General features: G+C 44.7%; 6 protein-coding genes, 1 long non-coding RNA gene and 2 pseudogenes across 8 annotated transcripts; 5 read left to right on the top strand and 4 right to left on the bottom strand.

Moving 5' to 3' along the window:
- Positions 1–6924: 6924 nt before the first annotated feature.
- LOC100833922 (hydrophobic protein LTI6A) lies at positions 6925–8511 on the bottom strand. The gene is made up of 2 exons (XM_003557861.4): positions 7498–8511; positions 6925–7395 (listed from the first exon to the last, which is right to left on the bottom strand). Exons 1-2 carry the CDS (start codon positions 7582–7584, stop codon positions 7312–7314), a joined length of 171 nt encoding a protein of 56 aa, XP_003557909.1. The 5' UTR covers positions 7585–8511; the 3' UTR covers positions 6925–7311.
- Positions 8512–8863: 352 nt separating this feature from the next.
- LOC100822989 (U-box domain-containing protein 33) lies at positions 8864–13157 on the top strand. Its single transcript, XM_014897000.2, has 7 exons — positions 8864–9344; positions 9473–9591; positions 9717–9826; positions 10264–10708; positions 10797–10919; positions 11091–11636; positions 12128–13157. Exons 1-7 carry the CDS (start codon positions 9107–9109, stop codon positions 12929–12931), a joined length of 2385 nt encoding a protein of 794 aa, XP_014752486.1. The 5' UTR covers positions 8864–9106; the 3' UTR covers positions 12932–13157.
- Positions 13158–13733: 576 nt separating this feature from the next.
- On the top strand, positions 13734–16242 carry LOC100840791. Its single transcript, XM_010230275.3, has 5 exons — positions 13734–14215; positions 14549–14606; positions 14697–14814; positions 14904–15021; positions 15785–16242. Exons 1-5 carry the CDS (start codon positions 13802–13804, stop codon positions 15818–15820), a joined length of 744 nt encoding a protein of 247 aa, XP_010228577.1. The 5' UTR covers positions 13734–13801; the 3' UTR covers positions 15821–16242.
- Positions 16243–18943: 2701 nt separating this feature from the next.
- Positions 18944–22867, top strand: LOC100828323 (annotated as a pseudogene).
- A 469-nt stretch (positions 22868–23336) lies between these two features.
- LOC100823608 (cytochrome P450 709B2) lies at positions 23337–26852 on the top strand. Its single transcript, XM_003557827.4, has 5 exons — positions 23337–23926; positions 24620–24843; positions 25310–25560; positions 25639–26017; positions 26203–26852. The coding sequence occupies exons 1-5, from the start codon at positions 23644–23646 to the stop codon at positions 26632–26634; spliced, it is 1569 nt and encodes a 522-aa protein (XP_003557875.1). The 5' UTR covers positions 23337–23643; the 3' UTR covers positions 26635–26852.
- Positions 26853–29025: 2173 nt separating this feature from the next.
- LOC112272030 lies at positions 29026–32831 on the bottom strand. Of its 2 annotated transcripts, XR_002965708.1 has the most exons (4): positions 32642–32831; positions 30740–31448; positions 30187–30639; positions 29026–29446 (listed from the first exon to the last, which is right to left on the bottom strand). It is a non-coding gene; the product is annotated as an uncharacterized LOC112272030 (long non-coding RNA). The 2 variants fall into 2 exon arrangements; XR_002965706.1 differs by lacking the exon at positions 30740–31448 and having other exon boundaries at positions 29034–29446; positions 32642–32825.
- Positions 29258–32332, top strand: LOC100840489 (annotated as a pseudogene).
- Positions 32832–41372: 8541 nt separating the features above from the next.
- On the bottom strand, positions 41373–43202 carry LOC100824730 (myb-related protein 308). The gene is made up of 3 exons (XM_003557831.4): positions 42774–43202; positions 42461–42590; positions 41373–42379 (listed from the first exon to the last, which is right to left on the bottom strand). Exons 1-3 carry the CDS (start codon positions 42904–42906, stop codon positions 41758–41760), a joined length of 885 nt encoding a protein of 294 aa, XP_003557879.1. The 5' UTR covers positions 42907–43202; the 3' UTR covers positions 41373–41757.
- Positions 43203–61241: 18039 nt separating this feature from the next.
- Positions 61242–62295, bottom strand: LOC100840181 (heavy metal-associated isoprenylated plant protein 43). Its single transcript, XM_003561550.4, has 3 exons — positions 62135–62295; positions 61946–62021; positions 61242–61823 (listed from the first exon to the last, which is right to left on the bottom strand). The coding sequence occupies exons 1-3, from the start codon at positions 62141–62143 to the stop codon at positions 61492–61494; spliced, it is 417 nt and encodes a 138-aa protein (XP_003561598.1). The 5' UTR covers positions 62144–62295; the 3' UTR covers positions 61242–61491.
- Positions 62296–65459: the final 3164 nt, after the last annotated feature.

The following is a 65459-nucleotide window of genomic DNA, read 5'->3' as shown; positions in this document are numbered from 1 at the left end:
CATTATATCCATGATTTATTGAATGTTCCTTGTATTAATTAAAAGTAAGTGACTGCTCGAGGAAGCTGATACATGAGCGTCGTTCCTCCAGGGCGGTCCTGCAAGAAGAGAATCCTTGGGCCGTGGAAGTTGATGAGGCGGAGGTCGACGAAGTGGCTGGAGCTCGAAGGAGAGCATGGCGGACCAGACGTGGGAGGAGAAGCAACAGCACCTGAGCGCCGACTTGATTGGTAAATCCTCGGTGACATTGATCCGGGAACACTAGGGCCATGGGGTTTGTTTGCCGAACGGCGGAGGATGTATGGGACACATGCACGCACGTATGCGAACATAGACGTCGTACGATAAGCTTTTTGAGTCGATTCTGTTTTTTTCGTATTGAACCCGTTGACGGACACAGTTTGAATGTTGCACATATACGTGTCCCCTTAGGGGATATGCAACAATACAGACAACTGCAGTATCACATATAGACTACACAATATACACCTTCCACAATAGATTGACTATTAAGTTGTCAACATAATCCCTGCAATTATGGAAAACTTACAGAATACGCCAATAAAAGATCAACCGGAGTTGCAGACTCCCCTCATACAACAACAGAAATGCCGTCTATAGGCATCAACTTAACATTTCCGGTTTTAGACCGACTGTAATTTTGCAGACAGACTGCTTCTATAGTATAGACATGCTGCTTTTTTCTATAGAAAATTATCTGGCTTTATTGATTCATGAAACAAGCAGTACAAAGATACTCAACAAAACTAAAAACTTCGTTGTCGTCCTTCAAAGTAAACTTCTCTTGATCCATCGTTCGCATTTTGATGCTTCCACACGTATTTGTTGACAAAATTACAAAATACAATGCTTGCACAAGCTGAACTAACCTCAAAGTTTTTGAATAGCTGCATGAGCCGCCCACTTCAAACGGTGAGAACCTAAGATCATTGAACGCATCATGGCCGGGGACATACCCCTGCAAGAAAAGCAGTAAAACTGATTCTCCGTCGATGAATCAACAAAGGAAAAAGATCAAAAACACGAAATGACGTGTCGTGAGAACCACTGACTCCATTTTATAGGTTGTAATGCCTACACCAAGACGACAAAGGAGACATGACACCAATCTTCTGGACGATGTTATCTCCATTGCCAAGATGCCACCGAGAAGAACACAAACACCTAGCAAAATTGAAAGGGCATTTCTCTCCTAAGTGGTTTTGGTGGTGATGACAACGTGTTTTGTTATCTAATCGTATGCTAAGTATTTCAGTTTTTATAAAGAACTTGGCACAAGACGATTCATGGACCCTCGAAAAGGAAAGAAGCGTAGTGGTGTTTAGCGGCTTTTTCGGTTGATTTGAGTCGTAGGACATCCGTACTATTAAGAGGAAATCCACAAGGGAAGGTAACGAGTGAATCAATTTCGCGTACACATCTACACAAAATTGCACCCACCAAAAAGCCTACCCAAAAAGCTAAGAGAGGAAACCAAATTTTATGTTCAATTCCAAGTTTCCAAACTTCCCAGGTGCCGGAAGTTCTGGTGGAACCGGAACTTCCGGCAGAACCTCCGGGTACTCTCTGTTACTCTCTTCGGAATATGCGGAACTTCCGGTCAGCCAGATGTTCCGGCTATTCTCCGGAAGTTCCAGCAAGAGACAGAGCACTGCCTAACGGCTCGATTTTGAAGACCCCATTTATATACCCCTTCGTCCCCAGCGAGCTCCCTGCCCGAGCAAGTAGCCAAGAACACCACCTCTCAACCCGAGAACACAAAAAGCTTAAATCTCCAAGATCTCCCTCCGTAGCCACTCCCAACTCTTGATCCTTTGAGGATTGGAGGAGAAGATCTTGATCTAGGATTTGACCAAGCCAAAAGTTGATTTTCCTTGTTTCGTTTGTGGATTTCGTTTCTCTTGGACATTTGGGAGCCCTAGACGGAAGCGGTTCCTTTGAGCCCTCCCTTGGTGTGAGGAGCTCAGGGGTTGGATTGGGAGCCTCCAATTGAGTTGTGGAGCTAGTCCCAGTCAAGTTTGTAAGGGTTTGGACTTCGCCCCAAAGGAAGCCACTAGTGGAACTGACCTCGTCATTGTGGTGTTGTGAGATCTCATCCCACCTTTGTGGTGTGGTGATTTGGAGAATAGAGTAAGCCTTTGTGGCGCCTCTTCCTTTGTGGTAGAGCACTCCTTCAAACGGAGACGTACACCGACCCCAATAGGTGGAACTCCGGTAAAATTTTCGTCTCTGCATGTGGTATCATTTTCACCTTTTAAATTCTTGCTATCTATTGTTTCTTCGACTATTGCACTTCATACTATGGTTGCATTCACTTTAGAGAATCTAGTGAGTCTTAAGTTTAAGTGCTTTGTATTTTTCAAGAACAGAAAAAAAAAGTTAAAATTTGGTTAGTCGCCTATTCAGCCCCCCTCTAGCCGGCCATACCGATCTTTCAAAAATAAGGTAGCAAAACTACATATCGGACGTTGATCTGTAGTTGCCCTCGTCTCTTAACACCAAATCGGCCGTGAGCGACAAAGGAACCGCCGTACATCGAAACTTCCTCGAGTTATGACCATGTGCGGGGCGATGACCGAACACTGGCGATAAAAAGTGTGACGCATACCTGAGCAGCGGTGCATCGATGGAGCCTGTGGCACTCGACAAACAATGCACATTGCTGAGCTTCAACAACCTCAGGGCTTTGTAAGGCGGTACGGTTTCCTTTTTTCGAGAAGAAGGCGATACGGTTTCCTTTTTTTTGCATAGAAGGCGATACCGTTTCCAACTCCGTCGATAAAAAAAAGGAAATATCAGTGACAAATTAGCCATTAGTGATATAGGATTAGCTACTAGGTGGTACGGATTGACATAGTCATATGCGATTCTCGATTGCGTATCTCACTGCACGCAAATATAATACTAACTAAAAATATATAGTAAGCATGGAAATACCTCATATGTAATGTGATAACAACAATGAATACATACGTAATTTTTTTCTGATGCATTGTTACGGAAGAAGATAAATGCAAAAGTATTCGAAAGGCATCGTGCCTCACAAATCACAACAATACACATTTCCCGGTCCTCCTCTTAGATTCATCCCTCTTCTCCCGCATATCGTCCCCACAACATTTCATTTATTTATTTAAATTACACGAACATAATAAATACTTGCTTTCTATTCCTGAATAGGGAGTGATCGTCCAACGAGAGGTAAAGATCGCTGCAGTGAACCATTCCAATTAAGTACTATACTGAGTTTCCTGTCGATAACCGCGACTCCTTTTTTCTCCTTCGAAGAACACGAAAGGCAACAGCCGAAGTCTAATCTGAGTACACCGTAGCAGGCCTGCTCGCATCGGCAAACCTGGCAACAAACAGGTGCGTTACTGATAGCTCGTGCCGCCCGCATACTCCTTTGTGCGCTTGCTCGTGCCGCCCTGGCAGCAGGCCGCATCCTGTCCGCTCGCTCTGCCGCCTGCCCGCGCGCGCCGTGGGGGGTCTGCTTCGCTGAGCGCTGCAAGCGACGCCGCTATGTTTCCCTTCCATTCCTCACCGTCTCTAGCTGAGGAGGACGAACTTGGGGACGGGGAGTCGCCGCCAGAGCGAATTGAGGAGTCGGAGAAGTGAATTGACGCGGGGGCGGACTGAATTGAGGCGGCGACAAACCAAATTGACTATGGGATGACGAGCTCGGGTGCGCCGGCCGCAGTTTAGGTGGGAAATCAGTTCGGGGAGGGTCCGGGGGCGCCGAGGTCGGTCGCGCCGAGCTCGCCGGTGCCCTGTTGACTCTAGGACGACGAGCTCGGGTGCCCTTCGCGCGGCCGCGCCGGCCGCAGTTCCGGTGGGGCCAGTGGTCGACGAGATGTTCGTTTTATTGTGTTGCGGGATTGATGAAAAAGACCTGACCTACGGCCATCACCACTGGTTATTTCCCCTCGTTTGACGATCTTTATCTCTCGTTGGACGATCACTCCCTGTTCAGGAATAGGAAGAGAAAGCATGTTCTAAAAAAAACAAGTATTCTTTCGGTCCGACTTTGTATTACATGTTGTGCTATGGCACTCCGATGCGTGTACGGTTCACGGTGCATCCTGCACTCCAAAGCAAAAACACTCGAACACCTGTGACCTCACAACGGCGTATACAGGCAAAATCAAGAGCATGTTGCGTAGAATCTGCATGCATGCTGGCTTTTGCAAAATTAAATTTTAAAATGTTATAACTCTTAACCCGTCTACTCAATTTATGATCCGTTTTTACAGTTAGTTTTGTCTCGACGAGTTTTTCGAAACTACATCTCATATGAGTATCTTTTGTAAAAAAAAAAATCACCTTACAAGTTACCACCCACGAATATATGAAGTTGCCATACGGTTAGCAATAGGTTACCATGTGTTAACTTCATACTAAAATATGATGATAACTTGCATTAAAATTACCATCCAATAATATATGAAATTGCACTCTGTTAATAATAAAATTACCATTGATTAATATATCAATTGCCACCTTATTAGTAGTTACCGTCCAATGATATAAGAAATTATCACTTTAATAGCAATAAAAACATCATATGGCAATTTGTTACATATTATGGTGGTAAATTGTGTACTAACTCATGGTAGCAAAAAGGACTGAAAAAAGTTCATCGAATAATCACGCGAAAAAAAAACTACTACTGATAAGCCATGCGACGTGAGCAACAGAGACATGCACGTGTGTAGCGGAGTGAAATATATCTCCTAAACCATTTATCCACAATACCTTCGAAACTAGATCTTGCATTGGAATGCCTTGATAATGTTTAAATTTTTCAAAGTTGCCACCCAATGATAGATGAAATTACCACCTCGCCAGTAATAGATTATCATATGAAATATTCATACGAATTAGGGTGGTAACTTGTGAGTTGCAGTTACCATGTGATAATATATAAAGTTGTCGATCACCTTGTTTGTAACAAGTTACCATGTGACAACCTAATAATGTAGAGTTGTAACTTGTGAACTGAAGCTACCATCCAGTAATATACGAGTTACCATTGTTTATCAACAAAGTTGCCACATGGCAACTTCTGTTTTAGTAGGATGGTAACTCGTGCATTATCTTTTTTGTAACAAAGTTTTTTTAATTGAAAGATACCAAAGTGAGATCTAAATTTGAAGCACTCGTCGATACGAACCCCATGGTGAAAACGGATTATGAATCAGGCAGACGGTTTGAGCTATTAAAAGTTTTGAATTTCCAAAATCAATTAGTACAAGAACGAGCATGCAGCTTTGCATGTTGTCCTACCGAACTCCATGATAGAGCAGTATCCACTGCTGCTTTTCTGCAACAAAGTTGATGGTGGCATTTCTTTTGTTAAAACGGAAATCGTACGCGCGTACAGACTAACCTCCGAACGTTCGCATTACGACGCCACGCGGGACAACTGGGTCAATAAAAATAGTACGCGTGGGACAACAAAATAAATAATGTCAGGTCCATATGATTTAGGTAATTTAATAGATAATAATGTATATAGTATCATAAAAGTTGTAAAAACTTACGCTGACAAACATTTTCAATATCGACAAAAAAATAAACTGGTAGAGCTTTTTTTAAACCTGAACTGGCAGGTGTACAGACTTAGAAAAAAGATGACAAGAACCGATGCTACAACAACATAGCTTGGCTGTACAAAAATAAACTAGAGTTCCAAAAGTAGTATATCAGCATGCCAAAAAATTGGCAACTACCAACTATTTGGTCGATCAAAAATTAGTGGGCACAAATTAGCGTTAATTCAAACAGACCTTATGTTCTTTCATCAGTTTTCCTTATTGGCAGGTCAACCTATACGTTTTTTGGCTCAATTTTCTTATAAACAATATCCGCTGGTCTATTCTTCTTATGAAATGGAGAAACACACATCTGTTTTGAGGTTCTTGAAAAAACAAGAGTGTACCAACCGGGAATGGTTGTCTTTGTTCAATGAAATAATCTGTCTTTGTTTCCGAAAGAACTACTAAGAACATTTCCAACAGCTTCCTTAAAATTGGTTCCCTAAAACCAGTTTTAAGGATAGGTGATAAAAGAATCTGAGGAAAAAAAAATGCCCCTCCTCCAGCAGGTTCCCTGAACTCCGTTCCCTATATCTTCCTTTCGTCACAATGACATGTGGGTCCGTCTCGTGAGTGACACAAGTCTCTTCTTCCCCAACTCCTCCTCTGCACAGCCTCCACCGCCCCGATGCCAGCCACGGAGCAGCCCCGCCGCCCTTCCCCTGCGCCTCCACGCACTAGGCCGCACCCGCCGCCTTCCTTGCCGCCGCGCATCGCTGCCTAACATGTGCGTGCCACCACCGCTCGCCTGCGCACGCCGCCGCCTGCGCCCACGAGTAGATCGTCGTGGCTAAGCCGCTGGCCGCAAATCAGGACCCTGGGAGCTCGCGGGGATGAAGATGACCGGTTAGCGATGCTCCAGGACCGGCCGGCGGCGCGGATTCGAGGGGCTTGCCGGCCGATTGTGCGGCGGCGGCCCGATCTGGATGCGTGGGGCAGTGGGGAGGGCTCGTCCGGCAAGGAGGACGCCGGCAGCGGCAAGGCTATTGACGGCGCATTTCTTCGCAAGGGAAACTTCCGTTTTCTGGCGGTTGGAGGTTCGCGCGCAAGCATTTTCGTTTTAGGGAATGACTCGTCCGTTCCCTACATTTGGGAAGAGGAGAGAAAAAATTGTGAAGTTCTCTAAAGATTTAGGAATTGGGAATCATTTAGTGAACCTGCTGGAGCTGTTTTTTGCAAGATTTAGAGCTTGGTGGCAGTTATTTTAGGAAAAAGGCTTTTTAGGAAACCTGGTGGAGTTGCTCTAAGGATAGTGGTGAAGGTGTACAAAAATGAGAAGATGAAGAACCAATTAAGCCGCACAGGATACCCGCAAAAAAAAATTAAGCTGTGTTTGCGTGCTAGATCAAATTTCTAATGCAAATTTGGTAAACATATATACAGGGCACATCATTTGAGCAACACAGCTAATCCACATGCTCATTCTAGCGACTACCCTATTACAGGCAGGAATAACGACAATTTCTCTGCAGTCTGCACCAAAACGAGAAGGTAAAAAACATCGATCACCTAAAATTGCGGCGAGCAACTCATTGAATAGTCGCCATATCCCGAAACTGTTCGATTCCTCCCTTCAGATTTCGAAGAACCGTTCCTTCCAATCGACGTGAAATATTTCCTCTAAATGTAGGGGTTCGAAGAGGAGAACAGAACGGTCCTGTCCTAATGCACTCGATATACGTATCAAGCCACTCTACTTCACGATGACCCAGACGGCGTAGATGATTCCTGGCAGGTAACCGAAGAATGACAGGACGAGGCAGATCCAGAACTCAATCTGCGGCAGCATCCGACAGCAAGCTAGAACCGATCAGATATCAATCCGGACGCGGGCTTAGCCATTTCCAGCGTCCAACAAATTAATTAACACGGCAAGTACCTCGCAGCCGTACTTGAGGAAGACGCCGAGGGGAGGGAGGATGATGGCGAGGATGAGGTCGATGAAGGTCGCCGTGTTGTCCGCCATAGGTGGATCTGCAGGGGAATGGACATGCGCTGCGCGCGACGGCGATAGGTCGACCGATCGATCCACCGGCAAGTCCGGGGTTTCTTATGCTTGTGTGGGCGTGGTGGAAAGAAAGCCGTGGGTAGGGATGCATGCATCAACGGACAACGGGAGATGGGCTTTGGCTTCACCGGGATGGAATAACGTATCGCTTGGGCAGGAACCAAAATAAGGGGTGGAACTGGAACCGAACCAAAATAAGCATGGATGTGCTAGGGCAGTGGCATGCATCTTAGTTCTTGACCAACTTAATTTAATACTCTGTGCGAAAAATATTTGTGGATAGTAGGTATACTTTCCTAAATGGTCTCCTCGGAAATATGGTTCATGGACTCAAAATCATATACATTTGGTCAATCAACACATCGTCGGTTGAAAAGTCTGAAAAAACCATGCAACGTGGAGCCAAAACCATTCGAATTCGGGAGAGGGCTAAAAGTATCCAGTTTTGCCAATAGTGTGATCAGATTTGAGTTGAGTAGCTATTTATAGACGTTGCTGTCAATTGAAAGACCAAAAATAAACTTTTTTTTTTCATAACAAATATGCCATTGAATTTACATTCGAAACAAATTTCCAATGAGATAATTCTTATAACACATAATCCACATATTAATCGCATAATTTGTGGTCAAAACTAAGCCTTGGAATGTGTGGGCCGCTTATGTTATGATACATAGGGAATAAAATGCAGAAGGAAGGATAGTGAATTCCACGGGAAAAGCCCAATCGATTGGAGAGATATATCATTTTTCAAGGTGCAATTAGAGAAGGGGAGACACATGGCAAGGTAGGAGAAATCAGAAAAGTACATTCTTTGTGATTGCCTTTATAAATGAGCACCGGATCGAAGAAAATTAATTGCTGATTTTAATGTAACACTGTTAGTATTCTTTGGTCACATATGAACAAAAACACAAGTTGGTCCGACATGCATCCCGTGTAATATTGACAAGCGCTATGTCATGTTAACCTGACAAATGGGTCTAGTTTTACGTATATTCGCGGTTAAACTGACATGTAAGTTCAATAAAAGCTCACTTTATCAGAAATATTCACGGTTAAAATTAAATCCATGCCGACTACCAGACTTATTTGTAAAATATGTCCTGTTTTTAGACCGTGTTTTTCCAAGAAAAATATGTAAAAACAGTTGGTTACTTACACACTTGCGCGGGATCGTAGATTAAGAATTTTGGGGTCAGACGGAGAAGTAAACTAGCGCTAGGCAGAGCATATTAGCCGCATATGCCCTTGCCAGCTCGCGTTGACTAATGCCCGTTTATCCATCCTACCAAAGCATATTCTTCAGCTACTCCATCCTCTACTACCACTAGCCAATTCTTAGTTCAATCTGTTTCTTAGTATCTCGACACATTAGCGTAAGAAACCACTTAATTAGTCGTAGAGAAGAGAGAATTTAAGATTGAGGAGGAGAAGGAGAAGGGGCAGATCCATCGAGCGACCAAATCATCAGTCCGCTATGGAGATCCTGAGCCCGTCGCCGCCGCCTAGCCCCGCTGCAAGCCAGTTTCTCTACGGCGGCGGCCCTCTCCACGCGGGGCTCCGCCGAGATCACGCTCACGCGCTGCTCCACATCGCCGTCGGGAGGTCGCCGGAGAAGACGCTGCCGCTGCTGCGCTGGGCCTTCCGCCGCTTCGCCTGCGCCCGCGTCGTCCTCCTCCACGTCCACCAACCCTCCCATGCCATCCCCACCCTCCGTACGCCTCCAGTTCCATTCCTTCTATTTTAGTAGGGACATTGTTTTTCTTTCCTTTTAGATTCGGGAGCATCGTTGTTTTCCTTTTCTTATACGAATGAAATCGCTTCGCCTACTTTCCATCTTCAGTAGGAAAGATTCCTGCCGCTCAAGCCACGGAAGAACTCGTCTTGTCCCATCGCATGTCCGAGAAGGACGAAATGAACAAGATCCTCCGTACCTACCTCACTTTCTGTCGCAGGGCGCAGGTACTTAATTTTCTTGTTAACAATAGAATTGCCTTTAAATATTCATTACTTCTTTTTAGCAAGTACAGTAGTACATTTTAGTTCGTTAACCAAGCAAAGTAGCAGTAATAGTTTCCCGGTCACAGGTGCAGCCAAGTCTTCTTGTCACAGAGAGTGATCAAATCCACGATGGTATCGTCACTTTGGTCAAGGATCATGGGGTTACAAAGCTTGTTATGGGTTCTATACCGGATAAGTAAGACTCTCATCAACTACGTTTAAACACAACACAATCTTCTTATGTTACACAAGGAATTCCGCTGTTCAATCATGTCACTCACTAGGTGGGTTAAATGGAAAGAGAGGAATAAGTGTATTGGACTCATGCTAACTTCACCTCAAATCCTAAAGCATCTTGCCACTGATAAAACAAAAAGAAACAGACATGGACTAATTTAAGTCCCTTCATACTATTCCATTTTACAGACACGGTAAACAGAAGTTACTATCAGGATGTGAAGTTTCATCCTAGTTCACTAAAGTATAAGCTTTTTTCATGGTGCTAATGCTATTACCAAAAAATTGGAATCAGCATTTTCGATATTGTTGTTGTCTTGTGGTTGTCTTCGGTTACAAACTGTTTTGGTGGTTCGTTCTATTACTTTCCTAACTTCTCTCTATCCACAAATGCAGTTGCTTCAAGTTAAAACCAAGCCACAGCAAAGAATATTTTATGGCAAAAAATGCTCCAGCATTTTGTGAAATTTGGTTTGTTTGGAGAGGGAGACACATCTGGACCAGAGAAGCAAGTGCAGCCATTGACAACAGCATCTCAGTCTACAACCAAGATGATATTATGATGACCGTAAGGAGAACTAGGTTCAGCTCAAATAGTAACGATGCTGGATCCATGTTTGATGACGGATATAATACGTGCGGGACATCAACAGTAGCTGATCTTCATGAAGTCACTATTTTTAATAATGGTCGATTAAATGATTATGGATCTCTAGGAGCTGATGCCAACTGTATCGACAATATGAACATATCAAATTTACAAGATGCAGAATCTGCATTCAACTCACCCCCCTGTCCTGATTCCTCTCTACATGGCGTAGCATTACAGTTATATTCTAAGGTGACTTGTCTGCTTCATTTCTATTGCAGTAGTTTAGTACTTGTAGTTTATATTACAATGTTAGACTCAAAGTGAACGTTATTATCAGGAAATGTTGGATACAAATCTCAGAAAAGTAATCATTGAAGCTGAGGGGTCAAGGAAGGAAGCTTTTCTTGAGCTGCTCAAGCGCAAAGAAACAGAGTTAAACGTGGCCAATGCTTTTGCCAGGGTATGCAGCCACCTATTCTAGGCTAAATTGTTATTTGCTTGATTCATTTTACAGTGCAGCATGACTACAAAACCAAGTGAATGCTGGATTCCGATCATCCAATTTTGATGAATATTTTCAAGGAAGTCGTGCACCATTTATTTGCTTACCTGGGTTCTGCTTCTTGATCAGGTAAAAGCTTCAGAGTGTTCTAAAAAACTAGAACTGAAAAGAAGAGAGGAACTTGAAGGCTTATTTCTAGCCACGAGAAAGCAGCATGAAGATCTTGCAAGAAGTAGAGAAAAGGCTGCAGCTGTGTTGGACTCTTCTATGAGAAGATTAGACATTCTAGATGCACATGCTAAAAGCATAAGCGAACGGATGAATGACGCTGTGGCAGAGCTGGAGGTGATTCAGTCTTCCATAAAAATTCTTAAGCAGGAAAAAACAAAAGTGCAAAAGCTAGAAGATAGACATATTAACCAGATTGAAGGGTGCACGTACAGCCATTATAAGTTGCCGAATTGCAGTTCAGTTGCTCTTGGTGATGATTCATACACATTTAGAAAATCGACACTGTTAGATAAGCAAGCTGCGACATGTAAATTCTCAGAGAGCTTCAAAATACGTCCACAAGGTCATGGGTGTGTTTACAAAGGAGAAAATATGAACAGGGGTGTGATGATTCATAAGTTGCACTCACACAGAATTAAGAGCCTGATGCTGTTCGAGCAAGAGGTACTCCCTGTTAGCCTGCTTCTTATGCTGGTTATATCTTACGTTAGTTATTACTCAATTATTGAACATGGTGTCATGAACTTCTGAAAGTTAATTTGCAGTCGCATACATGAAGTGGAACTATATGCAGCTCGATGAATTATCCAGGGACACATGTTGTCCAGTTTTATCCAGAATTTTGTACTTTCATTTCTGTTATCAAGAACTGAAACAAATCAATTAACAAATCAGCGAATATAGAATTATCTGCTTGGATCATGACCGAGCTTGAAATACTGTGGACATTAAACAATAGGTTTGGTCTATTGTGCTTGCATGTTTACTTAATACATACATATTCTGCCCTCTGTTTTGTGCAGTAGCTAATATAATAAGAAAATTTCTTGTAAGGCAATCTTTAGATACAGCTTCTCTAATAAACCAGGCTTCTGTAGCAGACTAGCTCTACTTATTATCTAGCTGAAGAAACTTAATTGCTTTTCTTATTTCAGGTGCGCATTCTTAGCAAGGTGAGGCACCCTCATCTAGTGACCTTGGTTGGTGCATGCCCAGACACACCGTGTCTTGTGTACGAATATCTGCAGAATGGGAGCCTTCATCGCTGTCTCTTCAGCGAACACAACGCCCTATCGTTGCCCTGGAAAATCCGTGCACGTATTGTGGCGGAGATCTCAAGTGCTTTACTGTTCTTGCATTCCTGTAAACCACAGATGATTGTTCATGGTGGCTTGAATCTCGAGAACATCCTTCTAGATACAGACTTTCACTGCAAGATAGTTGATTTTGGTATATCCACGGGCGACCCGGCTGGACTGCTGGCACGCAAGTCTGATATATACTCCTTTGGTATTGTGATACTGCAGTTACTAACCAGGAAACATCCTGGGTTAAGCCTTGCTACTGAAGTAAGGAGCGCAATGTCTTGCGGAAAGTTATCATCGATCTTGGATCCAACAGCTGGGAAGTGGCCTATGGAGGTGGCTCGAAGGCTAGCAGAGTTTGGAATCAAGTGCAGCGGAGATAGGCTGGAGCTGACACCGGAGGCAGTACGAGATTTGGAGCAGCTGCATCTGATGAGGGGGAGACAAGTACCCTCGTTCTTCCTATGCCCAATTCTCAAGGAAACCATGGATGATCCTCAGGTGGCCGCAGATGGGTTGACGTACGAAGGGCGTGCCATTCGCGATTGGATGGAGAATGGCCGGGCAGTGACCAACTTGGAGCTGAAGCATCTCAATCTCATCCCCAACCATGCCCTAAGATTTGCCATTCAGGATTGGCTCTCTCAGTCTTAGCTGCTTCAACATCCAACTAGTTAGATAGTCCTCTATATGTATATGCTTCTGTAGTTAGTGTACTACTAGTAGTATGTCAATAGCTTAGTGTGCTGTGAATATTTTTGGTTAATTTCTCTGGTTCGATTGTACTCCCTCGGTTCCTAAATATGGGATGTTGTAGCTTTCAGACTTGCTAAAGTTTGGCCAAGTTTATAGATCAAGCAAATTTATCTACAACTTTAAATTAGTCATAATATATATCTTCACAGTATACTTATTTAATATCAATATTAGTGTGTTTTTATATAATCTTGGTCAAACTATAAGAAGTTTGACTAGCTAGAACATGTTAGTATTTAGGAATAGAGATAGTACTATAATTATTAATCTTTCAGTTCACTGGTGATATTTTTGTGTGAAGTGGGAATCTGCCTCGGTTTTTCAGATGGAACATCTAGGATTCTTCCACTAAACATGGCCAATCTATCAATCTGCTCCTGAGAGTAGTTATAGTGTTGCTGCAATTTGTGGTGTCAATAGTTTCAATTGTTTTTTTTTTGAAAAATCTGGACAGTTTTTTAGGGGAAAATGTCTAGATAGATTGCCACGTCCCGTAAAAAAGAAGAAGACAAATCTCTGGTACTGGGTACAGCTTCGGGCCGGCCTGCTTGGAATAAGTGTAAGTGGGCAATTTTAGCAGGCCCTAGGCTGAATAAGTTACGTAGGCCGGGTTCTGAACTTCACATGGGACAAAGCCCAGGATTGATACCATACCTTCCCTCTTCAAAAAATTGAATTGTTGCCAACGAGACGAGAGAGACCCAGCCCCGCAAATCAAATCCCCAATTCCATTCCACTTCCACCGCCGCCGTTGAGTTGAGCGGAGCCATGAACGATCTCGACCTCGACGACGCCGCCCTCTGGGCCTCCGTCGACACCGTCGCCGAAGCCTCCCGCCGCGCGCTCCCCAAGCCTCCCTCCCCCGCCATCCTGTGCCCCGACAACGATCCCCACCGAGGCGAGGTGCTGCAGCCCGCCCGCCCCTTCAAGCTTCCGCGCCTCACCGCTCACGGCCACGCCACGCCGCCTCCGCCCTCGCCCTCGCCCTCGCATCCCCCGCCCTACATGACGCCTGATGCCTCCAGAAGGTTGATGGTCGTCCAGAGCCCGCAGCCCGAGCCCGCCTGGGTGATGGAGCACAACGCAGCAAGTCCCGCTGCCGCCGGTTGCTTCCCGGCGCACGGCCTCTCTCCCTCCTCGTCCGTGGCCAACTTCAAAAAGTACCAGGAGGTAGCCGTCTCGGTATGGCCTCTCATGTCCCATCTCTACATACTTCTCTGCCTGCTTACTCTCATCTCGCCAGAGTTTTTTTAAGCGAGGACTCGACCGTTAGGGGTTGTAAACTGAGAAGGTTTGCTTGGATCACAACTCCGCCATATTCGAGATACAAATTATAGACTAGTGATCAACAGTTATTTCGAGTAGTACAGGGACACAATGTTTCTCTTCTGTGCGATTGTTCTCTTGTCTGGGCATTCCTTTGCATTATATGGTAGATGGTAGTTTCTTCACCTTTACTTCTCATGGAAAGCTCAGGTCTATGGCTTACACTTTTCTACTACATAACGTTTTCAGATTCTAGATAAAAGCGACTGGACGTTGATCAGTGGGAATCCATACTTAAAGAAATCAGGTCCGTAGTTTTACACTACCCTGGCTGGCTAGCTCACTGTGAGTTACAGAATGAATCATCATCGTTATAACTTCTCCTAACCCATTTCAGGGTGGAGAAAACTGTCATGCTTCTTTAATATCTCATTTGAAATCAAGGACCACTCCATTGAATTTGATGACAGCCGCAATGTCAACAGTGCTGCTTTTCTTGTCCGAGCATCTATGCAGTATGTCATTTTGTATGCAATTTGCAACATCTGTTTGAAGCTAATCGGCCCTTCATGCTACTAACTCATTTTTCCTTTTGTGTTTGAAGAGGTGGCAGGTTCTCAGATGGTTGGGGTTCATGCGATCGACGAGAGAAAAGATTTAACAAGCCAAACAATGATATCCCTAGTACAGCTGAAACCAGAGCCAAGAACAAAGCTTGTCAGGTAAGGAAGAGTCCATCCTTTGATTTTTGACCTTTTGTCTCTATTAGATTTATGTTCTCCTAGGTTTTTTACATGAACTCCCCTGCATTTTACTATTTCATAACAAGTGCTTAAGTGTAAAAACTACCTGAGTCAGTAAACGATTTAGTTAGAATCTTCCTAAGGGAAAGAATGGTACATTGGCATTGTATCTGGTAATCTTGTGTGATGAAGACATGATGCATTTCAAAATATGCACATATTATATTATTCCGAACCAAAGTACCTGTATGACACAGTGCCATAATTAGTTTGGGAGGCTTGAATGATGTACTGTGACGGATCCTTGTGAGATTTATAATGAGTACGGAACGACCCAAGGTTAGTACACAACATTCAATATATAATAGAAATCTTGCAGAAAGGAACAAGCCCTTGCTTTAAATAAGTAAAACATTGTGCAGCCCCCAATTGTTATTGACATTTGACATGTTGGTTAAGTATGACTTTTTATTTCTTACATTTGGATGTGACTGAACCCTCTTAGTGTTTGACATGATAGTGTAGAATGATTTCTGACTGATTAAATTTTGAAAATTATCACTTCTATCTGGTTTAAGCACAATTCTGAGATATAGGTTTCAACCATGCCCAAGGTGCTTTCAGATTTATTTTTTCCCCCAGAGTTGTGTGTCCTTCTTTGGCAATTGAGAAGTCTAATGCATGCTTTTTTTTCTTGAAATAAAGCTTAATTGAAGGTTTAATCATTCTTGCTCTTTCTTAGGATCTTCTTGGTATTGGTAATTACCGTCCAGGATGAGGATTGGTCCGAGTTTTGATTGAGATACTAAGAGCTCTTCTGGCAAACTGAAGACTGTAACGAGGGGCCAGGGATAGACGTGAGCCGACGTGGACATATGCAGACCGCAGCTCGTTTTGGATGCTTCGAAAATAGTGTTGTTCGGTTGACTGGTTTTCTATGCTAGCTTTTGATCAGTTTAGTTGTACGTGCGGGAGAGTGGAATCAGTGCTTGCACAATGAATTGGGTTTGGCAATGACCTGGTTGCACTACAGATTACCCCATGAACCGTATTTGGTTTTGCCTGGGCTGTGTGGTTTTCTGTGCTAGCTTTTGGACCAATTTAGTTGTAGTACGTATGGGACATGACGGGTTTGTCTGATCGGCAATACTATTGCCAACAAGAATGCCCGGAAGAAATATCTGGGGTTCAAGAGATTAATGTGTTGTCGTGCTTGTCTGGAGTATCTTGAAAGAAAAACTATGGAACTATTATCGATTTCCGTCAGAAAACCGCCACAAAACATTATAAACCAAAATCAGAACATGGAAGAAACACAAGGTCCGACACAACAAGTGAAGATACAGAGTGCACATCGTGCATGGTGAAAACAAAGCAGATCCCATGAGTGCTCTCCCATCACGATCATTCGAGTTCCAATCCCACGAGAACTACTGTTGCATCAGAATCCCTCTAGCTCCAGGCGCTCGCATAAGCTTTTTTAGTGATCACCATGTTCAGGCGCTGCACTCCCTCCTTTAGCTTTCTTGACCTTGTTCTTTCTGCAAGATCGCACGTAAATGTGATTGTAGTATTGCACAGGCTGAAAATCAGAGAGACATATCACCAGAGAATTGTTGCTTAAAAGAGGCCAAGTTTCTTGTTTTCCAGATTATCCACACGGTATAACTTTGCAATAAAATAGTAGGGAGATCCCTCAGCTGCTTGTACATATGCTTCTTCTTTATTAATAGAGCAGCAAAGCTTTTGCCTCTTTCAAAAAATAAATAAATAGTAGGGACATCCCTTTTTCGAAACAAGAAAAACAATCCTCATAGAAGACCAGTTTGCGTTGATCAGCTAAGAAGGAAGAAATCCAAGCCTCAAACATATCATCCTCTATGCTGTCAGGTGGTCCAGACAGGCCAAAGGCACACAAAACTGAGCAAGTGGTCCACATCTTCCCTGAAACTGCAAAAATGACAATAAAATCTTGATCGTCAGAAGGATCTCCAACTTCCACATTTTCCTATATTCTATCGTTGTGGTAAACTGAAGTTGTAAATAGAGAGATTTGATGTAAATTCCCCTTTCCGTCCAATCTTGTGTTTCACCCTATCTTCTAGCCGGTAAGCTGAAAAGTGCTCACCAAACCTGCCATTTTGTTGCAACCGTTTTGTTGCCTGTGTTAAGAGAGTCCCCTTACCCCTAGACAATAACAATAAAGACTCAGTCCAGTTTCCTTCACATCCTTGACAGTGACATGCTTAGAGAAAGATATGTTTTAAAATTTGCGAAATCTATTGTCCAATGGGAGATCATTGTAACATCACAAAGTTTTTCCAATTTGGAATGTCAAATAAAAATAATTGTTTGAATTGAATTTGCTGTTTGAAAGAACTTTTTGTTGAGATGTACTTAAATGTTCTGAAGAATTTAAAATTTTCAGAACTTATTTGAATTTTTTAACCACGATGTTGAATTTTCAACCCAAATTATACGGACATATAAATTAATAGGCCTAACCCATTGGGTTTAGTTTTTTTAAATATAAAATCAAATCTGACCGGTGGAACTCCTTTGTCAATGACCCATTTACCCTGACCATTTGTGGTTATTTTACAAATCAAGGAAATTGACACTAGAAATTTTTACATTTTAAGAGATGTAGAAAAATCTTAACACTAGTGAATAGTAAATAAATAGTTGGTGAATCATAAAAATGTGATTCTAGTGGGATGAGCTCACATTTATTAAGTATGAATTTCCATTATCATAAAATGGTCCTGTAGCCACCTTGCTCTGAGCTGGGGCTGGGGTACACGGTTGGGGCATGAATGTTTTTTTGTCAAATGACCACAAAAGTTGTTGTATTCTCATTTTAAAATGGTCAAAGATATAAAATTATAAATTGTTTATGCCTGTGTAGGTGCGTACCATGGTAAGGCATCTTAGTACAATCTTTCAGATTTTTTTTAGGTGCCAAAATATGGATTTCATAAAATTTACAAAAAGGTAGAAGCTTTCTCCCAAGCATCGACGGTATGCCTGTAGGCTGCGACCCACTGGTCGCCTCTTCTCTTATTACCAAGACATGCAGTGCATATAGGCAGGTGATAACTCTAGTGCATATAGGGTCTACCACAAGTAAATTATATTTTTCAAAATAATGATGATTTCAGTGTTTAGAGGCTGACAAGCGATGCCCGTGACTGCTTTACCTCTTTGAGGCTACCTCAAGGGGAAGAGGCACCTCTAAGCTTAGAGGCAGCCCAAAAAATGATGCAATAACTGCATTAGAGACGGGAAGAGAGCCAAGCAAACACAAAATATTGGAGACTGGAGGAGCCAATTGAGTATAGATGCTAGCTAACAACTTTTACTCTCAAACACTACCACTTAATTTCCACTCATAACGGAATTGTTAGGGGCAAAGCCAATGCTCGCCCACTCCTGCTTAGAGACAAATGTGCCTCTAAGTTGGGATCTGCAACATGTCTCTGTTCTTATCATTAAACTTTGTGTACAGAGACAGTTGTTGTTTCTAAGATTGGCCCTACCATCAAATGAATAATCTTTAAAAAATAATTTTACTTTAATGCTTTAGATGATCATAAATGGGCCATATGATTGTTTCGGCTCTTAAATGGCTATATGGCTCTACCATCAAATGAATAGTATTTTAAAAATAGTTACTCCCTCTGATATATTATTCTCACAGAATTGTCTAGATATAGATGTACCTACAAAATAAAACACGTCTAGATACACGTACGTAGACAAATCCGAAACAAATAAAATGGATGGGTGGCAATATTATTTTAATATTTTAGAGACTTAGAAGTGGGCTATGCTATTGTTTCCCCTCTTAACTGACTCTAAATATAGAGGCCTAGAAAAGACAAAAAGACAACTTTTGCATTTGGAAACAGTTAATGAACAATAAAGGCCCCCTAAGCAATAGATGTCTCTATAAATACTCCACCAGATTTGTTTTACGGATCTCGATCAAATCAAGGCCACCTCTGTGTATCTATCGCAACAAGGCACAGCGCAAGTCCGGCGTCCATGGCATCCGTGCTGCTCGTGGCCCTTGCCACGCTCCTGGCGCTCGCCGTCTCACGGCTGTGGAGCTACGCCGTGGTGCGCCTCGCGTGGCGGCCTGGCGCCGTGGTCCGGAGGTTTAGGGAGCAGGGCGTCCACGGGCCCCCGTACAGGTTCCTGAGAGGCTGCAACGAGGACGTCAGGAGGATGAAGGCGGAGGCGGACGGCTTGGAACTGGACGTCCGCGACCACGACTACCTCCCGAGGATCGTGCCGCACTACGTCAAATGGAAGGATCAGTACGGTATGTTGGCTTTCGTTTTGATTAAGATGGAAATTAGGAAGTAGTGGAGCAGTAAGCAGTATGTTTGGTCGGGCAAAAAAATTGTTCTTTGATAGTACTAGCATCTTTTCTTCCTTTTTTTGCGGGTAGTAACGTACAAGCTTTTTTTTTTCTTTTGTGGGTAGCAACGTAACGTACTGGCTGACAAGCTGTAACTGAATCAGTTGCAAAGTTTTCAGTAGGTTCAGTTTAATTGTATGCCCACCCAATTCTTTTGCCAGCAAGGTGGCAAAAGAAAAGTTGAAAAGATAACAACGCGTCAACACCTCAAAATCTGGAAGAGAAATAAAAAGGGCTATGGAAAATAGTAAATCTCTCCACGTACACAATCTCTTTTAACAAAGTCTCATGGTTTATACTTTATATCAGTTTCCAGTCTGCTGTATGTGAACATGTATGTAACCCCCATTTTGTACCTCCATAGTCAGCTTTCTTTTACCTAATTAAATGTTTTCTTTTGAATGGTATCAGGAGGACCGTTCCTATACTAGTTTGGCCCACAACCACGAATATGCATTTTCGATTACGAGTTAGTTAAGCAGGTTCTTGCAAACAAATTCGTGAATTTCGTCAAGAATGATATGCACCCGACTATTCTGGCGATGGTAGGCAAAGGGCTAGGGACGGTGGATGGTTCAGAGTGGGCGCGACACCGTAAAGTGGTTACCCCGGCTTTTGCAATGGACAAGCTTAAGGTAACGGTCTACAATTTCAAATTCATTTCCAATTTGAAGCCATGTATTCAAGTCCTTCCAAAAGTCTGCCGCCCACAATCTAATAATAAGCCTAAACTACAGATGATGACAGAAACAATGGTTAGTTCTGCGGAATGCTTGACCAAGAAGTGGGAGGATCAGGCATCCAATAGCAAGAACTGAGAGATAGAAGTTGATTTCAGGAAAGAATCCCAAGAGTTGACAGCAGATGTTATATCCCGTACTGCTTTTGGAAGTAGCTATAGGGAGGGAAAAGAAGTATTCCATGCACAGAAACAGCTTCAGGTCATGACCTTGGGAACTCTCCTCAATGTGCAGCTACCAGGATTCAAGTAGGCCATTTCATATCTCAAGGATAGTACTTCGTAGATACAATTATTATGTCTCACTAATTATGTCCTTCTTTCAGTTATCTCCCTACTAAAAGTAACAGATTCAAATGGATGCTACAGAAGAAGCTTCAGAACATGCTATCTGAAATGATACAGTGCCGACTAGCATCCAAACAAAGTGGATTTGGAGATCTGCTCGGCGTAATGCTTGAGGCTTCCTTCACAAAAGAGCAAGGGGAGAAGCAAGACGAGCTGATTCTGACTGTGGATGAGATCATAGATGAATGCAAGACATTCTTCTTTGCAGGTCATGAAACTACGTCACATCTGCTTACTTGGACAATGTTCTTGCTCAGTGTGTATCCAGAATGGCAGGAGCGGCTACGAGAGGAGGTTCTGAGAGAATGTGGGAAAGGAAATCCTAAAGCAGACATGCTTAGTAAATTAAAAGAGGTAAGACAAACGTGGTTTGTATGGATTCCTTAATTTCCCACTTTTAGTTCTTGAAAGTATCAGCAGTTAATGTATTTCGTAGGTTGTTGTTTTCACCATACCGATTCTAACTAATTATTATTCTTGTCACGCGAATCAAATTTATCTTGAAGGTGCAACTATTGTAGCTGACAGCCTAACACTGGATATTGGCTCTGCAGATGACAATGGTGCTCCTTGAGACACTGAGACTGTATAGCCCTATTATGTTCATGCTGAGAAAACCTATCTCTGATATGAAATTGGGAAATCTCAACTTATCTAAAGGCAATGTAATTGTGATTCCTATTCCAATGCTGCACCGAGACAAGGAGGTCTGGGGTGACAGAGCGAATGAGTTCGATCCGATGAGGTTTGAGAATGGGGTCACAAAAGCTGCAAAGATTCCACACGCTCTACTGGGATTCTCCATGAGGCCAAGGTCATGCATCGGTCAGAATTTCGCAATGTTAGAAGCAAAGTTGGTGATGGCAATGATCCTGCAGAAGTTCTCCTTCACTCTTTGACCAAAGTATGTCCATGCACCTGCAGACCTGTTAACTCTTCAGCCTAAGTTCGGTCTTCCCATAAATTTGAATCCACTAGATGCATGAATTTATGATAGATGGTTTTAGCTTCTATATGTGTTAACAAATGTGAGATACATTCTCTAAAAAAACTTGTGAGATAGCTAGAGCTCGGAGTTAAATGTGGATTCAAAGTACCAAATCGGAGTTCATGCATGTGTAACTTCTTGGGTATGCCTTGATTATGTAAAACTTTATTTTATGGGTTAGATTATGTAAACTGATTATTCAAAGCTTGAGATTCAAATTTAAATGAAGCTAGTCCAGCTCGAGCTTGGTCTGGCAGGCCAAACAAAAGGCCAGTTAAAAACCAGATTCGGCGTAAATTGGATGGGTGAAAATCACTGCACATGCACATAATCAGACTCTTGGGCCAGACTCCAGCTGCACTGGAGAGCCACTCCGGTGAGACTCTGGCGAGCACACAAGGTGGTCGGGATTTCGGCTTCGGTCCTGAAAATTCATGAAACTGGATGTTGGAGTTCCCTCCAAGGTTTTTGCATCTTTTGGGTATCCTAGGAGGGAATACCCATATACCCATATTTGGGTATTGGGAGGCGAATTATGGGTAAATAACCAAAAAATTTGAGTATCCAACCTACCTAATATTGGTATGTTGTTGGGGAATTTTTTTTTGCGAAAATATCTATGTGGCAGTTTTTTGGTATCCACCCTAGAGATGCTCTTAGTCAAGGATGACATTTTGTTCAAGCCATGTTTCGGAGATTTGCATCTTAAGTTCGGCTACTACATTGTGATGTTGTGATGCATGGATGAAACTAATCCATGTATGATGACTACATATTACTATTGTGTGTCCATGTATGATGCAGCGTGGATAGCTTTGTGCATCAGTCGATGCAGAGGCCGGAGATTATCCTCCTTTTAAAAAAAAATGATGCAGCGTGGCACCTTAGCTACACCAAAAACCGGAAGAGCCTTTTGCTGGGGTGTGCTCAGCTTCGTGAATAAGAGGGATCAGCGTTAAGGCCACCCAAAGGTACGAGTGAAGACCTCATAACAGCCTAACAGGCCGTCAACATGATTTGATGGAAGTGCGACAGGAGGCGCTGTAATCTGGAGAGGCTTTGTTGTGCTTGCTGTGGATTACCGACCTTTCAGTTTTCGCTTAAAGAAAAACCAACATTTCCGTCCGGTGGAACTCCTAGCGACAAGGAGTGTTGTTTGCCTCGCAACAGACTACACGATAACCAATCTGTAAACCAATCTGATTTTAGAGACAGACAGTTGTGCCGATGTCAGTATGGTCCGCTGCTGCAGAAAGGAAAAACTCGCACTGCTCTCTTCGACTGTGCACCACATGTGGTAGCTAAGACTGGCAATAATTATAAACTTTTTGGTGTGTGGTTCCAAGAGCCCCTGGGTGGCTGGCTGTGTTTGAAGTATCGTTACGTAAAGACTCTTGCTTGTGAGTAAATAAAGACAGGCTTTAGTGGTTCAAAATCAAAGAGGGAAAGGAGCTTGCAAGCAGGCAAATTAAACCAACCGCCCCGCTCCCAGAATCCAGGCATAAGAGCATCCCTAGCGGATCGCGAGTTCGGTCGAACTGAACTTTGAAGTAATGTCGGGAAGAACAGATACTGAAACCGTAAACCGCCAATGTGAAAAATTTAAACACAGAACGATTCGTGCGTCGAAGAATCACAAGTTCATACATAGAAACTTCATAAATTAACACTGGACCTAATACCATTAGAACAAGTTCACACATAATTCACGACATGATTTGCTAGAGATGCTCTAACACAGGCTGCTCGCCGCCTTTTGTCGCCTAGCCACACTGAGCATCAATCTACAATCATCATCACCGACAGCGAGAGTACGAGAGTGACACCAAAGGCTAAAGTCAATCGCCATCTTAATCAACCAGCCACCCATATTACCAACCCAGCTATCTACTCCGTAGTTTTTTATTTTGTGCATCTCCATCAATCCATACAGAGGATATAGGCTTGTTTTCGAAAGAAAAGAACAAGCTATATATAGGTAGTAATAGCTAGTATACTTACAGCCAGCCTCAGACATCCCAATCAATCCTTCCTCAAACATCCCAAACCTTCCAAGCAAGCGCGCACAGGCCAGAGGGAACCTTACTGCCTCCGGGGTCAATGGCAGCACCCGTTGTGCTCGTGGTCTTAGCTGCGCTCCTGGCGCTCGCCACCTCGCGACTGTGGAGCTATGCCGTGGTGCGTCTCGCGTGGAGGCCTCGCGCCATGGCACGGAGGTTCCGGGAGCAGGGCGTCCACGGGCCATCCTACAGGTTCCTCACAGGCTCCAATGAGGACGTCAGGAGGATGAAGGCGGAGGCGGACGGCGTGGAACTGGACCTCCGCGACCACGACTACCTCCCGAGGATAGTGCCGCACCTTGTGAAATGGAAGCATCAGTACGGTATGGTTCTTCATTAAAATGGAAACGAAGCATAGAAGAAATAACAGTATGTTTTGGTTGATAGTTCATATATATGATATTAGTTTGCTGGGAAGAAAATACTTACCAGAGGTTAATGCAAGTCTGCTAAAGTGTTTTAGTAAACTTACGTTATTGCATCAGGAAGAGTAAGTTCAGCTACAGCGTTTCAGTAAGAGTTTTTCTTAGTGTTTTCAGTAAGAGCAAGTTCTTGCGTCAGAAAGTAGGAGTAAACTCTGCAGTTTGTATGCCACCCTTATTGCTACTCCCTCCGATCCATAATAAGTGATTGAGGGAGTACTAAAGAATAAGGTATCCACCATAATCCATTTGCAGCCTATATTCGAGATCTATATCCGATCCCTAATTATCCAGGTTCAGGTGGGTAGGCACACCATATGGTGCCTGACTGCCTGTCTACTTCAGACTTTGGAGATACTCCGGAGCAAGTAGCCAAAGCAGAATCACAAAGTAGGAAAAGAAAAACTAGAACAGTTGAAAACAAATTTAAATGGGCCATGGGAATAAGTAAATACGTAGGTGTCTGGTCTGCAGTACGAGAATGCACATATATGATATATCGATCTAACCCCAACTTTTTTTTAGTAATATCTAACCCTGATTTAGTACCTATGTACTCACATTTTTTAAATGTTCTCATTTTAATGGTATCAGGATCACCGTATGTATACTGGTTTGGCCCACAACCTCGAATCTGCATCTTTGATTACGAGTTGGTTAAGCAGGTTCTTGCAAACAAATATGGACACTTCATCAAGAATGATACACATCCGACTATTCTGGCGATGATTGGCAAAGGGCTAGTGCTGGTGGATGGCTCGGACTGGGTGCGACACCGTAGAGTGGTAAACCCAGCTTTTGCTATGGACAAGCTTAAGGTAACAGTCTGTTTCAAATTCAGTTTGAAGCCATGTAATATCTGTTAACTTTGGAGAAAGGAACAAATGATTTTCATGTATTGACTAGAAGCCCAAAGGGCTATATATACTACTACCTCCGATCCTAAATTGTTGTCAAAATATTACATGTATCTAGACACTTTTTATGAATAGATACATCCATATTTGGGCAAATTTGAGACAAGAATTTAGGATCGGAGGGAGTACAAGTGAATACATGGTCCTAAACTACTGTGGAATACCACACACTACAATTTGGGTATTATCCTCATACTTTTGGGTACCTAACCCTTGCACATTCGGACACCACCCTCATACACTGGGTGCTATCCTCACATGACGGGTGTCACCATCACATATTAGGGTATCACACTCACATACCCTTAACAATCTCTTCGTTCCGAAAATCTACTGTTAACAATTTTAAAATGATCCTAAACTGCAGATGATGACAGGAACAATGGTTAGTTGTGCTGAATGCTTGATCAAGAAGTGGGAAGATCAGGCAACCTATAGCAAGAGCAGAGAGATAGAAGTTGAGTTCAGCAAAGAATCCCAAGAGTTGACAGCAGATGTTATATCCTGTACTGCTTTTGGAAGTAGCTTTATGGAGGGAAAAGAAGTATTCCATGCACAGAAACAGCTTCAGGCCATCACCGTGGCAACTATGCTCAATGTGCAGATACCAGGATTTAAGTAAATCTGTTCATATCTCAAGGGTAGTATTTTGTATCTACAATCATTATGGCTCGCTAATTATTTTCTTTTTTTCAGATATCTCCCTACTAAACAAAACAGATGCAAGTGGATGCTAGAAAACAAGCTTAAGAACACGCTATCTAGAATAATACAATGCCGAGTAGCATCGAAAGAAAGTGGATTTGGCAATGATCTGCTCGGTGTAATGCTTGAGGCTTGCTTCACAAAAGAGCAAGGAGGGAAGAAAGGCGAGCAGATTCTGAGTGTGGATGAGATCATTGATGAATGCAAGACATTCTTCTTTGCAGGGCATGAAACCACCTCACATCTGCTTACTTGGACAATGTTCTTGCTCAGTGTGTATCCAGAATGGCAGGAGCGGCTTAGAGAGGAGGTTCTGAGAGAATGTGGAAAGGGAAATCCTAACGCAGACATGCTTAGTAAACTAAAAGAGGTAATTCGAACGTGGCCTGCATAGATTCCTTAGTTATCCAATTTTAGTTCTTGCAAGTGTCAGCAACTTAATATCTTTAGTAAGCTGTGGTTTCTAATTATTATTGTTGTTACATATGAATCAACTTTATCTTAAATGTGCAACTTTTGTAGCTGACAGCCTAACACTGGAGATTGGTATTGCAGATGACAATGGTGCTCCTTGAGACACTGAGACTGTATAGCCCTATTATTTTCATGCTGAGAAAACCTATATCAGATATGAAATTGGGAAATCTCAACTTACCTAAAGGCTCAGCAATTGTGATTCCTATTCCAATGCTGCACCGAGACAAGGAGGTCTGGGGTGACAGAGCCAATGAGTTCGATCCAATGAGATTTGAGAATGGGATCACAAAAGCAGCAAAGATTCCACATGCTCTCCTGGGATTCTCCATAGGGCCAAGGTCATGCATCGGTCAGAACTTCGCAATGTTAGAAGCTAAGTCGGTGTTGGCGATGATCCTGCAGAAGTTCTCCTTCACTCTTTCTCCAAAGTATGTGCATGCACCTGCAGATCTGTTAACACTTCAGCCAAAGTCCGGTCTTCCCATAATTTTGAGTCCACTAGATGCATGAATGTATGATACATGGTTTTAACTTTTCTATGTGTAAAACTGTAAATAAACAAGATATTGCTAGAGTTCAGAATTAGATGTGGATTGTCTGTACCAAATCAGAATTCATGGCATGGAACAGGACTACAGCCAGAGTTCAGAATTAGATGCGTAGATAACTTACAGCTTCTTTTTTCTTTTACGTTTTAGATTATATATAAGTGATTATTTCGAGCTTGAGATCCAAGTTGGACCATTTCTCGAAGCTCAAGCTTACTTTGGCAGGCCAAACAGAAGGCCAGTTACAACCAGATTTGGCGTACATAAAAATTAGATGGGCAAAAATCATTGAACAGGTAAATAATGAGAGATGTGTACCGTATGGTACTCTGTACAAGAAAACAGCGTGCCCAGCTTGACTATTGATTGCATTTTATGACACGTGGTACCTGCATCTGCATGCAACACGTAGATTGCAGATAGCAATTGATTGCCACCTGCTCTCGTGAAATTACTTGTTCAGTCTCTTTCAACTTTAGCATTTTGGCATCCATTCGTTGCATCGCAATACATCCACCACAGACTGAAAATGACATGCCAACTACCAACCTGTGCTGTACACATGTTCCGTAAGCTGAATTGTACCTGTACGGTTGCAAATAACGAGCCCAGCACTCTGGCAGCAGTGACTCGGATTATTTCTTCTAGACATCGATTATCCGAGATCTTCTGGCAGCGATGTAGATGGGTTTGCTTCTTTATCCTGCAACCACCCTCACGGTTGGTTAACTTTGAAAACTAAATATTTCATGCAGCACAGATTGTCTTGTGTGAACTGGAACCACCTTAAAAGCAAGAGAATGAAAACACCATCTCAGCTTTCAATGGTTAACCGTCAAGATGGCAATGGATAGTGAAAATGTGAATATCCATGGGTATCCATCCCATGGATATCCATCCCATGGATCGCAGGTATGGAACGGGTTTTCAATTCATGGATATCCATTAATGGATACCCGTCAACACATGGAGCGAGCACGGATATCACATTTGATCCATGGATACCCGGTATTATTAAAATAAATAAATAGCTAACATGTGCGTCCATTAGTTAGCTATATGATTCATATAAATAGTCCCCTTCCACTCAACCCTAACCCTAACTCCCTCCTCTCCCTCAGTCCCACACTCCCACCCCACGAGCCGCGCCCCCGATCTGTCCTCGACTCCCGGTTCCCCCACCGATCTCCTCCCTCTTCCCCGATGCTCGCCGTTGTTGCTGCAATTTATGATGTATATTGCATGGATATGGATAATCCATGGATACCCGGTGGATATGGATGTTGATATTGTTTTGCATCCACGGATATTTTCGTGAATGGATAGTTGGTTTGGGATTTGGTCGACCTGTCCAGACCCGCCCCATTGCCATCCTGAGGTAACCACATTTAGATCTGATCTAGTGGACAAGATGGTTACTAACTCTTAATCAAATGTATCTACTGGTGTTACAGTTCTCTGTCAAGCAGATTAAAGAATCAAACTCAAGACTGTTTACTGCTCTTTCTCATTTACTGTTGTTTCCGTTATATGGTGATCAGGGTTTTGGTTACTGCCCAGTAACCTCATTTCCCGGCTACTCCAGTAAATGGGTTTACTGGACAAAAAAAATATCATTTTTTATACTATATTATTTATTATTGCTTACATAATACTAAGGCACAAATAAACAAATATGGTGAGGAGACTCTAACTCAACAGCTCAGGTTAGCATGACCAAACAGTTTAACTTATTAAATACCAAGCAACAAGTTTTGAACTGAGGAATCAGCCAATCTACGTCTTCTCATGCCTGTCTTTCACTCTTCCTTCCCAGATTAACTATTATCATGTTGGTATATCAGCTATGAAACTGTTTGAAGCATACAACTGATGATCAATAATTCTTTTGCATCTGTTTGGCAAGTTATACCTTCTCTTATTTGATTCCATACGTACCAAAGCAAAGACACTATGACTTTTGAAAACTTTAAACTTAAGCAACGGACGAAGGCCATCGAACCTGTGACCTCCATTAGGAGAGATACCCTGGCGACTACACTGTGATTGTATTTTTTTAATCACATAGGTGCAATATGTAATTATTTATCTTCAGAGGAGTTTTTTAAATCAAAACAGGATCCAATGCCTAAAACCTTTATGCTAACAGGGCATAATAAATAATCTCACCTTAGGATATACAATATACACACACACACACATTGCTGTTGGCTAAAAACATTTGTACTTGCGTTTTTTGCTGAACTTTGCCAAAAGCAATATTGACATGAGTGGATGAGCCGGCTAACCCATTATAGCAAATGCAAGATAACAAGCAACAAGGACATGTAAACCAGTGAACCTGCATCTGGTGTTATCATGTGTAAACAATTGTTTTGTCCTGCACTATTTATTCCTGGTTTGCATGCATTGTTTCTTTGTAAAAGAAAGGAAGTATTTTGAGTCCATCATTCACCGTCCTCTTCAACATTGAAATATCGCACCGCCTTCATATTAAGAAAAAAATTACATGGCTGAGGACGTGTACAAGTCCCTTCATATTCTTCAAACAAACAAAGGGCTTTATTTGTTGCAGCACCTTCCTTTCCTCCAACACAAGTCCATCTCTTCACCATGGCCTCTCCTCTTTCTCTGGCTCTGATTCCTCTGCTAGTTCTTGCTGTCTCATGGCTATGGGACTACGTCATTGTGCGCCTCATATGGAGGCCTTACACCATAGCTAAGAAGCTCAGGGAGCAAGGGATCCATGGACCCCCCTACAAGTTCTTCAAAGGCTGCAACGAGGAAGTGAAGAGAATGAAGGAAGAGGCAGATGGTTTTGTGATGGATGTTCACGACCACAACTACATTAAAAGAATTGCACCACACTACCTAAAGTGGAGGACCCAGTATGGTACAGTTTCGGCTTAAATTTGCACAATGTGCTGTTGTTGGTGCGACTGGTTTATTATGCTACATGGTGACCAAGCAACCCGACTAATCATTCCTAAACCTAGAAATGCCTATCCAGTGCAATCATGGTCACTCTTAGTAGCCAAGTTCATAATTAATATAGTTTGATATGCAAACTTGCAAATCTCATGCTATGCAGGAGAGCCATTTCTGTATTGGTTTGGGTCAAAGCCCCGTGTCTGCATCTTCGACTACGAATTGGCAAGGCAGATCCTTTCAACCAAGTCTGGGCACTTCGTGAAGAATGACGCGCACCCAACCGTGTTAACATTGATTGGTAGTATGGGACTGGTATTGGTGGAAGGTGCAGATTGGGTGCGCCATCGCAGGGCTTTCGCCATGGATAAGCTAAAGGTAATAATTTTCCCTAATGTCGTAAATTGTAATTATGCTCCGAACCCGCATATGGAGATGCACTCCAGAAACTACGGTGAGTTGTGCATCACATTTAAGGCAACTTATATTCTACGGAGTAGTTCTGATATAGGCCTAGATGCCCATCTGCAAGTAGTTCCGTACTTGTAGGAAGAACAAGATAGGTATAGTGCAAGTAGTTCCTTACTTGCTGGAGCGTCTGCACTGCAATTGAGATGGCCTCCTTGCCTGCCTTCTTTGTTCAAGTGGCATCAGAGAATCGAGGGATCATCTCTTCTTTGATTGCCAGTTCAGTCGTGAATGTTGGCGCTGCCTGGGGATTCTGGGGCTTTGCCTGGTCCGTTCCTTTAGCGCTTGTTCCATGCTAAATCTGAGTTCTCTAAACCCTTTTTCGTGGAGGTCTTCATCACTGTGGCTTGGCAAATTTGGAAGCTTAGAAATGATAGCATTTTCCGTACTGTCGTGTTGCGCCTTCTAGTGCTTGGCAGAGTTGCAGGCTCAGGGAAGGTGCTCACGACGCTTTGCTTGTTTGGCATGCTAGTTACCCTTGCCACGGTACCTTGAACCTTTTGAGGCCTCTCCACTCTCCTGCTTTTTCTTCTTTGCTTATATGTACCATCGGAGCCTCTCCTCCAGTTTCCTTCAAAAAAGCAGACATAATGAGAGAGAAAGATCTAATTAAGAAAATGAACGACATAAGCAGTATATTTAATTTCTATGAAATTAATCCTCATACATACTGTTTCCCCCTTTGCTGCGTGATGCAGATGATGACAAAAACAATGGCGTCTTGCGCTCAAAACATGGTCCAGGAATTCGAAGAACAAGCATGGAGAAATCCGAATGGAGTTCGATAAACCAGCCCAAGAGTTAACAGCAGATATCATATCCCATACAGCCTTCGGAAGTAGTTACAAGTTAGGAATAGAAGCCTTCCAGGCGATGAAAGAGCTCCAGGAAAATTTCATGGCAAGTGCTCTTGACGTGCAGATACCAGGATTCAAGTAATATGCCTTATGCTTTGCATGCATAACCTTTTTTTTTTACATCATGCTTTGCTAGCATACAATGTACAACAAGAACTGAATTCATTGACTGCCTATCCATATGATAACTCATTCCCGGCATTGTTCTTTTGAGATCAGATACCTTCCTACAGAAAGGAATAGGCAGAAGTGGATGCTTGAAAAGAAGCTTAGGAACACGCTCATGCATATCATAGAATCACGATTAGCGTCAAAGGGGAGTGGAAATGGAAATGATCTGCTTGGCTTGATGCTTAAGGATTGCACTGCGACAGATAGAGGGAAACAAGAGCGGATCAGCTTGGCCATGGACGAGATCATAGATGAGTGCAAAACATTCTTCTTCGCTGGTTACGAAACCACATCACTCCTACTTACTTGGACAGTATTCTTGCTCAGCGTGTATCCAGAATGGCAGGAGAAGCTGCGGGAGGAGGTTTTGAAGGAATTTAGAAAGGAAACACCTAGCGGCAACAACCTTAGCAAATTGAAAGAGGTAGGAAAAAAATATATTGATCCTCATGTATGTTGATTTCTTGATTCTGTCTTAAGTTGTTCCCTGCATTATAGTGTTTGCTTTGCTTGCGATACAAGATTTCGCATGAATTTCTGCAATGATGTTCCACGTTACAGCTAACTTAAACATGGCATGTATTGCAGATGACAATGGTACTCCTTGAGACCTTGAGACTCTATAGCCCTGCTCTTTTCATTCAAAGAAAGCCTATAACAGATATGGTACTGGGAGAAATAAAAATACCCAAAGGCCATGCAATCATAATGCCTTCTCCAATCATGCACCGTGAAAAGAAGATCTGGGGTGAGGATGCAGATCAATTCAATCCATCAAGATTTCAGAATGGCGTCACAAGAGCAGCAAAGGTTCCATACGCTCTACTGGCATTCTCAATTGGACCAAGGGCGTGCATAGGTCAGAACTTTGCAATGTTGGAAGCAAAATCAGTTCTGGCCATGATTCTACAGAAGTTTTCATTCACTCTTGTCCCCGAGTATAAGCACGCTCCTGTGAATTGCGTAACCCTGCAACCTAAGTTTGGTCTCCCTGTTGTTCTGAAGCTACTGGAAGTGAGAAATTGGATTATTTAAGTACAAAACTTAGGAGATTATCAACCTGAGTGGTTTATGCAACCTTATTTTGGATGCATACTCATGTAAAGTGAATAAAATTCTAGCAGCTTGGTTTGTGTAACCTTAACTTAGACAAACATATTTTATTTTCTCGCGAATCGACAAGCATATATTGGGCTACAATAATGAATGACATTTATGGGCAGTATTACTCTAGTAGTCTTGGCTCTTCTTTACCGCCGGATATATAAATTTACTCAAATCAATCGAGTGATTCTACATGCAGGTCACTGGTCAGGACTGCCAATGCTACTAACGCTATCTTTTGTATGTATATCCAGTGTATATCAACTGTGGCTGACATCGAAGAGAATAATCCAAATTTCCAAAAACAAAATAAGAGAAATTACTCTTGTTCTTTTTGAGAGGAAGAGAAGCGGTAAATCGAGTGTGCTAAAATCTGATTATCTAGATCTATTGGATTAATGGAACAAACAGAATTGGCCAACATAAACACAAACAGCTCACCTCTTGCTTTTGACGGGGAGGATCATTAGCTCGATCGGAACTCAGACCACATCACCTCTAGACATATCGCCGGCGCCACCGGCGGCCTTCTGCCGGCCAGTCAGCCGCACTGCCGCTCTCCAACGGCGGTGCCCTATCTAGCCAGCGTGCCCTACTGCCCACCAAGGGGTGAATGTTAGAGTTGGGCCGGGCCGAGCCGGCGTGCAAAGAGAACAGGCTGTTTGATAGCTGACGTGGGCTAGCATCTTCCGGGCTCGCAAACCTGTGACGCTCAACTGTTTAAGCCCGTTCCTCTAAAAAAAAAAACTGTTTAAGCCCGTCCAAAGAAAAACAAAAACTAGTTGACGACGTTCCGTGAAAAATCTCTATTTAATGTAAAAACTTTTCATTAGATCTCATATCAGAGCAGATGAAAGAAGAAACCTTTATTCACGTAAACACATTTATGAAGAAAAAAAACTACGTAATTAGAGGCCTAGTGGGTTTAAAAAAATATATATGCAAGTGATTTGAGGTTCCACCTTTCATATGATACATTTATTTGAGGTCTATTGGCTAGGATTAAAAGTTTAACTGAATAGAAGTTTCACCTGATATGTTCACAAACGATTTTGTTAAAAGTCTACCTCAATTACTCCTTATAGAGTCTTCTAGCTTTGCCATGAGTTAAACTTCTTAAAGTTTGACCAATTTTATAGAAAAATCTATCAACATCTATAACACTCCCTGCAAAAAAAAAACATCTATCAGATTTAAGAAGTGTTATAGATGTTGATAGATTTTTCTATAAAATAGTTTTCTATATATATATATATATAAGGACAAAGCAAGAACATCTTATATAAAGGAAAGAAGGTAATAGTAATTTCACATTATTAGATGATCTAACTTTGTGAAATTAAAAAATTGACCAGAGTTATAGAAAATATATTAACATCTATAATATTCCCTCCGATCTTAAATTGTTGTCGAAATATTACATGTATAGACGTTTTTAAGAATAGATACGTCCATATTTGGGAAAATTTGAGACAAGAATTTAGAATCGGAGGGAGTATCAAATATGTATAATATGAAGGTATATATCATGATGAATTTAGTAAACCTAATTTAATATTGATACTGGTAGATAACTTTGGTCAAACTTTAATAAAATTTACTTAGGACAAAGTTAGCACGCCTTATTGGAACATAGGGAGTGCAACAAGTGTCATGTGCCACTCTACCATAGGAGCCAAGCCTGACACACGCCGCATAGTGGTCACATGCAAACAGGAGAGTTCAATAAATGCTCCTCCCGTCTCATATTAAGTGACGAAGTATTAGATGTATCTAGACGCTTTTTGGGTATAGATACATCCATATTTGGGCAAATTTGAGACACTTAATATGAAACGGAGGGAGTATATGTTTTTTATTTACAAACCGCATTTACTGTTCTATTTCTTGCTGATACCTTTCAAAGTAGATTGCATTTGATACGATTTGGGCGAAACTTTTATATATCGTTTTGGCTTGCACGTTTTATGTCTTGCAGTTATCCTATACTATCGCACAGTTATCCTGGCTAGTGTCTCATATTTGTCATGTCTTATGTCTCACAGTTGTATTTGTTGATATAAAATGAGGTGTTTTGTGGGAAAATTAGGGATAATCCCTTATAGTCCCTCCCACTCAAACAACTATTTGGATTTTCTAGTGTTTTAAAATTTGGAGTGAATAATCCCTAGCAAACAATAAAAAACACTAATGCCAAACAAGGACTTTCTGGATCCGGGCGTAGCGGGGAAAGAATAATGATCGTGCGTTACAACCCCGTACTTATAGTCCCTTCATGACCAAAATCAAAGACCATTAGAAGCCAGTTAAATTTGGAAACGGCTAGAATACTAATTAAACATTACTATTCCTGATCGCACGCACTAGCTAGTGTAGTAGCAGCATGCATGGTGGAACGGTAAAAACAATTCAGGCGCGCGCGAGGCTGGAGAAACCGCAGCGCATGAGCAGGAAGCTGCATGCATGGATGCATGGATGGAGATGAGAATAACAAGTCATGCAGCCGGCATGATCGAGCACGTACACGCACCTCTAGCCTATGATCCGGACAACGGCCGGATAAAGCGACCCACGATGGGTGCACACGTTACTTCCGTTCGTGTCCACGCACGCAAACGATCCGATTCGATCGGTCCCCAACGACCGAATATGCATATCCATCCATTCATTCGCCCGTCCGTCCGTTATAGCTCGATCTCCCCCTCTCCCACGTTCTTGCTCGCCATTCATCCACGATCCGTCTATATAAACCCCCGGCAACCCGGGCCGGGCGGCATCTGTCCAGCCACACCACAAACTCGATCGCCTTCAACGTACTACGCTCTCCCCACATCATATGGGTCTCCCGGTTGAGCAGTGGTGCGGCGGCGAGGCCGAGAAGAAGGAGGCGTCGGGGTGCAGGACGCCGAGCAGCAACAAGGCCCAGCAGCAGGCGGCCGGTGGCGGCGTGGGCTGCCCTGAGCCGCCCAGGAAGAGGAGGCCCGCGCCGGGGCCCGTCTCGCAGCAGCGCAACGGGGACTACTACGCCGGCGCCGACGTCGAGGCCTTCTTCGCCGCACACAACCTCTAGATATCGGTTCACCGCCCGGCCATATATAGCTAGCAATAATATGGAACTCCAAACTCATATCCTGCTTTTGTGACCGCGAGATGCAATCTCGCGTTTCTTCACAGGGTTGGGGTGTTCGATTAGCTAGCTAGCTGTGTGCGCGGGCTCTATGTGCATTAGTTCTACCGTCTAGCTTTTAGCCTTAATATGCTGCAGAAGGTACGTGTCTCGTGTGTGGTAGTATGGTTGCTACAGTAGCTCGCTAGACTAGTCTCGATCCACGTGCTTTTAGTTTGTTCTTTCTTGTTCTAGTCGCGTCTCAGCTGCCGTGTGTTGCATGCATTGTGCGATCAGATCTGGAAGGCAAATTTATGAACTAAATGAAGTACATGCCTTGCCTGTGTGTATATGAGCAAATTCGTGTTTGCTCAAGTTTGCCCTTTTGTGTGTCAAGAGTCCAGAAGGGCTCGTCCGCTCGTGCCCGGCCGGTTTGCAACTATAGATACAATGATCGAATACGCACCTAATTGCCAGGAATAAATTAACAGCTTACCATGCATAATGTAATCGACCATGCAAAAAAAATCATGTTCGGAATATCAGTAGTCAAGAAGCAGAAACACGACTTCTCTACGATCTGAAGTAAATCGCTCCATTTTACATGCCAAAGCTCGGGCAAAGCACGAGTGACGAGCCAAAGCTTAGTGCCGTCTTTAATTTCGTGCAGTAACGCCGGTCGTCGCGTAATGTGACTGCTCATCGCAAAAAAGAAGAAAGGTGAGGGCACTGCCTTGTGCCTGGAGGGACGATAGAATGGACCCTGTTGACCACCGGTCGTTTGTCTTTTGTTTGGAAATCGTGCGCTCACGTTATGCGTACTATATATGATCATCATGAGTGTTTATTTTTGCAATTTCTCAGGATAAGCATATTCTGTTATCACTCACGTTGCAGGCTCGCCTCAAGTAATTATTTCCCGGGGTATTAATTAATTAAGAATGAAACTCGTCCCGGTGGAGTAACGGGTACCGGAGAAAATCACATGTACAATTGTTCCACTAAAACTAAACAAATTGTTCACTACTTTTATACCACCAGCCGGCCTGCCCGTGAATTTTAGTCTTGCATAGTGTACATCACAAGTTTCCATCATTAGAACTGAGTACTCACCTTTTGCCTCAGTTACCTGGAAGGGTAAAGCTCCATCCACAACAGAGGAATGTATGTATAGTAGTATGGTGGTGCAAGGCATCCATGTTGCATGCACTGGCATGCATGATCCTTTTCGCATAAAAAAGGGTAAGAACTTTCTACATTCAGGTCTTCCCCAGTCCATCCCCTGCGACTCTGACAAAGGATTTTCCACGTTCAGGCGCTCCTCCAGTCCATGTCGAGCTATCGAGCGATCACCACCAGGCAAAGGATCCGGCTGCTGGTTGCGTGGAGTGTGCATGTGAGATTGTGAGTGAAGTAGACCCACTGCAGCTCCCATTGGCCGGGTAAAGATCTTGTACCGAACCAGAGCTCCTGCAGGTAAAACTTGAGAGTTCAGACTTCCCTACATCTGCAATTCTGCATACCCGACACCAACGTACAGGCAGCCGGCAGCCCTCGAGGGTAAATGTTCAGAGTTCACGTCACAGCGCACAAGAGGTTGTTACGATCCAGCTGATCCCTCTTATTTTGAAAAGTCTTCTTTGACGATCTATATATCTACCATGGTTAATTTTTCCATATAACAATGACGAACCGTACGTGTTCTACTGTCAGACTTTGGATCGGTGCACCCAGCCCTGATGCTCTCCAGGTAAAAAGGTTCAGGCTTTAGATGCATATATGGTTAGTAACCAACCAACCAGCCGGGGTCCTCCAGGTAAAAAGTTCAGAGCTTCAGATGGGTACTGGGTACGTACCTAGGACATGCATGGTGCGCAAATAAGTTGTTGCGATCCCCTCACCTTTTGAAAAGCCTCGTTGAACTATGAACAGTGGTCGGTTTAATTTCGAGATCCTGTGCCGCAATGACGACGGTCCGCATGCTGTACTTTTTATTTTGAGCAAAACAGTGCTGTGCTGTGCATGTGAGCCGGCCGTATATATCCACAACCTGAAGAGTGTGAGATGATGGGGGTACAAAAATATCCAGCCTTTTACAGCTGTTTGATTCATTGCAGGCTTAACAACTGCGTGAATTCAATTCAATATTCAAGAAATTAACTAAATGACGATTTTGTACTAATAATAAGTGGACCCAAAGTGTTTATTACACTGATATGTTTCATTTGTGTTTTGTGAATTCCATGTTTTGACTCACAAATCTCTTTGCCGTCATCTGAATAAAACTGAACTCTGAAGAGCCAACTGTTGCTTGCTTCCCTACAAATTTCACAATTAATAGATCCTTTGTGTCGCTGTGTAAAAAAAAAGTAAAAGAAAAACTCTTTGTCTGTGTGGTATTTTCTGACCCAAATTTAACTACCTATGTACCTGGTGAGCAATGATCATTTATCATCACTGCATACATGAGCTACCTGCAGGATGCAGCAAAAGATCAAAGATATCACTCCTGGTCCTGGAAAGCTACACGTACGTACGATCTCTTTCCTTGTTTGTAGATCCGGCCGGTTGATATACTCCTATATACCACTTCAGCTGTAGTGCAACTGATGATTACCTTTTGCTGCTACTGAACTGCAGAAGGTCAGGTCCGACAAATGTGCAAACCGATCGACCCCCGCCCCCCCCCCCGCCATGCGTTACGTACCGGCAATGTATATATTCCCTGCCGGTGCCGATATAATATGCTGTACTGGCATAGACCAGGTTCCACAATTCAGCCTGCCTACCACACGCGCACGTAAAAATGGTGAGCCTGCAGGCAGCTACCCTCTGACAAAAGTGACGAGTGACCACTCGTATGATACGATCAGATGTGATGGCTATCTACGTACGTGCTCTGGTCACAAGGTTGCCTGCCAAACAAAAAAAAATCGGGTATGAACTGACTTATTTCTGGACGGAGGGGTACAATTTTTCCTTAGAAGTCAGCAGAACCACATGTGTCTATGTATATACACAACTACGGAGTATCGACATATATGCACATATGATTGATGGAGCTATTGCTGCTCTTCATGATTAATTAGGCCGTACCTTTTTCCTCGAAAAATGTTTAGGGAGTAGGTGTGTCTGATCGAGGAATCTTGAGCTTTACCGGCCAGCCCAGGCGAGAACAGTCGTATGCATGTGTATACTGCAGTTACTGATGATTGCTGCACGGAAGCTTTACATGCAGTCGACCGAGGATAAGAAGAGGAGGTTACGGTGCATGGACCACGAAGTGCACTGCGAGCGATGTTTCTTGATCAGCCATGTAAGCAAGCGCGGATGAAAGGCAAAGCAGCCTTCCCCAGGTACATTCCATCTGAAAAGAGGTGGTTAGATAGAACCGGTTGGCTTTATTCTTTCCTCCCTTCTATCTTCTTCCTCTTTCTCTGAAAAGGTCTTGCTTCTTTCTGCTACGTTCCATTGCTTTTTAAGTGGTTCTCCCGCCTGTCCCGGAGGAGTACTGGGTACGGTAAAAAAGCTAATTTAGTTAAAATAAATAAATAGACAATTCTTGTACTTTTCAGTTTTCAGTAGTAGTTTTGTTTTAGTACTTTCAGTACTTCCTATTTCTCCCGCGTTGGATCAATTAGGTTGGACGGTTTCTAAAATCGCCAACCAAACCATTGTAAAACTTGTAAATTATACCCTCTAACATGCTTGGACACTCCAAAATCCAAACCAATGCAATGCACACATATGGTAAATTAGCTGGAAAAAAAAATAGAATCCTAAACTATTAACATGCATTCTGCTCTTTGCTCATCGACCTTGTAGGTTGTGGGAATTAAAAGACACATTTTTGGGGCCGATATTACTATTTCTAAGTCCATTGCTCATGTATTCTGGAAAAAAGTCCATTGCTCGTAGCCATATGATCAAAATAAAATTCTTCTTTTATATATGCTTACATGATTTGATCTGAAAGTTTAGATCGGAGGTTCTCAGCGGTGACTTTGTTGCGTCAGATCAAAACCAATATTGAAAATTCTACAATTTTCTCTCCGTTTCATATTAAGTGACTTTGTATTACATGTATCCAGAAACTTTTTAGTCGTAGATACATTTATATTTGGACAAAATTGAGTTTTGATATGGGACGGAGAGTACAAGTGTGGACTCCAGTCATCATGCATGCGAGGGAGGGACGACTTGGATCGATGCTCAAAAGTCAAAAGTACACACGAGCTGAGCCGATTCGGTTGGTTCGTTGTACGCTGTACTTTTGGTCGACCCTAACCAGATGCGTCTTTATCCGCTCGCCAAGGATCATTACCCTCTGCTCAGAGTCTCAGAGAGAAAGATCTTGCCTGAACTCGTCGCAAGAAAAAAAAAATCTCGCTTGAAAGCAAAACACCAAAAGACCGATATACTATGTGCCCTTCCTTGCAATCTTCTCCCTTTCCTGGTACTTTCTTTCATGTGCCTCCAGCTTCTCTCGGGCAGCTAATTATTGGATTGGAAAGTAAGCTGGCCCAAAGTAAGCAAATTAACCGCAGAGTCCCCAGTTCCAGTATGATTTGCTATTTGACTCGCGGAAGTATGCGTGGTTGCGGGCCCGTCGGGTAGGACCCACGTTTCGGTTACTAAAAGGCTTATATAAAGAATAAAGAAGACCACTAGAGCCTGCAGAAAACGAAAACAAAACATTATCCACACGGGACCAGGCGTCCAGGCTTTGCTGCCAAGCAGAAACGTTGTAAGGTTCATGTTAGTACATAAGGACTATTCCTTCTTCCGTCCAACAAAATATGTTTCAAGTTTGACTAAATTTGAATGCATCGACACCGTGAGATTGCTAGATATTTCCAAAAGAAGAGTGATGTTTTATTTTGCAGGGAAAAAGAAGAGCGATGTTAGAAGAAAAACCTATTGATACTGCGTACATTCGATTTTTTTTTTGGAGAATCTGCATACATTCGAACGTGACTAATTTTTTTTGCCATGACATGATGGGCTATATATAATGGGCCGTATCTCAACCGGCTGGCCTTTCTTTTCTATGAAGGAAAGATTTGGCAGGGCTACAGTTTTTCCTATAAAAGAAAAGAGGCAGGTACCCCTCAAAAAAAAAAAAAGAGGCAGCGCAACAGTCGGCTACAACAAAGTATTATTCGGGACACCGTTTTTCATGCAACTTCTACGGATTTGTATCGTCCTAAAAAAGTCATCAAGCAATCTGATTTTCATCCTTTTTTAATTCTTTGTATCACTACTACTGTTAAATAGCATGAGCCGCAACAGATTTAAAAGATTTTAGTCATCAACTAGCTAAATCCAATACACGACCAAATTGTTTCAATCAATTATATGATGTACATCGTGTAAACCAATGCCACCTGTATATTCAGCTGATTTGAAGCCATCAATTGTCAAACCAAATTGTTTACTAATTGATCTCTTTAATTTCAGATCGTGACTATTTTGAAAATGCTTCAATCAATTAAAAAATCATGTACTCCCTCCTATACATATTAATTGCCTCAAATTTGTCCAAATATATATGTATTTATGCCTACAAAGCGTCTAGATACATCATGTATTTGCCCAAATATTACATGTACATGTATCATACATGTAATATTTATGTAATTATTTATGTATCATAACTAATATGGATTTGAGGGAGTAATTATTTATGTACCAAAATTTTTTATCTGTTAATTGGTTGACACGTGTACTTCACGTGTACAGTTAGTAGTCTTTGAAAAGAAAAGAAAAAGAAAGCACTTGCCAGGGATTCCTTGTTTACAATTCAAGAAAAGATTAAGGCATGCAAATGACTCCAACCATACAGTTCACTCAAGAAGGGGACCGGAGCCGAAGTAATGGACAAACCAGGAAACGACAAGGTGAAAATAGAGGACCCCCATCAAAAAGGAAAAAAAAAATAGAGGACCCCCTATCAAAAAAGAAAAGAAATTAGAGGACCCTCGTTTTAAAAAGAGAATAAGGGACCCCAAAGATAAGTCAAATACACATGCGCTCATCAACTCATATGAATGCAGAGGAGGTCCATACTAATCAATTATTTATGCGCTCTTTTATTTAACCAAACATGGCCCATCTTTGTCTGTAGGGTGTGCCACCACCATTTCCTTTTTACATGTCACCTTTGACGTGATTATAACACACTATTAATATAATGTGTACTCAACACGTACCGAAACAAAATGCAACACTACTAGTAGCAAAAGTAATAGCAGTGTAATATAAACTGTAGGCAGTATACTACTGTATTTATCTTGGCAGTCAGGCTCAGCAAGTATCTCCATATCGATCCTTGTCTTGCCCTGTGCACGTATACATCAACATGTAAATTGTAATCGTTCATGAAGAGATGAAGTGTTGCTGTTTTCTTGATGGATTGGTTGTTTGATTGATGGCTTGATGCATTAGCTCGCTAGCACCAATTGCTTAGCCCGTGGACGTCGAGCTGCGCCGCGTCGTCGTCCTTGCCGGTGTCGTAGGCGCAGTACTGTCCCTGCTGTTGGGCGCCCTGCAGGGTCGTGGTTGCTTGGAAGCAGGCGCCGTCGAAGTAGTCCGACCACCTGAGCTCATCCCCCAACGCGCCGGCGTAGTGGCCCCCGTCGGTCGGCCCGAGCTCCAGCCACGGCAGGCTGGCCCCAGGGCTCTGCTGGCCTGTCAGTGTGCTGGAGCTCGACGCCGACGGGAAGGCGCCGCCGCAGTGCTGCTGCAGCGCGCCCATGTCGAAAGCGCATGGGCCGGGGGGCACCTGGTAGCACTCGGACATCCCGTTGTTGGGCCAGTCCTCATCCAGAGGCATCTTGAGGCCCTCCAGCATTTGCTCCACCTGGGCCGGCGTCGGCGTCGGGTTGAGCTCTGCGTCGCTGAACACGGCGCGGCACGCGGTCGTCGTTGGCGACGTTGGGGCCTCCGTGAGCGGCTTGTGGGTGGCGGGGTCGATGCCGCGCTCCCTGAGTTTCTTCTTGATGTACGAGTTCCAGAAGTTCTTCACTTCGTTGTCCGTCCGGCCGGGCAGCTGCGACGCAATCTGTGACCACCTGAATTACATTGCACAGTACGTTAATTAATCGTTTCATTGTCATGTATCCGCATGGAGACAGGGGAGTGGCATAACGTACTTATTTCCTAGCATGGAATGGAGGTGTATGATGAGGTCCTCCTCCTCCTGTGAGAATGTGCCCCTCTTCAGGTCTGGCCTCAGGTAGTTTATCCACCTCAGCCTGCAGCTCTTGCCACACCTCTCAAGTCCTGCAGGTTTATTCAGCCAAAACAACCAATTAAGCGTGCTAGCTGCACCAATTTCAGCCAAGATCCACTAGGTATCCTACACAATTGTTCCCGATTTCCTGCTTCCTAAACATAATGCAGCAGCAACACGCGGGCACACACACACGCATGTGGCCGGTGTGCCCCTCGCTCATGCGTGCATACCTGCAAGCTTAGGGACGGAGCTCCAGGACCCGTGGCCGTACTTGGCAATGTGGTTCATGAGCTTCTCGTCCTCCTCGGGAGACCATAACCCTCTCCTCAGCCTCTTCTTGTGGCAGCACGACTGCTTCGCCATGGCTGGCCTCGTGTGGAAGATAACGTACGGCTGGATCGAGCCGACAAGGATATGCACACGATGGTGGCAGCTGCAGGGAGCTAGAGATCGAGGAGAGGGAGATGGGGAGGTATAAAAGGAAGAGAAGAGAGACTAGCTAGCTAGACACGGAAGGGGAAAGAGAGCGGTCGCTCTCGGGTAGGTGCCGGTACACTGCAGCGTGGGAGTGCCCTGCCTCATCCGGGCGCCCTTCTTCCCCTGAGTCCCTCCTCTCCTCGCCCTTTGCTAGCTGTGCAGTGCTACCTAGAGCCATGCAACTTCAAGTCACCGGGAAATAAAGGTGTAGTAGGATCATGATAATTGATAAGGCAATCTTCACCGGTGCTTGCTCATAGGCCTATCAGCTGGTTCACAGCTGTGGCAGGGCAGTTGACCATTCCTTTTTTTCTCTCTTTCTCTTTCTCTCTGGACACTCAAGCCTAGCTATTTCTTTCCATGCTTCTTTCTTGTTCAATTTCTACTGCTTAATAATTACATGCATGCCATTATTAGGCGCGCAGGAGCATTATATATACTCACTGGATGCCACACTGGCATATGTAGGTCCAGAGCCACCACCACTTGTCATCCTTGTGGTCGCGTGGCCGGTGCACATGTGCTCAGGCCCTTTTGATCGGCCCTTGTAGATTCCAATTGGGGTTGTATGTCAAATTTCTAACTTACTGGTCATTCAACTCCGGTTGTGATCTCTTCTCGAGAACATCGTAACCCCTTTCCATGTAAGCTTCTAATTTTTACATATACTAGGAGTACTTTTATTAAAGACATATGTGACATCTGTGTCATGTCATATGTCGTCATTCAAGCCTTCCAAGGGAACTCCAAAAGCCAATAAAATCACCGAGAACTAAAGTGCATGCCTCCTCCTGCATGCGTGGGATCGGACAGTTCGCTCGATGAGACAGGCCCGGAATAACACTGTGCAAGTGTTAATACAGCCTAGAGACCACATGTCCCTCTGTACGTGCGTGCATGCGTGTACGTGTGAGGTCTTTTGATCAGAAGCAACGACAACAGTACAACCGAATCAAAGCGCATCTCGCTTTTCTAGATAGGTAGCCCTGCAATGTACAGGTAGATAGATACTATCGCGAGTAAGTCCGTGATTAGTTGTACTTATGCGTGTGCATGCATGCATTTTTATGATGCTTTGATCCATTTTGAATTTTGCATCACCAAGAGAATTCACATACAAATTACTCCCTCGGTAAAAAAACATACGATTATATGTGTGAGGTCGATGTTTTAGAATTTTAACCACTAATATGTGCAAAAGTATATGGATTGAGTATTTGAGTTGAGTATGCAATTACTGATTAATGGAATCCATTTTGAATTTTTCATCACCAAAATAATTCACTTAGAAATTAACGATTTATATGTTTATATACTTATAATATGCCTAAGAATCAGTACATGACCCATCTAACGATTCGACCGTGCTGTGCGTGTGTGCCATACTCATTAGTAAAGGTGACGCAGAGTACAAATTAACTCTTTAGCTTGCTAGATCGTGCAAGGTGTACTTGAACGATTTTCTGTTGAATCTGCTAGAAAGTTTGCTCTCGCAATAGTTAACCGGAAGGAACATGCATGTAATACTTCACTTTTAAACTAATTGTGATATACCCAATCAATTATGACTAGCATCCACTGGACGGTCTGCGACGTTGCTTGACGGGAAATTAATTGGGCAGTTGATGACTTAATGAGTCAGCTTCCCTACATATCTCCTGTAGTAACAGAAATCCGTGGAAAAACTGTACGCAATATATAGGGCCTAGCTAGATAGCTAATGAATCACTCAAATTGATTGGATGGGACAGATATATAAACATGTAGTACGTAAGTTTGTGCTAGTTTTAGATGTTTATACTACATATACTGCCTCCAAATACACTTTATACAAGGCCAAATTAAAAAAGGTTATATTGTTAGAAAATAATCCTTTCGTTTCTAAATACTTGTCGTGATTTTAGTGCAAGTATTTGATAAGGATCTGCCAATGATATTACTTTTGTATCATATATAATAACTTCATAATACTAATCTAGTATAGTTAGTCGCAAAGCATGACATAAAATTTCGTGTTGACCTTGTATATCCGAATGGAGTATGTATGCTTTAGGCACATTAACATTAAGTATGGTCCACATAGAGACCGCGTCCAATCAAAAGTTACTTATAATTCGTGGTTACGGAGTAATAATTTACTCTTCCATTATTATGGAATAATTCTCGAGGGTCCCCGAGCCAAACGGAGCTGGCAGCAAAACGACGTACGTGTTGAACGTTAATTGTAGGTAGTACTCCACAGCATTTGTGAACACACATTATTGAGAGAGAGGTTTGCAAAGCAAAACGCAACAACCATGAAAAAAGGTTAGTGCTTCATCGACCGTGCAAGCACGGTCTCGTGTGATAGTTTGAGGCATGCATGCACGTACGTACACGGTTTTGTATGCACACGCACGTACTAATCTAGGACTACATTTATGACTACGCACGCCCAACTCGGTTCTTTTTCTCGCTAGCGCTTCCTTCACATGTCCTAAAGGGGAGGGGAAAAGTGTTGGACCCGACCTGTACCATGCAAACTTTCACATGATTAACGGGAGGACACACACTGTAACGCCTTACAATATGTGTCGATCGATCAATCGACTGGCGGGACCGAAAGCTGCGTGCTGTTCTGTTCATTGCATGCATGGCTCCATTTAATACGTCGTTGAAGCTAAAGGTTATCTAGACGTTTGATTCACTACACGCTGATTTAATACTCCGTCCGATTCATAATAAGTGTCGTAGGTTCAGTATAAGTGTCGTAGGTTCAGTATAACGTTAGCACAACGAGAGCAGTTTTTCTGACGGCGCCGGTAGATTCGTGCCCGTCCATTACTTCATCCCGCTTTTCCCACTACTAGAAAAACGGTCATTAGTAACGGTCGAAAAAATGCATTACTAACGGGCGGGACGTCCGCCACTAACTTCCTGTTACTAATGTGCCCATCATCAGTGGCGGACGGTTCACCCGTCACTGATAGTATAATCATCCGTGTCGGGCCTCCTCCACGACGGACGCTAATATGGATTTCGTGATTTAAAAAAAAAGGGCAGGCCCCAAGCCCGCACAGTCATCAATTCACCGAGTCACAAATCAAATAAAGCAATCAATCACAACAAATCTGTATATAGTATTTTGGACACCACAAGAAACCACAAGAAATCAGTATATGCGCACAGATCCTATATACAAGTTAGTATACCATAACAAAACATCAAATCTGCTCGCCAAATCAACTTGCTTCCATTCTTGCTCGAGAGATCTGCGAGAGAGAGAGATCCTTTAGAAAGAACCGAGAGAGGAAGAGAGATGGAGAGAAACAAGGAAGGGAAAGAGTACGTACTGTCGACGGAGGCGGATCCGGCAGGCCAACGTTCATGGCCTGCAGCCACACCTTCTGCCGCCACACCTTCGGGGGCTGCGGCTCCTCTCCATGGCGGATCCGGCAGGTAGGCGTTCATCCCCTGCGGCCACACCTTCTGCCGCCACACCTTCGGGGGCTGCGGCTCCTCTCCATGGCGCTCCATGGCTGCAGAAAAAGAGAGAAATCAAAGAGGGAAAGATAGATCAGAGAGAAATGGGGACTCACCGACAGATCCGGGCGCCATGGGCAACTGCTCTGCTTCTCCTGGCGCCTTGCGAGACGGAGGAAGGGAGAGGGGTGGCACGTTGGTGTGGATGAAGGGAGAGGGGCGGCGTCTGGTGTGGAGGAAGGGAGAGGGGTGGCCGCTGGATCCGGCGCCGACAGGGCCGGAGGGCGAGGAGCCGGAGCCCCGCATGCGTAGCAGAGCCTGCAGAGGGAGGTGGGGGAGAACGGGAGAGCAGAGGGAGCAGAGGGAGGTGGGGGAGAATGAGAGAGCAGAGCCTGCAGAGTGAGAGGAGAAGGAGAGAGGTGGCTGGGGGGTTGGGACTCGGGGGAGATGAGAGGTGCGTTAGGACTTAGGGTTAGGAGATACATAAAGGGAACCGGATGGGCTGGGCCTAAATGGTTACAGCATTAGTGGGCTGGGATCATGCCTTGCCCGCCACTGATGTGTGTTTTGGTGAATTTTGAGATTTTTCAGACGTGGATATTAGTGACGGCCTTTCCCCGCCCGTCACTGATGAGGGTTCATCAGTGACGGGCGAGCATGTGACGGTCATCAGTGATGAGAGTCATCAGTGACGGGCGCGAAAGGCCCGCCACTGATGACTTCTCACATATACACTGTTTTGTAGTAGTGTCCCTTTAATTTGACCAGTCCACGCACTGATCACGAGGTGCAACACACGGCAAGGATGGCGCTGGTACATACCGGTGTCGTTACACTACTACGGTCTATATGCAACTGCACATCAGAAACGGGTCCAGCGCGACCGTTACTGATGAACAGAGCGGGGTCTGCCCGTCCCCGCCCAGCCATATATCAGTGGCGGTCACGCGAGGCGACCGCCACTGATGAACCATCATACCTTGCGAGATACATCAGTGGCGGTCGGTTAAGAGGCGACCGCCACTGATGAACCACGCATCAGTAACGGTCGCCCTAACGGGATCGTTATTGATGTACCCACTATTATCAGTAACGGTCGACCAATTCCCGACTGCCACTGATGATCATCATGGTTTAAATACGAAGAGCAGAGTCACAGCTGCCCGCGCTGCGCATCGTAACGGACCAGCTGCATCCCCTTCTTCTCCGGCGATGGCGAAGCGCTGCCTGACGGCGCCATGGCTGCCGGCGAGCCCCCCAGGTAGCCCCTCCTCCCTCCCCCTTCCTCCTCTCTCTCTCCACTCCCCCCCCCTGCCGGCGGCCGCCGTTTCCATGGCCGGCGGGCGGCCGTCGAGCTCCGATTCTCGACCCCGAAGCTTCCCTCCCCCTCCCGATCTATCTCGCCGGCCTCCAATTTCTCTCCGAAGATCCCACAAATTTTTGAGCTCCGGCCGCCGGCCAAAATGCGGCCTCCTCCTCGTCGCCCGGAGCTTCCCTCTCCCTTGCGAGCTCTCTCTCCCTCCCGATCTTTCTGGCCGGTCTCCAATTTCTCTCCGAATGTCTATAATTTCAAATTTTTAGTTAGCTCCGGTTAATTAACACCTTAATCCCCTTGTCAATGATTAGGCTAACTATTTTTCTTTGTTTGTTTTCTTGTGTATTGTGTTATAGATCGAAGGACCGTTCTTGGATGTACGCCAAGGAAGGAATCAATGCTCAATGGATAACTGAATGGACAGTCTTTTTTGAAATCGCGAAAGGTGATATGGAACGAAAAGGACTTGTGATGATGCGTTGTCCATGTCGCAAATGTGGAAACACATGCATGATGAAGCCTAAAGATGTTCAGATGCACGTGCTGGCATTGGGTTGTGTGGAAGGTTATTCTCGCTGGACTTGTCACGGGGAGGATGTGGTTGATGTGGGAGCGGTAGCGAATATGATGATGTCCTGCGGTATGATCTGGCGAATGAATTCGAGGAAGAAACAAGGGTTGATGAGGAGGCTAATGTGGAAGGTGAATGAGCTCCACGTGGCAGAATTGCCGAAATGCTAGATGACCCGTACCTACGGGACCAGCTGGAGGACCCCGAAAATGAGGCAGAGTCTGCTCAGTTCAAAAAATTGTTGGAGGACGCAAACACACCCTTGTATGATGGAGTTGGCGAAGAAAACAACGTGCTCGAAGTGACGCTTGAACTTTTGAGCCTGAAGGCAGCATCATGCTGGTCAGACAAGGGCTTCACGAACTTGTTGAGTTACCTTACTTCGGTTTTTCCACAGCCAAACAAGTTGCCCAAGAGCACATACAAAGCGAAGAAGATTACATGCCCGCTTGAATTAGATTGCGTGAAACATCATTCATGTCCAAACGACTGCATGGTATACATTGGAGAGTACGAGAACCATGAGAGCTGCCACATATGCGGTGCATCGACATACAAGAAGAAAAACGCCAGAGCTGGCAAAGACGATGGGGAAGAAGTGATGAAGGGCAGGCCGGCAAAGACTGTCTGGTATCTTATGACAGGTGGCCGAGTTGAGCGTTGGATGCAGAACGTTAAGGACGCGAGGTACCTCGTCTATCACGATCCGGCACAGGCTGCATTCGATCCTGACGGGCACTACCGTGTGGAGGAAGCTGGGGTCCTAAGACACCATGCCGATGAGACTCAGTGGAGGAACTTCGACACGGCATTTCCTGATTTCGGGGCAGAGCTCAGAAACCTGAGGCTCGGTCTCAGCACCAACGGGATAAATCCTTTCAAAAACATGAACAACAAGCACAGCACATGGCTAGTGATCTTGTTTGTCCACAACCTTCCTCCATGGTTAATCATGAAGAGAAAGTAAATCCACATGTGCATGCTCAGACAGGGTCCAAAGCAGCTGGGAGCTGACCTAAATGTGTATCTGTAGCTAGTGAAAGATTAGCTGAAGCAGCTTTGGAACCCTGGCAGAGTGGTTTGGGACGCAAACAGGAGGGAGTACTTCACGATGAGAGCAGCGCTTCTGACCTGCGTGCATGACTACCCCGCGAATGGAAATACTTCATGCCAGGTGACACATGGCTACAAGGCCTGTACAAAGTGTGGGGAAAACACGACATCGGAGAAGTTGCCCGCTTCATCCAAAATTGTTTACATGGGCCACCGAAAGTGGTTGGATGCTAAACACCCTTGGAGGGATGACAAGGAAAGGTTCAATGGGAAGACGGAGCATGGGACAACGCCGAAGGAGAAGTCTGGTATGCAAATCGTCGAAATTGTGAACGATCTTGAAGTTGTCCCCGGAAAGATTGCTGGGAAGAAATATAAGGAACCTGAAGGCGTTGTGTGGAAAAGGAGGTCCGTATTATGGGACCCGGAGTACTGGACACATTTAGAATGCCGCCACAACATAGATGTCATGCACGTGGAGAAAAATGTATGCGACACCGTGCTGGGGTTGCTGATGAACATTCCAGAGAAGACGAAAGATGGACCCAATGCACGGAAGGACCTGGAACTCATGTATATCAAAAAAGAGTTGCGGGGCAAAGATCAAGTGTCGGCAGCCGACAAGAATGGTTTCGTGACGGTGACCATGCGGTGTCGTCTTGCATGTTACAACCTGTACAAAGACGAGTTGCATAGGATGTGCCAGTGCCTGCAGGGCATTAAAGTCCCATCGAACTACTCGTCGAGCATCAAGCATCTAGTTGACATGAAAAGTCACAAGCTATCTGGCATGAAGTCTCACGACAACCATGTAATATTCACTCAGTTACTTCTAGTCGCAATCAGAGGTATCATGGAGCCGCACGTAAGGGAGACAATCATGAAGCTTTCTGACTTCTTTGACAGCATCTCGCAGAAGTCAATCAGCGTTAGACGATGCCAGATACTGAAGGATAGTATGATACAGATTCTGTGCGAGCTCGAGATGTTCTTCCCTCCATCATTGTTCGATATCATGGTCCATCTAATGATCCACATATGCGATGAGATCTTGTCCCTAGGGCCCTCGTTCTTGCATAACATTTATGGCCCTGAACGATACAACGGGGTTCTGAAGCGCTACGTTCGTAACAGATCGCGTCCGAAAGATAGCATCGTGGAAGGCTTTAGGGTAGAAGAGTGCATCGAGTTCTGCACGGATTGGTTGGCCGATCAGAAATCAATTGGTGTTCCCGAATCACGGCACAAGGGCAAGCTCAATGGCGAAGGTGGCCTTGGACATACATACCTTAATGTCTATGGAAGAGGAAGGGAAGCTGAGTTTGAAAGAGCACATTTGGTTGTGTTGCAAACTGTCGATTGCTGCCGGCCTGATCAAGAAATGCACATGGAACAACTGCGAAATGAAAACCCTAAAAGAGGAGAAGTCTAGATCCACTGAGAGCACAATAAAACATTCGCAGCGTGGCTGAAGAATTATTGGTACGGCAGGGAGACAGCCAATGTATCAGAAGAGACGGTTGCATGTTTGTCACGGGAACCTGCTTACCACGTCTCTACTTGGCAATCATATGCGATCAACGGTTATAACTTCTACACTGCGTCTCAGGACCGTAAAAGCACGTATCAAAATAGTGGTGTAGTCATGACTTCTGAGACCGCGACCGACGACAACAGTAAAATCAAAGCGTTCTTCGGCGTTATTGAGGAGATCTGGGAATTGGAGTACTCGATCACAAATATCCCAATGTTCCGTGTAAGATGGACCAAAGGTGACAAAGAATAAAGTCACAGGTTCACGACGATGGTGCTACCTCCTGAGATCCCTCGTGAACAAGTTGACGTGAGAAAAATCTCAGCAAGAGAGTAACCATGGGTCTTTGCTAAACAATGCAAGCAGGTATTCTACATAGACGACCCAGCAAATAAAGGCCGCGTCGTAGTAAGAAGAGAGAAAAGAAGCATTGTTGGAGTGGACGGAGTTACTTCACAAGAAGACTACGAACGTTTCCATGATCCGACGACCGCCGCAGATGACGAAGAAGCGGAACGCACGATATTAACGAGGAAAAGAAGAGCCAAAAGAAGAAGTGATGGGAGCGAGAGCGAGAAAATACCACAAAACCCTACCTCAGAAGCAGTTCTGCGAGGAGTCAAGTTATGACTTACCGAAGGAAGATGAAGCACTAGTAGTCATATTGTAATGTAGCAAGTGAAATTATGTGTGATCCATGTACTTTTGTGTATGCATGTGATGAATTTTTTGAATTTAATTTAGCACAGATTACTAGTGAATTCCATGATGCGGTGTACAAATACTACACAAGACATGATGTGGTGTACAAATACTAGACGAATGCATGAATTTTTCCATCAAACTTGAAATACTAGTAAGTATAATCATCAGTAACGGTCGGCCTGTCATTCGCCCGTTACTGATCAGTAACGGTCGCCCAGTAGCGCGACCATTACTGATGAGTGGTTAGGCATTGCTCACAAGAGCTTATTAGTGGCGGTCGCATCCTAGCACGACCGTTACTGATGAGTATAGGCACATCAGTAACGGTCGGCTCCCTTACCCGCCCGTTACTGATGTACGTAGGTATATAAGAGAAGACGCCGAAACGGTCGGGTCTCATTCTCGCCTGCGCCTCCTTCCCTAACCGAGAGACCAGCAGTGGGCGCCCTGCTAACCCTAGCGAAGCTCTGCCCAATTTTTGCGCTGCCGCCGCCGTCGACCCCGCGTACTGTCCCGAGCCCGCTGCCGACGGCCTCGTCCTCGCCTCCTTCCTCCTCCGCCCCGAGCCCGCGCCGGATTCCGCGCCGTCTTCCTCCTCCGCCCCAAGCCCGCGCCTCCTCGTCCTCAACCGGTGCCCGCCGCCGACGGCCTCGTCGTCCTCGCCCGGAGCAGCCATCGACCTCGCCCGTGACCTCCCCGGCCGTCCTCGCCCGCGACCTCCTCGCCGTCTTCCTCCGCCGTCCCCGAGCCCGCACCACCGAGCCGTCTTCCTCTTCCTCGCCGTCGACCCCGCGCAGTCTTCCTCGACCCACAAGGTGCGCGCTCCCTTTGCCTCCCTCTCACTGTTAGGGTTAGGGTTCACTGTTAGGGTTAGGGTTGAATTTTAGGGTTAGGGTTCACTGTTAGGGTTAGGAATTGCTGCTTCTGCCCCTATTTACAAGTGTTAGGGTTCACTGAAATTACAAATGTTGTATGATGTGGTCCTGTGCTCCTAATCCTTGTATGATGTGCTCCTGTGCTCCTTGCTGATTTGAATTAGTTGCTGATTTGAATTAAAGAGCATGATTTATACATGTTTAAAATTTTAGCTATATATGTAGCTCTACATCATTTATATGCTGCAATATACATGTTTGCGTGATGCGGTTCATAAATTTAGCTCTACATAATTTCAGCAAGAGTATGATTTATACATGTTTATGATTTTAGCTATATATGTAGCTCTACATAATTTAGATGCTGCAATATACATGTTTGCGTGATGCAGTTCATAAATTTAGCTCTACATAATTTCAGAAAGAGCATGATTTTAGCCATATACATGATGTTTACTTATGATTTTAGCTATATACACCAAGTGCTTCATTTATGTGAATTGTGGGCCCGACCATCGTGTCGGGTCATTGGAGAAGGGGCCGGCCATCGTGGCGAGGGGGTACATATGCGTGTGGGGTTTTTATGCAGTTTTCGAGCTCCTGGTAGAGAAAATTTGCTAGTTTTTTAGCATAGGTCATGCCGAAATTTTCGGCCGATATATATTTGATGGTTTTGATGGCATAGGTACGAAATGGGCAAGAGTAGCCAGAAATCAGTTCTTGATCGGGAGGAGGTAGATCGTGTCGATGAAGAGTCTTCATCGGGAGAGCAAATTGCCAGCTCTAGCTCAGGTAGCTCTCGTTCAGAAGAGCGCAACAATGAGCGACGGGTGGAAGAGAGTAACCCGCAGCCTTCTGAAACTCCCGCTAAGAAGCCAAGGAAGAAGACACCGAGGGGGAGCCACAACTTGAAGGAGTTCTGTTACGTGATCACCCGGCACTCTGAGAGAGGCCGCCCGGAGTCGCCTGAGAGGGCACAGAAGGCCTTCGCAACGATCTGTGGAGCCGTTGCACGTAAGTTTTGCAAGATCACCGATGAGTGGAGTGACATCTCGGAAGTCGTTAGAAACACGTGCATCGTGGACGTTGCAAGGAGGTTCCAAGTCACTAACGAGTGGCGCGAGCGATTCCTAGCGGCCGTCAACATAGCAGTGCGCAATGGAGTTGCAAATTGGAAAACCACCGCTAGAAAGTGGATGGACAAATTCTACGAGATCATCAAGAAGAAATAGCCGTCGGTAACTGATGAGGCCAAATGGGAAAAATTCAAGAAGGAATCGTCTGACCCTGCCTTCATTGCGAAGAGTGAACGTATGTGGGCGTTGCGCGCGAGGAAGCCCTTGAACCACAAGCTAGGGAGTGCAGGGAAAGAGGGGAAGAAGAAGGTCTGCCGCAAGCAAGACCGAATTCTCGAGGCGGTAGGCAGGGTGCCTCCAGTGCATGACATGCTGGAGGACCAACGTGCTAGAGAATATGCACGTCAGCGCATGACACCCGAGGAGTGGGCGGGCATTGAGCCAATGCAGCCGCGTGTTAAAAAATTTACGGTAAGGGTTCACGTGCATTTATTTGTTTTCGGCGTTAATTATGACACCCCTGATCCATATAGACTCATGTCCTGTCTTATATGATAACAGGAAAATGCCCACAAATGGGAGGAGAACAAAAGGTCAAAAACCTCCGACAACTCCGTGCAGAGCAAGAGGTGGGAGTCGGCTGTGACCGCCGGCTTGCAAAAGGCGGAGCACACGGGCCGAGTTCTAGGAGAAGGCGAAGGGGCCTACTGGGATGATTATTTCCCGCCTGCTCCGAAGCGAAGCAGGGTCCAGAAAAAACTCCCCGCTTCTGCTGAAATAATAGAACAAGCTAAGGTGGAGGTGCGAGAGCAGGCATCTATCGTGTCTCAAGAGGTGTCGCGAGAATATGCAGTGCAAGCCGTCCATCATTTGGTGTCGGCATTGGCCAAAGACCACCCCGCCCTTGACGCCTTACTCGGGGGAGGAGTGGAAGGTTTGAGGAACCTCCTTCCTCCTCTTCCTCCTCTTCCCCCGCGAAAGAGCACCCCACTGAAGAGTAGCGCTGCCTCCGACACACGTATGGACGAAGAAGACACCTACACCCCAGGTTACAGCCCGGCTCCTAGCATGGGCAATCCGCCCGCTAGCCAACCGGACCCAAGCAAGGGCATCCGGGATAACGATCCGAGCGACAACATCCTTGTAAGCATACTTTTCAAACTTGTTTTCACTCCTTACCTTCATGAATGAAGATCTTACACACATATGCCTTCTTCTTGTTACGCGCAGGCACCGCTGAAGTGTCATATCCACGTTGACAAGCCTGGGAAGTCTGTAGGCGTCATTGGCCGCCTGATGCCCAGACAATCACCGCCACTGGTACACGGCATTCTTATGAACGACGCACAAGTGAGTGTGATGGAGGACTCCGTCGTCGAGAAGCATCGGGATTATGCTATCCCGCTACCTCCGGAGGAAGGCGTGGATATCCTAGGCGGTTGTCCAAACTACCGCATTATGTGGCCTAGGAGCTTGGTATCTCTCTACAACCAGTGCCGGCCCTCTATGACTCCATCTCCCTCCGCCCACAAAGGTACTTCTCATTCGCCGCTCGGCCTTTCCCCTAGGATACTTCCTCCTGTCGATGTCGGTGGAGATGAAGAGCGGGTAATGTCGATGCCTGCACAGCTTAAAGATAGCCAGACCACAGGGTCGGCACAGGCTGGAAGCGTCCCTCCTACCTTCTCTCTCTTGGGTGCCGCTGAGTACATGGGTGGCCGCAAGATCGATGACAAGTACAAGGCAGAGGAGCAGAAGGCATGGGACAATAAGAGGAGGCATAAAAAGAGGGGGCGCGGAGGCAAGACCATCAAGGAGTCCTCCAATGTCACTCAAGATGAGATGCACTATGTGCCTGACATAACTGGAGTCTGGGAGGACAATAGGTCTGACATTCTCATAAAGAACCCCCGTCAAGGCCAGAGATTCGAAGACGGATCCTATTTCATGGCTAGGGAGATTGACCGGATGCTTATTTACTATCCTGGAAGACCGATGGTCACCGAAGATTCCCTGCATGCCGTGTCCAGAGAGATGCAAGAGCTTCATCAGTTCTAGATGCAAGCATCAATTGGTTCTCAACAGCATTCCCAACAGATCAATGTTCGAATCCCAAAAGACTGCCTTCTTTGACCAACAAACTGGGAACATTCAGGAACGTCCTATCACCTTTGGTGTAGAGTTCAACGAACTGTTCCACCTCTTCAACCGCCAAAAGCTTGATATCAACCTCTTAAGGCTGTGGTCTGCCTACCAAATAAGAGAACTGCGGCGAATGGAGGTCAAAAAAGTAGCCATTCTAGACCCTGCGATGTTCAACTACGGTGACATCGGTCTTGACCCAGAAAATGATGCCTCAAGAACCCTTGCATCTAAATACTTGGTGGCATGTCTCGAGAAATACGCGGACCACGACTTTATTCTCTTCTTCCTTAATTTGGAGTAAGTTCAATTTTATATATGAAACCATTTGTTTTTCCAATTCAGTCTTTCTTATACACCCTTAGATACTAAAATTTGTTTCTTTTGAAAACAGAGACCATTGGGTCATACTACTCATTTGTTTGTCTTGGTCCGTGGCGTACTACTTCGATTCACTACTTCCGAAGAAGGGTGTTCGAGGTAGGTTCTGGAAACCCATCAAATCACTCATTAACACTGCCTGGAAAGTGGCGACCAAGGGAAAACTAGCTGGTAAAGGCTATAAAGACGAGTCTCACCACAACCACAGTTTCCTTGCCAGCAACAGCCGCCCGGCAGTGTGTTCTGTGGCTACTACTGCTGTCACATCCTTATGGAGAATGCCAGCATGTTCAAATCTGAGTGGAAAGGGTCAGTCGCGGCGATGGAAGAGTACTGGCGGTCCCGAATTTCAATGGGACACCGACCTAAATAGGTCGTGTATAACATTCAAAGGGGGTTCGCCCATCTCATCAACAATGAGATCATCAAGCCTAGTGGGGACTTCTATGAATGCGTGGAACAAGTGGTGTCTAGAGTTCACCCACAACATTAGGACCTAGCTTGAAATGAGATACATTTGTATTCTTTATATGCTTCTATGAAATTTGGCACTTTGTAATTATGCTTCTATGAAATTTTGACACTTTGTAATCAATGTCGTGAACTGAGATACTTTTGTATTCTTTATATGCTTTAAATGATGCGGCTTTATATACATTTGTATGGTTTAAATGATGTGATGTGATGTGCTGTGTTGTGATGTGATGCGGCTTTATATGTATTTTTATGTGCTGTGCTGTATATACAATTCTGTGTATTTCCTGTGTATTTTCTGTGGTTTTAATTATTTTTTAAATACCGAAAGTGTATCAGTGTCGGTCGCTCGACCGACACTGATGTGGCAACGCGACCGTTACTGATGATATATACATCAGTAACGGTCGTGTCGGCCCGCCCGCCACTGCGATCATTACTGATGATGGTACATCAGTAACACGAAGTTAGCAACTGCGGCCCCGACTGTTACTGATGTTGTTTTTCGACCGTTACTGGTAAGCCTGTCTGTAGTAGTGTTAGAATAGATTGACTTTACGTTAGTACAACTTTGTATTAATTTTTTGACACTTATTATGAATCGGAGAGAGTAGTACGCGCCGGTGATTACCTGCATTGCATATGAATATTTACAAATATTTCAAATTTCACCTTGATATCGTTGGCAACTTTTGTTTGCCCAAGATATGGCCAAAGTTGGCAACAAAAACGAACTAGATTTGATCATGGATGATTGACTTACCAAAGACAGCAATGTAAACAAGAACCAAATATTTGGTAATGATCAAAATATTGGTCGGGTTGAGTTTGGTGATATATGAATCGATGGAAACACACCCTTAGATTAGATATCTGTCTCAGCCCATCGTATATATGCAACGCACCAAACGGGAGAAATTAATTAGGATCGCGTCGACAGCCGGACACGCGCAAACGGCATATCAACGTCACCTCATCACCGGCCGGCCGGTGCCGGTGGACGGCGACGTACGGCGGCGCTGTTAATTAAGCACGTAAGTACGTCGGTGTGAGGCACGCATGCACGCTCAGCCGGAAGGGCCGTCGGGAGCACAGTACACGTGCGAAACCGGCCCATGCACATGACAAAGTTTTGGACTTTGCTGCTCCGGATAGCTGTAGCGAGAGAGATGGCCAAGCTAAACACAGTAATCTAAAATCCATCGATCTAGCTAAAACTAGTTCCCGGCCTGCGTTCTGCGCGCACCGGAAAGAAATTCCATGGAAGTCGGGCGTCACTCTCCGTGAGGGCTCGTTCGGTTGTATGTTTACCGATGGAGACGGAAAGGGATTAATACAAATTTGATCTAAAAACCGGTCGGGCTGGGACAAAACGAACGGGGCCCTGAGGCGGAAACCCACATCAGACTACCCACCGGCCGGCCAGTAAACGGGGACGGTCTGCATGCGGACCTGTGGCTAGCGCGGTAGGGCGGTAGGCGTACGTCGACTGCTCGCGATGGCCTCATCATAGCCGCTGATCGGATTCTCAAAAAGCAGAGGTAAATAAACCGTGTGGATGTTGTCGACGCCTGCGTACGTGGTTGCATCGATGCATGCATGGCTTAACTGATACTCCATTCCCTCATTTTCATAAAGATTGGTATGGATTTGAATTAGTTCCGTATCAATTTTTATGGATCGGAGGAAGTAGCGATCAGGAGCACAAGCGCGCTGTCAGGGGGGACCCATGCATGCAGCATATGCAGAATCGTACGTCCTATAGCTGTTGTATGCGCGACCTGTACACGCGTCTATGTCGTACGTGTTCACATATAATCCGTATAAACGTACACGTCTGTATGCTGTTTGGGCCACCAGGGGGGACGACGTATATACGCGAATAGTCCGTAGCACGTGCGTCGCTGACGGCTGACGCGCGCCTAAAGATCATGAAAATAAGTTAGTACTGTATCATGCATATTCACGTGGTAGGGATGACGACTATTAACGACAAGTCGAGAACCGACTCTACTGTTGAATAGCTGCCGGCTGTTCAGCACTCGTCGAGTCACCGGTAAAGTGGGACTCGATTACAACTTCACAAGGCTCATTGGCCAAACCAGAAAACTGGCCCTCATTATTTGGAAACTGGAACTGCCAAAAACAATCGACATCCACCTGATTATTTGGAAATTGGAACTGCCAAAAAAAAATCGACATCCACTCCAAATACCCAACCCGCAAGGCATATATATCCTCTCTATAAACTCGTGCCCTTTTTCCTGGTGGGATTAGAAATATCTTTGTGCATAGCAAGCATGATGTTTGACGTTATTGCATTTAGGGCTTGTTGCCTTGTTTAGATTGCATCGTGCTGTGTACCAGCGGTAGCAGCCGGAGATGTGGCTGGGAATTGTTTAGTTGGTGTTCTGTCTCCTGAGATGATCCCCTTTCAAGGAAGCACGGGACTGAACCAGCAGGCCACCGAAACAGACTGGTCTTCTGAGCCCGGCTGCTGCTCTCGTCACTTGGGAATATGCTAGAACCAAACAACAAATTCTGAATTTGTTTGGGCCGGCAAGAATCATCAATTTTTCGGGCTACAACCAGTCAACAAGTAGCCCTATCCAGGCCTCTAACAAAACAGGCCTTTTTCTAACCAAACGGGGCCTTTTCTAACGGGAACGGGATTTGGACACAGGGCCATGGTCCAGCGCCAGGACATTTTATTTTTTGAGAAAAATGACAGGAGCTCTGCCGTTTAATTAAGTAAGAAGAGAAAGATACATCATGTATGCTAGCCCAACTCAGTTAGCATTGTGGATATGTCGTGATAAGTTGGAACGCACACACAGAGCCGGGGAATGGATGTGCACCTGTCTCGGCCAACAGATCCAGCATCCACAACGCGAGCCCATCATGGAATTAACAGTGTGTTTGGAACTTCTCCGGCTCCATGATTTGGTGGAGCGGGTCATTTATAGCTTCATTTTTTTAAAGTTAGAGCTGTTATTAATTTTTAAAAAAATGCAAAAAGACAAATGATCAGGTCCCAAGTATCCACACCTCCAGCTCCACGAAATAGTGGAGATATGAATGACCAGCTTCACCAAATCTGTGGAGTTGGAGCTATTCCAAACACTCCCTGAGTTGATCTTGTGCCTCATGTTGGCCTGTCAAACTTTGGGCAAACCTATCACGTTTAGCTCAAACGTCGATGGTTACTACCGGTACATCAAGCATCTAGATCTAGCAAAAAACAAATTTGGGCGTGTATACACCCGAGACCAGATCTTAAACGGTAGAATGGCAAGCACTAAGCTTTAGAGGAGGCAGTCAAATGTTTTGTTTATACATTATAAATTGATGTACGCATACCGTTGCACAAACATAGGATGTGAGCTAATATGTTTAGGGGTCACCAAGTGTTACTCCGTAATCAGGTGATTGTAAAGGCGGCGTTCGGGCTTACCGGAAAGCGTGACATGAGTTGTGGGTTGATCGATCGAGATGCGGTTTGCCCCTCTGATGATCGAGGGATATACATCTAGGGGTCATCATGCATGTGATTATTTTCCAAAATGCATGGCCATTTTTATGATGAAAGAGTTAATCATATATGTAGGGATTCTGATGCAAGTAACGAGAAATATGCCAAGATAGAAACAAGGACGACTACCTAGTGGTGAGCTCGACAATATCGTGCGGCAAAAGGATTGGATACATACAATAGTTGCTAAAGATTCGGTTGGTACAATCTTTGCATATATACACAAATTGATATGACATGCTAGGGTTCACAATCGATCATTGATCGAGGAAGTGTTCTCAGACATGACTGTGTATATATAAACTTGTAAGGTCACACATGCGACAGGCTCAGAATACGAAAAAAAAGTGAAAGTGAAAGAAGAAATTGGGTTAGAAAGAATACTGAAGCCCCCTCGGTTAAATTGGGCCAAAGGCCCATTAGCAGGAGGGGTTGTCTCCTAAGGAGAGCGAGGAGAGTTTCCAAAAAAGAGTAAAATGCACTCATGATCACTGAACTTGGTTTCGATTCTCAGTTTAGTCACTGTATTTTGAAAATCGAATGTTACGATCCGTGAATTTGACAAATATCCCACATATGGTCACCGGTGCCATATTTTGTACGCATGGATCCATAGCCTGTGCCTGCTGAGCTTGATTTCGAATTTTTCTCCTTGAAAAATAATCCAAGAGGACCTGAGCGCATTTTTTGAAAATTTGAGGGGGCAAAATAAAAAAAAACCGAGCTGAGCTGGAATGGGCCACCGACACATACATAAAAAATACGGTACCGGTGATCGTACGTGGGATAATCACAAGTTCATGGGTCATAACGATTTCTAAAATAAAGTAACTAAATTGAGAATCGAAATCAAATTCAGTAGTGCATTTTACTAAATAAAAAAAGAGAGCGAGGAGATGGGATTCCGCCCCTAGCTGCGTGCACCCTCCAAGTCGCAGGCCATATCTTCCTCTCCCTGGAGTTAATTGCCGCTCCCTTAGGATTCCATGAATGAGTAATGTAACAAAGTGACAAGTCAAAATTCTCTTTCGAGTACGTCTTGCATCTCTTGTTTTATCGACAAAAGGGAGATGACATTCGGCTCAAGTGTACAGCACGCCATTATGAAATGATGTTAAATTATTGCCCGTGATTTGGTTTACACGTCGATTCATTCCCATAAGAACTGAGGAAAAATATTCCCTTTCAAGCGTGCCTAAAATTATGACAACTTAATGTGTATATTCTAACTAAGTTGATGAAGCTGAAGAAAGAAGTCGAGATAAACAGCCGTTGCATCGACACGAATGATGAAACAACAACTCAGGTTACCAGTAGCTTGGTACTAAATCACAGGCTCACCGTCACAGCTTCACATGATGATGCATCCGTAGCCGTCTGGCTGCTCGTCGTAGCAGACCATGCCGTACGGCGGCATCGGCCCGGGACGGGGGCAGCAGTTGCAGGCGCCGGGGCCGAAGTTGCTGTTGCAGCAGCATGGCGGCTTGGGCGGATCGTCAGCCTTCTTCTTTTCTACCGGTGCCGGCTTGGGCGGTTCTGGTTTCTTCACCTCCTCCGGCCCGACGCTGACGACCACCACCGCGAACTTGGCCTTCCGCAGCGCGCTCGCCAGGCACACCACGTCCACATCCCCCACCACCGTCAGCGTCCCCTTGTCCCCGTCCACCGCCATCGACTTGATCCCTGCCACAAATCAACCAACGGAGAGCTACAGACCGCTCACGTTGCAACCAGCAACCAATTGATGCAGAAATTCCAAGCGCCCCTTTCCGTGGTACAGCAGTGTAGTATAGATGTATACTTACCGGGGAGCTTGGCGACGGTGCTCATGGCGCCGGCCTTGCATCGCTCGGCTGTGATGTCAACCTTGAGCACAATCTTCTGCGATGGATACACGAACCGAACGTGATCAGGTCGACAGAATTTGATTGGCCGCGGTTAGAAAACTAGCGGAAGATTGTTTTGATAGGACAGGGGAATCGTTGTTCACTTACCTTGGACATGGTGATTGGTGAGCAATGATCCAAGCCGGGGGAAGAGACAGGTTGACGTTTTTAATGTTGTTCTTTAGTTGGGCTCCACAATTGTGTATGGTGACAAGACAACTCGGTTGTATCAATCATGACTCACGGGTCGTCAATCGTCATGGCATGATGGCAGGCTGGGAATTATCTGTATCCTCTGGTTGAGCATTGTATAACAGCGTTCCGTACAAAAGTCAACATCTTAGCGACGTCCTTCGGTTCTGTGCCCAACGGAAAACCCGTTCGTTGTTTCTAGTGCTATATAAAATACACCACTAGTCCATGAAATCGGTAAAAACTAACATTTTAGTTCATGAACTCGAAAAACGCACATTTAAACCCCTAAACTAGGATTACTGTATCACTTTAGTTTAAGAACAGTTCGGCGAGGCTTAAACACACCATGTGGCCACCACGTCGGCTTCAGCCACGACCGCAGGCTGATACTCGATTTTCTTATGGTTTTTTTTTGCAAAATCACTATGCCCGAGCCGCCCGTGAGGGGCAAGGCGGCCGTGCCCAGACAGGGATCCTGGGCCCTGAGAACCACGTCGTTGCCGCAACCGCCTCACCTAAGGTTGCTATTAAGTCCAAACCGCTCAATTTTGAGGAGATGACACCGGTGGAGGGGTGGCCGAAGCTGCCGTGACGGCCACGTAGCGTGTTTAAACCTCGCCGAACCGATTTTGAACTAAAGTGATACAGTAGTCTCAGCTTAGGGGATTAACTGTGCGTTTTTTAAGTTCATGAACTAAAGTGTTCATTTTTGCCGAGTCCATGGACCAGTGATGTATTTTACTCTACTGTGTATCAGAGTCCTTTTTTGGCCAACTTTCAGTTTTTTGTTAAATTCGCGGGAGAAATATAAACGACAAAAATGGGTTGCAAATACGAATCAGTAGGCTAATTCGTTCAAGTAACTCGGTGCTATTTTGGACATTTGCGCATATAGCAGTCGCAGATCGGATTTGCCTCCACATCCAGTCTTCTTGTGATCCTTTGAATAGAAAATTCCTGTCTGTTGAACGTGTCGGCAAAGCTGGATGACAACATCAATCATTGTAGATTCGGAAGTTGCGTCTCAATACTACGTATGCTCTGCTGTTTATAAGGATAAATTCAGATGCTCTTTTTATCTGTCTCGATTTCTGAAGACTGTGGATGAATGCCTGTCTTAGGGCCGCCAAACGTATCTTTTACTCCCTTCCAGGGCCGGTTCTCGGGCTTTGTAGCCCCGGCCCTGGGGCAAACTTGATGATTGGGCTCAACGGTTATAGCGCAGACAAAAAGATCGGTTCCGCATATTAATAGGAAAAATAAGTAAAGCTATAAACATCGATGAATTTTCATTGGCAATTTATTTTGGTATTGTAACCTTCAATAATCATCTAAAATGATTTATTTGTGTGTTTTCTTAATGTGAAGTCATCAACGATAGTGTGAGAATTAATAGTACCCAACACATTGTTCTCGATATAATATGGCTAAACGCCTAAACTGTTGGAGTAAATTAGTAAGCAAGACCAGGCAGTCACCAATCAGCTATTTTCTCCAAGACTATAAATAACGCTACAATTGTTGCAAAAAAAAAAGATCCGTCCATTGCTAGACTTTGAGATTACTATTACCTCTTTGTGGAGATTGTGAAGAGGACCGAGATTCTCCTTTGTGGTGCTCTGTGAAGTGGTTGTTGATGTGGTTATGACTAACCACGTACTCGACTCGAGTATACCCGTCATGACCCAGCCGGAGGCCCACAAGGAAGCTCACTATGACTTCAGGAGTCCATATGGCCAACTTGCGGCTCAAGACAAAAAAACCTAAGCATGGTATGTCTCAATGATATAATCGACTTGGACTCCACTAGGAACCTGGTCTCCTGCATATATAAATGGACCAGGAGGGAGAGCCAAGATCACCCAATCTAGTATACACTACAAGAATTTGGTCAAATTATGACGTTCTCACGATGACGTTCTAGTAGACTGTCACCTAAAATAAGAAATCCTGCCGATTTGGTCTCGGATGGTCGTAAAGCCCATGGGCCTCGGGAATATGTTGTCAGCGCCACTATTTCCGTCTCCGATCGAGATTTGCGGGATGCATCGAGCTACAACACCCCTTATTGGGCCGATTTCTTACAATCAAGTTCATACAAGTGACGGTCAGGCGCCTCGTGTCAGACGCGCTCCCACGTTTTAGTCGGTTCCACCGACCTGGGGCCCGAATACGGGGTATGGAAGGACGCGCGTCCTCACCACATGCTACCGCTTGTCCAGAGCCGCCGCTACATCTCCAGGTGACCCCGCATGTCAGGCTTTTACCTTGTTTGACGAGCACGTGCGTTATTTGCTCAAGACGACTGAGGCCGCCTGTCAAACCCGACCGCACGTGTCCTTACAAACTGCTCCCACGTGTCCACCCAGTTGCACGCGTAGGCTCGTATGGTCAATACGTCCAACCTAGTGGATCCACACGCGAGGTACCAAGGACGCGCGTCCTCACCAGGTACCACCGCGTGTCCAGATCGGCCTCTACATCCCCAAGTGATCCCACATGTCAGGCTTGCACCCTGTTTGACTAGCACGTGTGTTATTTGCACCATACGACTGAGCCCGCCTGTCAGACCCAACCACACGTGTCCTTACGAATTGCTCCCACCTGTCCACCCCGTTCATGCATGGGCCCTTATTGTCAGTCCAACCTAGTGGACCACCTGTCGGACGGGGCGACCTGTTAGAGTAAGGGAATGCACGTGTCCGTTTCCCGCGGTTCCTCTTGGGTCCGCCCGTCAGCATGTTGGTCCCACCTTTTAGGGTACGCTAAAGGGACCACACGTCAGGTGCATACAATTGGCCCTGCCTGTCAGAACCGAACCACAAGTGCACTTACGATCTACAAAGGGGGCCTACCGGTCATGGATGAAAGCACAAGTTTAGATACACAAAACGTCCACTGACCAGTGGGCTTACGTCAGATCCTCGTGGACCCGCATGTCACCGGAAGAGCCTCTTCGGGACACATGTCGCTTTTTGTGTGGTCTCCCGAGAGAGCCTCATATACGGTAGGGACCATATGTCAGACCGTTTTTTTTTTACCGAAACGTTTGCGGGTGCGGAGCTTGGCCCAATTTGTTGTTGGTCTGCAAAATAAGAAAGCACGGCCCATCTATGAAGCGGCAAATAAAAGCCTGTTAAAGGAAAACTTAATGGGCTGGAAGCGTTGAGGCCCAACTATGGAGCGGCAAATACCTCTCACGCTGTACTTACTTCATGGGCTGCGGCGTGGGAGGGGC

This window comes from Brachypodium distachyon, chromosome 1, assembly GCF_000005505.3.
Source record: "Brachypodium distachyon strain Bd21 chromosome 1, Brachypodium_distachyon_v3.0, whole genome shotgun sequence".
Taxonomy (NCBI): domain Eukaryota; kingdom Viridiplantae; phylum Streptophyta; class Magnoliopsida; order Poales; family Poaceae; genus Brachypodium; species Brachypodium distachyon.
Note: the sequence above shows the minus strand (reverse complement) of the source record. Positions and strands in the feature narration are given on the sequence as shown.

Bases quoted from the DNA above. Each gene is read 5' to 3' on its own strand.
- LOC100822989 (XM_014897000.2), top strand. From the start codon at position 9,107: ATGGAGATCCTGAGCCCGTCGCCGCCGCCTAGCCCCGCTGCAAGCCAG. The intron at 9,827-10,263 runs GTAAGACTCTCA...CCACAAATGCAG, and splicing joins ATGGGTTCTATACCGGATAA to TTGCTTCAAGTTAAAACCAA. The intron at 11,637-12,127 runs GTACTCCCTGTT...TTCTTATTTCAG, and splicing joins TGATGCTGTTCGAGCAAGAG to GTGCGCATTCTTAGCAAGGT.
- LOC100824730 (XM_003557831.4), bottom strand. From the start codon at position 42,906: ATGGCGAAGCAGTCGTGCTGCCACAAGAAGAGGCTGAGGAGAGGGTTA. The intron at 42,591-42,773 runs GTATGCACGCAT...ATAAACCTGCAG, and splicing joins CTCCGTCCCTAAGCTTGCAG to GACTTGAGAGGTGTGGCAAG. The intron at 42,380-42,460 runs GTACGTTATGCC...AATGTAATTCAG, and splicing joins CATTCCATGCTAGGAAATAA to GTGGTCACAGATTGCGTCGC.
- LOC100840791 (XM_010230275.3), top strand. From the start codon at position 13,802: ATGAACGATCTCGACCTCGACGACGCCGCCCTCTGGGCCTCCGTCGAC. The intron at 14,815-14,903 runs GTATGTCATTTT...TTGTGTTTGAAG, and splicing joins CTTGTCCGAGCATCTATGCA to AGGTGGCAGGTTCTCAGATG. The intron at 15,022-15,784 runs GTAAGGAAGAGT...GCTCTTTCTTAG, and splicing joins CCAAGAACAAAGCTTGTCAG to GATCTTCTTGGTATTGGTAA.
- LOC100840181 (XM_003561550.4), bottom strand. The intron at 61,824-61,945 runs GTAAGTATACAT...GATTTGTGGCAG, and splicing joins CACCGTCGCCAAGCTCCCCG to GGATCAAGTCGATGGCGGTG.
- LOC100823608 (XM_003557827.4), top strand. From the start codon at position 23,644: ATGGCAGCACCCGTTGTGCTCGTGGTCTTAGCTGCGCTCCTGGCGCTC. The intron at 23,927-24,619 runs GTATGGTTCTTC...TAATGGTATCAG, and splicing joins GAAATGGAAGCATCAGTACG to GATCACCGTATGTATACTGG. The intron at 25,561-25,638 runs GTAAATCTGTTC...TCTTTTTTTCAG, and splicing joins GTGCAGATACCAGGATTTAA to ATATCTCCCTACTAAACAAA.
- LOC100833922 (XM_003557861.4), bottom strand. From the start codon at position 7,584: ATGGCGGACAACACGGCGACCTTCATCGACCTCATCCTCGCCATCATC. The intron at 7,396-7,497 runs GTACTTGCCGTG...ATGCTGCCGCAG, and splicing joins TCCTCAAGTACGGCTGCGAG to ATTGAGTTCTGGATCTGCCT.